The sequence below is a fragment of the Mustela erminea genome, chromosome 2 (assembly GCF_009829155.1).
Source record: "Mustela erminea isolate mMusErm1 chromosome 2, mMusErm1.Pri, whole genome shotgun sequence".
NCBI classification, from domain to species: domain Eukaryota; kingdom Metazoa; phylum Chordata; class Mammalia; order Carnivora; family Mustelidae; genus Mustela; species Mustela erminea.
This window is the reverse complement of record NC_045615.1, coordinates 57,636,743-57,708,831: the sequence shown is the minus strand read 5'-3', so window position 1 is coordinate 57,708,831 and position 72,089 is coordinate 57,636,743. Positions and strand designations below refer to the sequence as shown.

At 37.6% G+C, this 72,089-nt stretch overlaps 1 protein-coding gene across 1 annotated transcript; it reads left to right on the top strand.

Moving 5' to 3' along the window:
• Positions 1 to 36,117: 36,117 nt before the first annotated feature.
• On the top strand, positions 36,118 to 48,332 carry LOC116584511 (alcohol dehydrogenase 1-like). Its single transcript, XM_032332972.1, has 9 exons — positions 36,118 to 36,178; positions 38,297 to 38,398; positions 40,944 to 41,082; positions 43,769 to 43,856; positions 44,001 to 44,220; positions 44,354 to 44,614; positions 45,741 to 45,876; positions 46,743 to 46,881; positions 48,140 to 48,332. The coding sequence occupies exons 1-9, from the start codon at positions 36,161 to 36,163 to the stop codon at positions 48,162 to 48,164; spliced, it is 1,128 nt and encodes a 375-aa protein (XP_032188863.1). The 5' UTR covers positions 36,118 to 36,160; the 3' UTR covers positions 48,165 to 48,332.
• The last annotated feature ends 23,757 nt before the right edge of the window (positions 48,333 to 72,089 follow it).

Below are 72,089 nucleotides of genomic sequence, written 5' to 3'. Positions count from 1 at the left end.
AGCAGCTCTTAACAATCAGCACCATTCACCCAGATACCCCTGAAGTTTCAGTCCTGTCCAGCAGACAGCCTGACCATTGTACTTCTTTGTGCCTGTCTCTAATGTCTGTGCGTTGGCAATGCATTGAGAGATGATGTATATCTGATATATTCCCTTGAAATAAATTTCCAGCAAACTTTCTAACTTTTTAACTATTGAAAAAGAGATTTAAAACTTTTGCTTAAATCATGCCCAAATTATGGACTGTGCCTCTTATTTTTAGAAATCATTTCTTCCCTTTAAAATTTCCAAAGAAAAAAAACTGAGGTACTGGTGAAGTCCCCAAGTAAATGTGTTATCTTTTCTCCATGCTGCCAATAGACCAAATCAAAAGCCATCGCCCTCCCCCCAAAAAATGTGTTTGAGAACATGTGTGGATGAGAAGTGAGATTTATAGATCGCAGTCTTTGTTTCATGAAGCTACCAAACTTTTTCATTCTACACCTGAAACTTATATTACACTGTATGTTAGCTAACTAAAATTTAAATTAAAAGTTGGGGCAAAAAAAAGTTACCCTTTTTCTCTTTGTTATGGAATTCAGTGATTGTAAAAAGAAAAATGAAGGTTTGTTGTATTTTTGATGCTGGCATGAGGTTTATTTTGTCAACTTTTATTCATATATCTGGGTATAAAAAATTCTGTCCAAATATTTACTATGAGATTAGCATTGTGTTTTGAGGTAAACAGAAAAATTTATACTACTTGATAAACTATTGTAAATTTTAAAAGGTTTCTTTACCTCAATTAACGTAATGGACCAATAAATCTTAAAAAAAACAAACAAATAAACAAACAGATTACTCTACCAGGCCAACACAGCTTCATAAAGATTAGACAATATGATGCTAGTGATAGGGCTCTGTCAACATGGAGTGCCATGTACACATAGGGCATAGTTTAATTGTTTTGTCAAAGAGGCTGAGGGAGATATTTATGGTTAAGGCAGTTTTCAGAGTGGTTCTAAGAAAACACCATGGAATACTATGGGTCCCATATTACTCAGCACACCAATGTTTTATGCTGGTGCTGCCAGAGAATGAAGACATGGTTCCAAATGCATACAGCACAAGAGTGGGCATAAAATCCTACTGGTTGTCCAGAGGCCTATAATCACCTCCAACACTCCTTCCTCCCAGGCTATGGGTAGCAAGTGGAGAGTAGAACTGGGCATGTCACTGAGTGGCACAGTTCTCCATGGGGTATCTGTGGGGGAGTTGGGGGTAGGTACCTTCCGCACCCAGCACTGGATTGACATTAATGGGAAAAGAGGCAGGTTGAAATCCAAAGTATAAAAATGGTATCCTGATGAGGCTATAATGGTGCATATGGTCACGGTGTCCAACTGGTCTCCAGCAATGAAAATTTTGACTCTAGAACCAAAAATTTCCATATTGCTGTTCTCCTTTAAAAAATATAACTGTGAATATACATAACTTGCACTGACTTTTATCCAGCCCCAAAATGCTGAGTCAAATTGAAGAAAATTTTCAGTTTCCAGAGAAAAAATTTCATGTTGATGGTGTAGCTAATAGATCTGATACAGTAACACGGCTCCTTCTGAAATAGTAAATAAGCAAAAAAGAAGCAATAGGATCTCTTAATTAACCCTTTGCCATTTTATAAATCATATAAGCTGGTTTAGGATTAGAAAGAAAGTCCTTTTGATAGAACCATTAGAAAATTACTCAGAAGTTGAAGCAGAGTGAGATCAAGTCTGTATTTGAAAATTACATTTCTTAGACACTTGACTACTTAATTCTGTTAGTAAATGATTATTGCACAAATAACCTCTACTAAATGTTCCCTGAAAATGTTAAAATAACAATTTTATTGAAGTTCACTAAGTTCTATTTGTCAAAAACCTAATAATACTTGGGAAATGGGTCACCAAATAAAAAGAGAAACCAAAATTAGGGAGACAAGAATAAAAGAAGAATGGGAATATGAGACTCGGCGCCAAACACAATTTCGATGAGGTTAACGGTTGTATATGTGGCCTTGGTTTGCTCATTGTATTCACTTGGGACCCGGTGTCCAGAAGATCATCTGCACAGTCCTGTCAGAATCAAGAGAACCCAGAAGTGCTTAATAATTCGCAAAGTTTGAAAAAAAAAATTCTCAAAGTTGGGATGCCTGGGTGGCTCAGTAGGTTAAGTGTCAGCCTTCGGCTCAGGTCATGATCCCAGGGTCCTTGGATCGAGTCCCGAATCAGGCTCCTTCCTCAACAAGGAGCCTGATTCTCCCTCTGCCTGCTGTTCCCCCTGCTTGTGAGCTCTCATGCTCTCTCTCTCTCTCTGTCTGACAAGTAAATAAGATCTTCAAAAAAATTTTTAAAGATAAATAAAAATAAACAAATAAAAAGTAAAGAGAAGATTGACAAAGAAAGGGGGGTGGAGGGTCCCAGACAGAAGGCTCAACATGAAAGAGCGGAATGTGTTCAGGGAATTATAATCATTTTGTATTGCTGACCTGCCAACTTTAAGATGGGAAAAGTAACACTGATTTCTGAATTCTTCAAAGAAGGTTTAGATTTTATCCTCTGGGTCATGGGAGCTTTACTGAAATTTTCTAAGCAGAGGGGTGATGGATCACAACACATCAGTAGCTCATTCTTGCAGCCCTGGGGAGGGGGCATGAGAGGTGAGGAGAGTAAGAAGTCTTTCACTAAGTAGAGACAATAGAGAATGGAACCTGTTCTAGGGCAGTGTCAAAGGGGGAAAAGGGCACCAGATAAATGAGATGTCCTTAGGGAGTACAAGTGACTTGGCAGCAAGACTGAGAGAGTGCAGGATGCACCATAATGGAGGCGACAGAAAGTATTCAAAAGATGACCGGTAAGTAGATGTGAGATGTGAGGTCCAAGATGGCACAGGAGATGAGGTGATTATTGCCTCATTCCCCAGTCATACCAGGCAGAGGTAATAGTAAAAAGCATGAAAATAAAAACAGTTTTTGAGAGTAGAGTATTGGGATGTGTCCCCAACTTTAGGGTAAAAAAAAAAAAAAAAAGAGAAGGATGTTCTCTGAGGAGGAGAGACAAGCAGAAGCCAGTAAAGACAGTAAGACAATGAGGAGACACTGGGTTATGAAGGCCAGAGATCTTAGGAAAGAGCTCCCTTTTACCTCTGGAAGTGACAATTCTAGCAAAAAAGGAGAGAGGGAGAAGTAAATGGAATAAATGAAGAAACTCAAGAGTTTAGCAATAAGGGAAAAGAGGCAAGTATAATCAACCTTAAAAGGTTGGACAAGTAGACTGTAATAGCAGTAGCAACAGGGTGGAAAGGAAATTCTTTTTAGGGAGCCATGAGAGGAAGATCTCTAGTATGGACTTCATCTTCCCCATAATTTTGTACATGGGGAAATGCTTTCTAAATTCCAAAAAATCTAGAAGGGAACTTCTAAAACATGATGTGTGACCTGGACATTTCTTGTAAGAGCCATCTCAGTCAATTCGCCTTGCAAGTTCATGGGCTAACTGATTGTTAATAACTCTAAGTTGAAACTTTGGACTGTGAGATTGTAAAGCATAAAAATGAAAAGTTAATAAATAAGATGACTGGTTATCAAAGTAGTCACCAACCTAGTGCACCTTTTGTATGGGTAGCAGTGTATTGTAGTTTATACATACAGAAAATAAAACTTACATCCTAGGATAAAAGCACAAGATTTTGATTCTTTTGGTGCTGGGAATGCTTTCTGTGATCCCAGGCAACAGAATCTTCACTGTATGCCTTGTTAAGTGTGGTATACATTTCAAACATGAGTCCAGAATGGTAGGCAAATAACCAGGTAGACAGGAAGATATTGGGAAGTCTGAATATAGATTCTGGATGTGAGGGAAGTCTACCCATTCCCTTGGGCATCCCAGTTACAACACTACAATGCAACCCACTAACTACCTGTCCTACAGGAGGCCTCACGAAGATCCCAAGTGAAGAAACACAATTTTCATTTGTCAACCAAGTATCAATCCTTATGAGTTCCTGAATCTTACAAATTTTTAGTTGAGTGAGATGTTTCACATAAAAGAGACCAACTAACTGCCAAGGAAGGACTTTTTAACTCTGATTTGTGCATACATAAAAACAATGAGAGTCTGATGTTTAAAGGCACACAGCTTAAACAAACATCATGCTCTGAAAAACACTGTCAATATTGGCTCTACCATATTAGAGATGTTTTTTCTATAAGGTCCACCAGTAAATATGAAAACTCTGAAAAACCTTATATAGCCTTCTTTCTCCCACATTGTTAGCATTTAAACTAAATTTACCAGGAAATGACTATGCTTCAAGGATAAATAACGAAAATAAAACAAGTCAAACTCCTGGTAGACAGTGAAGCCAGATTATGTATGTTTACGTCACTCTAAAAACAAAACAAAACAAACAAACAAAAAACCTAACTTGTTCCCAACCTCATAGATGACACCCTATACAATATGTTGTCCAATTGAATATTACAAGGCTTTCAAGACTATGTCATATGTCAAATTCCCATAGAGAAAGACTGAAGCAGGTTTTTTACCAGGGTTATGGAGCCCCAAGTCCAGTGGTCAATTCTCACTATCATGCCAGCTCTTCCTTGGGGCCGCTGCCCAGAACATGCTGTCAAAGATCTGCACTGACTCTCTTTCAAGTATGAAAACTGACAATATGAAAAATAAGATGAAGTTTTTAAAAAGAAACAAAATTTACAGATTCAATGGGCTTTCATTTTATTATCTTTATTTTTTTATTTTTGTAAAGATGTTATTTATTTATTTGACAGAGAGAGATCACAAGTAGGCAGAGAAGCAGGCAGAGAGAGAGAGAGGGAAAAGCAGACTCCCTGCTGAGCAGAAAGCCCAATATGGGGCTCAATCCCAGGACCCTAAGACCATGACCTTTGGCAGAGGCTTAACCCACTGAGCCACGTAGGCACCCTAATTTTATTATCTTTAGAAGTTGGTATGTTTATTCCAGTCATGTTGCCGTTGTTCAAAATATGTTTTTAAGCATGGACATAAAAGTCTGTCACATCTGATTTTAAAGGCAGTAAGAATATGAACACTGCTTAAAAAAAAAAAGTTTGAATATTGAATGTCAACAAATAATGCAGATCCCTACAACTATCTAGTTTGAATCCTAGCAAGTAACTAGTACAAATTAGCTAACCTCAGTTTTTTCATCTGTATAATAAGGATAATAAAAGCACCTACCTATAGCATCATTGTGATAACTAAGTGAGACCATTCATGTAAAACACATATTCCTACTTCCAATAGTCCTTTGTTCCTGACCAAATATATCCATTGCCTAAACCAGTATACCTCAAACCACGTCTACCTTGCTGTCTCTACCACAGGGCTTAGGAGTTATATACTTGCTTTCCCAGCCTTTCTTGCATCTAGGAGTGGCCATATGACATTCTTCTTACCAACAGAGATGTAACAAAATTTTGATGAAGTCTTCTAGAATGAAGCTGCCCATTTTTTTTGATGAAGAAAGCAAACGTGATTAGCACTATCCCTTTTTTCTGCCTTCTCCCCTTTGCCTGTTTAAACATAGTTGTAAAATGTGGAGCTGGGACATTCATCTTGGACCCAATGGTAACAATCATGGGAAAGGCCTTATAAGGTACCTTCTGAAACCCTAGCCTTGATGTCTTCATGCTGCTGAACACATGCAGGAAAATGTCTACCTCCACATTCTAATTATCTTTGGAAGAAAATAACCCCTAACTGTTAAGTTCATTCTGAGTCAGGTTTTCAATTACTTGCCCTTGAATCCATTTCAAACTAATGTACTTCTTAGACTTCGTAATCCCCACACTGAAAGTTGAACTTGAGCCCCATTACCTGGTGTGCTCCTCCTGCCTCGTGGAAGCCTGCCAAATATCAAATGCCATCATGCTGATGTGAGAAATGAGAAAGTGAAAAAACAAAAGGAGCTATTAATGTGTTTCTGTGAGAGACACCAAAGTTCCTTTATTGTGACAAAGGCTACCCAACAGTGAAAACATGGACATCACAAGACATGGCAGCAAGAGAACTTTTTCTCCTCTGACTCCTGAACAGATAGTTCTACAGCTTCTAAGTCAAGTGTTCATGTTATTGCCTTACATGTACCCTTTAATATTCTGTTTAACCTCAAGGTTATACTGACCTTTAATATGTTTAATATTATGTTAAATTATGCTGAACTTTCACTTAAATCTCTCACTATAAGAGAGTGTCTTATGGTGCCAAGACCTTGTTTTGTGTGTATCTAGTCTCCCCAGAACCTAACACTGCAATACACATGGTAGGGGAGGAGTAAATGTTGTTCTGAAACTTAATCTTGTGCAATTTAGACATTTGCAATCAGCAATAGAACACACTGGTGTGATCAAATTTCATCATGTCCATTACCCTGAGGGTAAAGTTTAAGCTCACGAATGAGTCCTGTTGCCTCTCTGGGTCTACATTTCCATTCAAATCCGTGGCTCTCCACTGATCATTGAAGAGACGATAATTCTTGTGAAATAGCCAAAAATTATTATTTTCCCTAAAACAGTTCCTAAAAAGAATTACATCTCTTTCTAGTTTGGTAAGTGAAGAAAAAGTGAGGAATTCTAACTGAATGATAGTTTATATATGGAAAATTAGTATTACATAAAGAAGAAATGATAACTTTGAAACTGATTTTCTTTTTCTTTTCTTCTCAGTACAAACTAGTCCACTCCCTGGGCAACTTGGAAGCTGGGAAACTAGAAAAAAAATGACTCATAAATTAAACATTAAATGAAAAGTAAATCATTAACAGTCTGAAGAAGTCATAGTATATTCAGTTATCTCCTTTCATTTGGGGAAGGGAGAGATTTATATAATAAATTTCCAAAATTTGAAGACTGATAATACCTTGGGACCTAGCTATCATGATTACATCATGTGCATTGCTTCAGGAGTAGAAATCTCTGCAACTTTCTGGGTCAGCAAATGTCTCACAACTCTTCCCACAAGTTAGGAAAAAAATAGGAAGGGAAGGAAGAGCTACAGTGCTTCCAAGTGGGACAAAATCTCATGACTAAAAACTCCTCCTTCCCCTGACCAATCTCCTAGATATACTGAGGTTGCTGTAGGGCCAATAGTTAATGATATTCCAGAAGAAGGAAGCATTGGCCCAAATTGCTACTGCAGTCCTTAAGGTCTCTTTGTTATACTTTCGGAACTATAAAAACTGTTGGTTAAATGCTCTCCTTAAACTCCTTTATACAGGGATGCCTGGCTGGCTCAGTCAGAAGAGCATGTGACTCTTGCTCATGGATTGGAAAAACAAACATCATTAAAAATATCTATGTTGTCCAGAGCAATCTACACATTCCATGCAATCCCTACCAAAGTACCATTGAATTTTTCAAAGAGCTGCAACAAACAATCCTAAAATTTGTATGGAACCAGAAAAAAACCCAAATCAACAGAGAAATGTTGAAAAAGAAAACCAAAGCTGGTGACATCACAATGCCTAATGTCAAGCTATATTACAAAGCTGTGGTCCTCAAGACACAATGGTATTGGCACATAAACAGACATATAGATCAATGGAACAGAATAGAGAACCCAGAAATGAACCCTCAACTCTGTGGTCAACTAATCTCCAGTAAAGCAGGACATAATATCCAATGGAAAAAAGATAGTCTCAATAAAGGTGCTAGGAAAATTGGACAGCCACATACAGAAGAATGAAACCAGACCATTCTCTTACACCATACACAAAAATAAACTCAAAATGCATGAAAGATCTCAGCGTGAGACAGGAATCCATCAAAATCATGGGCAGGAGAACATGGGCAGAAACCTCTTCGACCTGCGCCACAGCAACTTCTTACTAGACATGTCTCCAGAGGCAGGGGAAACAAAAGCAAAAATGAACTATTGGGACTTCATCAAGGCAAAAAGCTTCTGCACAGCAAAAGCAACTGTCTAAAAACTAAAAGACAATCTATGCAATGGTAGAAGATATTTGCAAGTGACATATCAGATAAAAGGCTGGTATCCAAGAACTATCCAAAGAACTTATCAAACTCAACACCCAAAAACCAAAAATCCCGTCAAGAAATGGGCAGAGGACATATACAGACACTTTTGTTTATATATACAAATGGCCAGCAGACCCATGAAAAATGCTCAAAGTCATTCAGCATTAGGGAAATACAAATCAAAACCACAATGCAATACTACCTTACACCATTTAGATAGACAAGGAATATCAAATGCTGGTGAGGACATGGAGAAAGAGAAACCCTCCTACACTGTTGGTGGGAATGCCAGCCAGGGCAGCCACTCTGGAAAACAGTATGGAGGTTCTTCAAGAAGTTAAAACTAGGGCTACCTTATGACACAGCAATTGCACTACTAAGTACTTACCTCAAAGATACAGACATAGTGCAAAGAAGGGGCACATGCACCCCAGTTTCATAGCAGCAACGTCCACAACAGCCAAACTGTGGAAGGAGCTGAGATGTCCTTCAACAAATGAATGGATAAAGAAGATGTGGTTCATATATACAATGGAATATTACTCAGCCATCAGAAAGGATGAATACCTACCATCTACTTTGACATGGATGGAACTGGAGGGGATTATGCTAGGTGAAGTAAGCAGGGAAAGACAATTATCATATGGTCTCACTCACACGTGCAATATAAGGAATAGCGTAGAGGACCACAGGGAAAGGGAGGGAAAACTGAACGGCAAGAAAGCAGAAAGAAAGAGAAAAACCATGAGAGATTCTTGAACTCGGGAAACAAATTGAGGGTTGTGGAAGGGAGGAGGTAGGGGTATGGGGTAACCAGGCGATAGGTATTAAGGAGAGCACATGATCTGAGTGGCACTGGACATTATATGCAACTAATGAATCATTGAACACTACAACAGAAATTAATGATGTACTATATGTTAGCTAATTGGATTTAAATTTAAAAATAAAGAAAAGATGTCAATGTTGGGGTTGTGAGTTCAAGCCCCACACTGGGTGTAGAGATTACTTAAATAAATAAAACTTTTAAAAAACTCCTTTACATAAATATCAGAAGTAAAAATAAATAATTTTAACATTTAGCCAGTTTATAAGACTTTTTAAATTATTTTAGAGCTTATTTCTATCCTTGTATCACACTTTTTAATTTCAAACTAAATTTTCCATTTTCAAAAATTTCCTAGCAAGTAGTATTCTATTGTTAATTTCCCAAATGCTTCCCCCTCTGGAGTCAAAATCTTAGCCCAAGTGACTTCCCCATCTCTACTCACCCATCTCCTTCACCCTTCATATCACTAAAAAAATTCCATAATTTCCCATCCTCCCTAATGCCTGTCCTTATTACCTGAAAGCAATTCCTTTCTAAACATCTTCCTTGATTACACATAAAGGTTTACTCTAAATTTGAGACAGTGTACTCGAAGAATAAACATTGTTGTAGGTGATTCATAATGGCATGAAACATTTTGCCATATGTATATCAGTTTTCTACTGCTATGTAACAAATTATCATAAAATTAGTGGCTTGAAAGAACATCCATGTGTTATCTCATGGTTTATAGCAGCAATGTCCACAATAGCCAAACTATGGAAAGAACCTAGATGTTCATCAACAGATGAATGGATAAAGAAGAGGTGGTATATATATACAATGGAATACTATGCAACCACCAAAAGAAATGAAATTCTGCCATTTGCAATGACGTGGATGGAACTAGAGGGTATCATGCTAAGTGAAATAAATCAATCAGAGAAAGACAATTATCATATGATCTCTCTGATATGAGGAATTTCAGAGGCAGGGTGAGGGTCATGGGGGGTAAGGAGGGAAAAAAATGAAATAAGATGGGATCAGGAGGGAGACAAACCGTAAGAGACTCTTAATCTCATGAAACAAACTGAGGGTTGCCAGGGGTGGGGGGAGGGATAGGGTGGCTGAGTGATGGACATTGGGAAGGGTGAGTGCTATGAAATGTGTAAGCCTGATGATTCACAGACCTATACCCCTGGGGCAAATAATACATTTTATGTTAATTTTCTTTAAAAATTGGGGGACCAGTTAAACTGGTCTTTCCATTCAGGGTCTCCCAAAGTTGATATCAAGGTGTAAGCTAGGCTGAATTCCTTTCTGGAGCTTGGAGTCCTCTAAGTTCACATGGCTGTTGGCCAAATTCAGTTCCCTGTGATAAGAGAACTAAAGTGTCACTCTTGATGGTAGTAGGCCAGGAAAAATCTTAGCCTGGTTTCTTCCATTTGTCCTTTCATGTTTACAACCTCCTGACTTCCTTTTTTTATTTTTTATTTTTTAATATTACATTTTTTTCAGTGTTCCAAGATTCGTTGTTTATGCACCACATCCAGTGCTCCTTCCAATCCTCCTCCAGTCTTGTGTAATGCAACATAATCGTGGCAGTAACAATAGCATCACCATTTATTATACAAAATAACCTAATCAAGCAAGTGACTAGCCCAACATATTCAAAGGTGCCAACTACACTTAAGTCTAGGGGATTATGCAAAGGGTATATGCAGGGTAAGGAATTCTTTGGAGTCATCTTAGAATACTGTCTACTGCAATATGACAATACAATTCAGAACTAGAAACCCTCAATATCAAGTTCTTATAAATTATTAAAGTATGTGCTTAACAGCAATTTGTTTACCTGTCCACTCTTTAAGACTTTTAAGAATATTGGATCAGGGCACCTGCGTCCTCAGTCAATTAAGCATCTAGCTCTTGGTTTTAGCTCAGGTCATGATCTCAAGGTCATGAGATCTAGCACCCCATAGGGTTCCATGCTGGACAAGGAGCCTGCTTGCTGCTTGGGATTCTCTCTCTCTCTCCATCTGCCCCTACCCTCCCTCTTAAAAAAAAAAAATCAGATTAAATCAACATTTACTAATGAGAAAGTTGATTAAATAGCTCAAGTGATTATATTTATATAAAAATATGTATTCCAGCACAGAAGTTATTGACTAGGACCATAATTGAAAATTTCCACAGAAAAGGAGAAGGCACAGGCAGATGTCATAGATATTGATAACAGGATTGTAAGAGTAACTGAAGCATAGGGCATGGAGGGTAAAGGAGAAAATGTGTGTGGTATATAGTAATCCCTTTAAATCTCTGACTTCTCATGAGATATATTAATTCAAATAAAATAAGAAGTTGACTTCAATAATTTCATGAAAGTATTTAATATCAAACTCTGAGTATGTAGAAAACTTGTAATTTTTGTATAAAAAATGAAGTCAAAAAGAAAATAATACACAAGGAAAAATATTTACAACATATGATTAACAAAAAATTAAGATCGCTAATATCTAAGAGCTTTTTTACAAAGAAGACAAACAGTTCAATAGGAAAATGAGCAACAATGAAAATTCATAACAGAGAAAATACAAATGGCCAGCTGGCATATGAAATGAGGCAAAACCATGATAGTAGTCCATAAAACATAAAATAAAACAAAATGAGAGGACATCTGGGTGGCTCAGCCAGATACGTGTCTGCCTTCAGCTCAGGTCATGATCCCAGAGTCCCTGGATGGAGCCCCATGTCGGACTCCCTGCTCAGCGGGGAGCCACTTCCCCCTCTCCTCCCTGCTTCTCCCTCTCCTCTCTATCTCTGTCTCTCTCTCAAATACATAAATAAAATGTTTATTTTATTTATTACCTCACCTCCCAGTTTATACAACGGATAAAAATGTGACTTGTTACAGGTTTCTAAAAAGCAATTGACAACATTTATGAAAATTTTAAAACATACATTTTAAAATTCCCCCAGGAATACTATACCTGGGCATCAAGCATCTGGGTGTAAGGATATAAAAACAAGGTCATTTATTGCAGCTTTATTGTAGAAGAAAAAAAAATCTTTAAACAGGATAAGAAATAATAAACCTCTCTTTTGAATGTTAAGTGGATATTTATAAATTATATTTTTAAGAGGGATGAATATGATGCATCATTACATGTAAATTAAAAAGTACAGAGTAACGTATTGTGTGATCCAATTTTTGTGAAAGACGAAGTAAAAATATTCCCATTTGTTAATACATAGGTTTAATGACCAAGGAGAAAGGTGTGGAAATGCTCAAAACCGTCTGTTTACCTCAGATACCTGTGACTGAAGGGAAGTAGAGAACTAAATTTACTTTTTTTAACTGTAACTTTTTGGTTTTACTTGTTACAATGAGATTTATGGCTTTATTACTTACAAAGAAATCGTGAAGAAATAAAGCTTTCAGCTGCCAACATTCACATGTAACTATAAAATAACTAGAAGTTACTGTGATTTTTCTTTTCATTAAGAAAAAACCCTCTGGCCAAACAATTGTCTAAATAATGTAAGTTATTCTAAGATGGCTAAATCCTTGAAAAGATTCAAAACTTTGTACATTTTGCATGTACTCTTAGAGTCGTACATGTGTTTTTCTCACTGGATCATTTAGGAACCTGAGAGTATCTAAGGCAGATATATAAGTCTAGATATAAAAAAAAATTCACAGGCCTTAAAAGAGACCATTTAAGAGCTAGTAAACATGAGATGATAAGGTCTAATAGAGTTTTGGCTTATAGTCATATGAGGTTAATGTAAACAAACTTTCTGGAGTTGCCTGCACATTCCTAGATTCTGCCTTTTTCTTCCAAGAGACTTATACTGGGATCTTCAACTGCCCTCTTGGACCTCTAAATAGTGGCAGTTGGGCATGTATGCTCCACACAAAAAACTGGAAAATCCTTCTGTGAAAGATTGGGGTATCAATCTTTCTGACTGAAAGAGACCAAGGAGAAAAGATTTAGACATATTGACATTGCAGATTCCCTAAAAATAAAAACCACCAGATAATTCCCTAGTAAATCTCATGGTCAGCAAATGCCACCCAAGTATCCAGAGCATCCCATTCTTCAACAAAAAATAAACAATCAAAACCCACCAGATGTCAGAGGTGATTCTAACTTTCCAACATGACAGAGAACAAAGCAAACAAAGAAAAAGAAGCTAGAAGAAATAATCCATGAAAAGAATTTTAAAATCTCCCCAAAAGCTGTTATTAATATCCGGAAGGAGGCAAGATACTGAACATATGAAATAAGAAAAGGTTGCAATGGAGAAAAAAGCACTTGAGAATTGAAAGTTTTCAAAGAAGGAATGAAAATCCAATAGAAACATAAAAGATCTCAAGAATTTATGCCCCTGTGCAGCTTTTCTCATGAAGTTGCCTAAAGTTCTACCAAAGTGACAAACCAAATCAAGAGAAAGACACTAAATTCTACCTCTGAAACAGAGGAAGAAGGAGGGGGTAGGGGGAGGGGGATGGAGGAGGAGGAAGAAGAAAGAAAGGAAAAGGAAGAAGGAAGAGGAAAAAGAGGGAGAGAAAGGAACCAGACCAAACCATGGACTCCTCGAGGCTAAGCAAGCTGATCAGAGTGCACACCCAGAACTTACTGCACAGTCTGGCACATACAACAGGAACACCCAACCTTCAGTGTGTACAAGAATTTCCCACACTTTTAACGATCTAGACAGTCTGGAGTACAGTGTGAGATTCTGGGTGTATACCAAGGTTGGTGCTGATGATGCTGGTCTTCAGATCACACACTGAAGTAGCAAGCTCAGACAGCAGGATTCCCACATGGCTGTGCATCAGCCTCTCCTGTAGGCCTTATTAATTGATTCCTGGGGCCACGCTCAGCATTCTAAAATGGTAGGTCTGGGGAGAGCCCTGAGTATTTGGGGTTTTTTTTTTTTTTTTGGTTTTTGTTTGTTTGTTTGTGTGTGTGTGTGTGTGTGTTTTTTTAAAGATTTTATTTATTTATTTGTCAGAGAGAGTGAGCACAGGCAGACAGAGAGGCAGGCAGAAGCAGAGGGAGAAGCAGGCTCCCTGCTGAGCAAGGAGCCCGACGTGGGACTCGATACCAGGATGCTGGGATCATGACCTGAGCCGAAGGCAGCCGCTTAACCAACTGAGCCACCCAGGCATCCCCGAGCCCTGAGTATTTGTAACAAAACCCACAAACAATCCTGGGGCTCCCACCACATTGGGAAGCACTGAAGCCATTGATGAGAGTGCTTATTATGGGAAGATCTTACATCCACCTTTGAAAGGTTTTTGAGGGAAGAAAAATGCAAGACATGCTAGGAGATATATATTTTCTCTTCCATGGGGCACAACCAAATGGCAGACTGAGGAAGTTGTTATCAGCTCCACATAAAATCTCTGTGTCGGTCAGAGTGTAGATCTTAAATGTTTGTACCACATTAAAGAAAATAACTATGTGACATGATGCAGGTGTTAGCTGATGCTGTGATGAAATCATCTGCAGTATAGAAATGTATCAAATCAACAGGTTGTACCCTTAACCTACACATGGATATGCCAATTACATGTCAATAAAGCTGGGAAAAATCTCTGAAAAAGAGAGAGAGAGAAAGACATGGGATCTAGAAGCCAATGTTCTCACCCCAGAGAAAGTCGAGTAATTTCCCTTGGACAAGGGTGGGGAAGCTCCAGGGTGGCAGGGACGCTCAGATGCAAGGCACTGCCAGCCTATGCTAGAATATGCCAAAGACTCCAGTAGGAAAGGTGTCTGGCAATAAAATTTCCTGTGCTGTATCAGCTCTTGCTTGAAAAATGTACTGTGTCTCGAGCAACTTAGATGGAAGTGTAGTTGACATGTTCTGGAAAACTGCCACAAAACGAAAAAAGTGGTTTTAGTGATGACATAGACATTGACGAAAAACATGCATCTCTAAAATGGGGATAATAGTGAACCTACCACACAATCATTGTGAGGATTAAATGAATTGTTAAATGTAAAGCATTTAAAATGGTACCTGGAACATAGCGAGAATAACAAAATACCACTGTTGTTGTTGTTGTTGCTGTTGTGCTATTAGGCAGGTTATTTAACTCTGGAGCTGGGTTACCTGGAATACAGGCTCTACCACCAGTTATTTTACCTTGAAACATTTATGTAAACTCCTTAAGCCTCATTGTCCTCATTTGTGGAATGTGCATCACAAAAATATCTACCTCATACATTAATTTTAAGAAATATATTAGATGCAACAATGTATGTGAAATACGTGGCAAACTAAGCACCCCATGAATATTAGATACTGATAGTAATAATTTGTTTTTCATGAAAAATTGTATTCTTAAATTGAGGAGAAAACCCTCTACCATTAAAGGACTATTTTTAATTAAGATATTTGTATGCTGTCATAACCATGGCATTTGTATTACTTTGTATTATTTCAAAGTATTGTGAACATTTGGTGTTTCTACATCATCTCAGTAATTTTATTTTGCCTCTGCCAAACATACCATAAAAATGATTTAAAATAAGTCCCCAAAACATTTGGGGAACATTCAGATTGTCAGTTGGTTCTCGCAGAGAAATGAAGTGTACATCTTTGTAGTTTGGGATTTTGGCTTCTCCTAGATTATTTCCCAATACTCTCAGGAGACAGGCAGACAGGAAGTTACAAATCACTCACAATGTTGTTCATGGCAAGCTTCCTGGCTCCACAGCCCCAGCAGTACTGGCAAGTATTTCCATTCTCTTAACATTTTTGGCTTTGGTATAAAAATCAAAATAAAATGCTAATCGTGAAGTAACTAATGGTCTTGAATGTGGCTATTTTTCAAAATTGCTCTAGGAATTTAAAATCTTGGTCCAGAGTTCTATTTACTGTTACTAAATTCCCTCCCCCCACTCTTCATTCTGTAACTCATCCTTCATACTTTAAAGTTTCCAGGCTATTTATGTGCTTATGTGAAGGGTTACATTTTTTCTCTAAATATTTTTAAAATAACTAATTTCATCATTTTGCCAAGCAATTTAACCTTTCAAAACTAAGAATTTGGACTGAGAATTATTTCTGCAAGTTGTAATATTCTTTCTTAGGTTCTTATAAATTATGAGCCCTCTAGGTAAAAAAAGAGATAGTTCAGTCTCTTGCAAAGATGCTGATTTTTCCCTCTTGGTCTTTGGAGTCAAATCCTAGCAATGCTCATTATTAGAAGTTTGATGTATTAGAGATGCTAATGTAATGTAATTTGTTGTATTATCCACAAAAAATTAATACACGCCCTGTTGTCATATGGCCACCTGAGGACCGTGGGTAGTCCTGTCACTCTCCTTGACCACAACCTGAAAAGTTTCTTCTATTTTAAGAACTCATGTACATAGATTGGGTCCACCTGAGTAATCCAGGGTAATCACTTCATTTCAAGATCTTTATAGAAAACAAAAATACTGATTTTAAAAAAATATATGCAACTTTATATTTACTGTAGCATTATTTACTATAGTGAAGATACAGAAGCACTTAAATGTCCATTGAGAGATAAATTAATAAAAAAAGATGTGGTGTGTGTATGGTATAGTGTATATATGTATATGTGTATACATACATATATATGGGTATAACTACTCAGCCATTACTCAGCCATAAGAAAGAATGAAATATTGCCATTCATGATAACATGGATAGACATATAGGGTAACATGTGAATAGCAAGTGAGACAAAGAAAGACAAATATCGCATGATTTCACTTATATGTGGAATGCAAAAAAACAAACAAATGAATAAACAAGCAAACAAAAACCCAGAAGAGATTCGTAAATACAGAGAACAAACTGGAGGAAGCCAGAGCAAGTGTGGGGGTGTAGGATGGGGGAGGATGTGCAAAAGAGGTGAAGGTGATAAGGGGGTAAAAACTTCCAGTTATAAAATAAGTTAAGTCATGGGGATGAAGAATCCAGTATAGGGAATACAATCAATTATATTTTAATAATGTTTTATGGTAACTACATGTCATGGCAAGGATCATATAAGATATGGCATCATCGAATCACTATGTTGTACACGTGAAACTAATATAGCATTGTATGTCAACTATACTTCAGTAATAAAAAATAAAATAATAGTAATTTTGAAAGATCTTTAATTTATTTTATTTTATTTTATTTTTTCAGTGTTCCAGAAAGATCTTTAATTTAATCACATCTGCCAAATCTCTTTTGCATGTAAGATAACATACAGTTAATCTTTAAACAACACAGGTTTGAACTACAGGTTGGGAACTATACAGGCAGATTTTTTTTTCAATAAATACAGTTTAGTAGTATAAACTTATTTTCTTTTCCATATGATTTTTTAATGTTTTTTCTTTTAGTTTTTTTCCCTTATGATTTTCTTAATAGTATGTTCTTTTCTTTACCTTACTTTATTGTACAAATACAGTATGTAATACACATAACCTACAAAATACGTGTTAATGAACTGTTTTTTTTTGTTGTTGTTGTTTTTTTTGATTTTTTTTTTTTATTTCCAGCATAACAGTATTCATTATTTTTGCACCACACCCCGTGCTCCATGCAGTCCGTGCCCTCTATAATACCCACCACCTGGTACCCCAACCTCCCACCCCCCGTCCCTTCAAAACCCTCAGATTGTTTTTCAGAGTCCATAGTCTCTCATGGTTCACCTCCCCTTCCAATTTCCCCCAACTCCCTTCTCCACTCTAAGTCCCCATGTCCTCCATGCTATTTGTTATGCTCCACAAATAAGTGAAACCATATGATAATTGACTCTCTCTGCTTGACTTATTTCACTCAGCATAATCTCTTCCAGTCCCGTCCATGTTGCTACAAAAGTTGGGTATTCATCCTTTCTGATGGAGGCATAATACTCTATCCCCAGGGGTACAGGTCTGTGAATCACCAGGTTTACACACTTCACAGCACTCACCAAAGCACATACCCTCCCCAATGTCCATAATCCCACCCCCTTCTCCCAAACCCCCTCCCCCCAGCAACCCTCAGTTTGTTTTGTGAGATTAAAAGTCACTTATGGTTTGTCTCCCTCCCAATCCCATCTTGTTTCATTTATTCTTCTCCTACCCACTTAAGCCCCCATGTTGCATCACCACTTCCTCATATCAAGGAGATCATATGATAGTTGTCTTTCTCTGCTTGACTTATTTCGCTAAGCATGATACGCTCTAGTTCCATCCATGTTGTCGCAAATGGCAAGATTTCATTTCTTTTGATGGCTGCATAGTATTCCATTGTGTATATATACCACATCTTCTTGATCCATTCATCTGTTGATGGACATCTAGGTTCTTTCCATAGTTTGGCTATTGTGGACATTGCTGCTATAAACATTCGGGTGCATGTGCCCCTTTGGATCACTACGTTTGTATCCTTAGGGTAAATACCCAATAGTGCAATTGCTGGGTCATAGGGCAGTTCTATTTTCAACATTTTGAGGAACCTCCATGCTGTTTTCCAGAGTGGCTGCACCAGCTTGCATTCCCACCAACAGTGTAGGAGGGTTCCCCTTTCTCCGCATCCTCGCCAGCATCTGTCATTTCCTGACTTGTTGATTTTAGCCATTCTGACTGGTGTGAGGTGATATCTCATTGTGGTTTTGATTTGTATTTCCTGAACTGTTTGTGTTATTGGTAAGGCTTCTAGTCAACAGTACGCTATTATTAGTTAAGTTTTGGGAGAGTCAAAAGTCATATGCAATTTTCAAATGTGCAATGGAAAGGGGATGTTGGTACCCCAACCCCTGAGTTGTTCAAGGGTCAACTATATCCATAGGTTCCAAGGATTAGGAATGGACATTCCTGAAGGCTATTTTCCCAACTACCTGAGGGAGCACCTGTGACCTGGTCTGAAACAATCATATCCTCTCTCTGGAGAATCTGAACTTAGAAGACGGTGTTTGCATCACAACGTTATATAGAGTTGGGCTCAGTTACAGAGAGAAGGGACAGAGACAGAGAGAGAAAGAGAGAGACAAAGGTGAGGGATACCCTTTAGGAATTGATAGGATTACCTTTGAATATTCCAAACAGTGTTCCAGGTCTGTCATGGTCATTTCAATTTTGGAACACTGGTACATGTCCCCTACTCTTCTGACCTGCCAATCTAAAATTCTAGAAGGCAGGACAATGGGTAAGAGCAGAAAACTTGCCAGAGCATAACAAAGATAGTCTGACTCTATGGAGTTTGTCCTCATGTGTTTTTGGTTTTTCCTCGGGCCATAGGTTCATGGAGTAACAGAATGTCATGGTTGGGTATCAGAGCTCCAAAATCACTTAGGACTTGAAAACAAGCTGGTAATGGCTATAATTCCCTCAAACCCTCAAACCAGGTATCTGGGTAGGGGAGATGAGTAAACAGGAAAATGTGTATTTATAAGAGGATATTAAGGGGAAAAAATTTTAAGGTTCTCTATGTTGATCCCATCTGTACCTCTCATTTCCAACTCCTCTTTCTAGGTAAGACTTAATAGAATACTTTCCTTTAAAGCTTCTTTGACTCTCTAAATAGAAGTTACTCCCTCAGTTTAGTGAACAAATATCTGAGCACTCACTATGTGCCAGGCAGTGAGTTAGGTGTTGAGAATGCAAAAATGAAAAAACAGGGTGGTGTCTTCTTCCTCTGGATACCACTTTAGAACTCTATTGGCAATGACCACTTCTTACCTCATATGAAGTTTTCTCTGTCTTGTTGACCTCATGAATGCTGACCCCACAGCTATTTGCGAGCCCTTAAAGAAGCAGCACTGGATTATATTCATTACAGATTCCTCATGGTTATTATATGCCTGGCCTAAGGTAAATGAGCACAAAAAATCATCAATTATTTATTAAACACCTATTGCATAACGCTACTAAATACAGCTGAGAACATAAATGAAATTTAAGAAGGTCCCTGACTAGACATTTCCTGTAGGATTTGAAAGTTTGATCTCTATACTAAATACAAAGAGCAACAGAAGAGAATGTGTCCTAGATGCCGCAGGAGGAATGCTGGTGTCGAAAGAATGACTATGAGATGGAGCTGACATATTCCCATAGTGGGGCACTTTGACCTAGGTCTCATCATTTGGGTAGAATCTGAATGAGCCAAGGGGGCAGAAAAAAGAAGGAACGTGATGAGCAAGGGTTGAATAAGGAACAGATTTCTATTCTGGAGACCACGTAGAAGACGTTAAAGAACATACATCCTATACTGGAGAAAATGGAGAAATAAGGTGGATGGGAAAGTTAGAGTCAGATTATTAAGGGTCTTGAATGCCAGACACCAGATTGGGCACTTTCTTCTTTCCTTCAGACCTTTCCAAATTGGAAGCAACTTGAAATCATAGGACCTCCCTTGCCTCTGGTAGCTGAATGTTTCTTAGCTCCCATTCATTTCTCAATGACTACATGATTAAAACTTGCTGATACAGCCATGACCAGTTACAAAATTATTCCATTGTCAGTTCTAGGGAAAGATGTCCTTTATGTTAACTTATCCAACTAGACAAACTACATTTCATTAGATAGCTTGCTGTCCTATGGATTTTATAAGGTTGTCAAATGTGAATTAAAAAAAAAAAATACCAAACTTCTATTCCTTGGAAAACAAACACATACTAGTTATTCTGAATAAAGGTCAATAAGCATGGCCCAGTAAGGTTTTTTTTCTCTATTCTCCAAGATTATTTAAAGTCTACCTCAAATGCCTGCTCCTCTACAATGTGCCTCTGAGTCTTTCATTCAGAATGTTGTCTCTCTGCTCCCAGAGAGCTATCTCATACCTATGATATGGCACTTCCCAGATAGGCCAACACAATAACTGGTTGTCTGTGTTTCTTTTCTCCCATAGATTGTGATCTTGCTTTTATGGATAATAATTGTAGCTAATATGTATCAAGGGTTGTCTTATTTGTCAGAATGCCTCCCAAATCCTTTAAAAGAATTACCTCATTTGTTCATCAAAGCATCCTTTGTAGAGGGACTATTATTGTCCTCATTTTAGAGATAAGGAAACTAGAGTCAAGGACAGTTAAACAATAAATTTAAGTTAAACAACTAGTTGGAATATGGTCTGCTTGAACCCAAGGCTATGCCATAGCCACTGCTCCAAATTCCCTGCTGGCACAGGCAGAGGCCACCTCTTACCCATCATTGTCAGCCCACTGTGCCCAGCTGAGTGCCTGGAATGGGAAGGTGCACAGTCAGTGCTGGTTTCTGTTGTATGGAACAGAAATGCCAGAGATGGTGAGCACTTTGCTGTGACCAACTGGCATGTCTGACCTCCCTGCCGTGAAGAGGAGGAGAGTGCTGGAGCATATGTCAACCTCTCCACAAAAATATTTCGACTGAGGTGCCTGGTTGGCTCAATCAGGTAAACATCTGCCCTCAGCTCAGGTCTTGATCCCAGAGTTGAGCCCCAGGATTGAGTCCCACATCCGTCTCCCCACTCAGTGAAGAGCCTGCTTCTCCCTCTTCCTCTGCTTGGCACTGCCCCTGCTGGTTAAGTATCGCTCTCTCTCTTTTTCTGCATCTCAAAATTAAATAAATAAAATCTTTAAAAAATATTTTGAATGGTAATAGTTCTATAATAATGAAAAGAGATCAGTGAATGAATGTCAATTTAACTCAAGTCAATATCTAACAATTGAGTCAATATTTAACTCAATATCAACTGTAGTTCAAGACTAAAAATATCTAAGCAAATTCAATCCCTAAAAATAACTATCATTAGACATTAAACTGTCCCAGGTAGAGACTCAAACCCAGTGTCCTATGTAAAAGATGAAGAGAAGGAAGAAAAAGGGGAAGAAGAAGAAAAGTTTTACTTTGTCGTTTTTGACTTCTGCATTTCTTTTTTTTTTTAAGATTTTATTTATTCATTTGACAGACAGAGATCATAAGAAGGCAGAGAGAGGAGGAAGCAGGATCCCTGCTGAGCAAAAAGCCCGACTCGGGGCTCCATCCCAGGACCCTGGGACCATGACCCGAGCCAACGGCTGAGGCTTTAACCTGCTGAGCCACCCAGGTGCCCCTTGACTTCTGCATTTCTTGTCCCAGCTCCAGTCTAGAAAGCAGTCCCTACACAGAAAACACAAAGCAAAAGACTGTGTGCATGCTAAGTTCCAAATGAACTACACGAACAAAAATTCCCTCTGTAGTTATACGGAGAGAGAGTTCAATAAAGGTGAAGCAAACATGTAGAGAGTGAAGGGGAACACTTGGGCTGATTCCATAATTTGGCTATTTGTCAATAATGCTGCTATAAACATAGGTGTGCGTGTATTGCTTTGAATTAGTGTTTTTGTATTTTGGGGGTCAATACCCAGTAGCACAATTATTGGATCAAAGTATTTCTATTTTTAACTTGTTGAGGATGTTAACTATAGTGGAATTAAAGTTAAAAAAAAAAAACACAGATGGGTGTGGCTGAAGCAAACAACCGAATAAGGAGGCAATAAGAATAATGAAAACACAAATATCTTTCTATCACCAAATATCGGTGATACAGAACTTCATGCACTGACTTCATGACAGAATTATCATTAGATAACCACTGATAAAACTACACTAGGAAATCTAAATTTAAATCTAAATCTAAATCTAAATCTAAATCTCAGCTAAATTACCAAGTTCATCACATCCAAGTTCTACTTTCCACACAACATTAGAATACAATTCAAATAAGTTTTCTGCCACTTCATAACAAGGACTGCCTTTCCTCCAGGGTCCAATAACAGATTTCTCATGGGCAAAATGCAGTTACCTCATCCCAGTATACCCCAAAAGGCTTTACTTATTCCAGCATTAACTCTAAATTCTAAATCTCATCTAAATAACTTCAACCCCAAATTTCCAAATCTTATCATTTAAATTGTGTATCGGTCAGACTTTAGGTATGATCCATCGTGGTGCAAAGTTCCTCCCTATTTGTGGACCTAGAAACCTGGAAAATTAGTTACCTGCTTCCCAAGTACAATGGTGGGACAGGCATAGGATTCCAAAAGGGATAAAATGAAAGAAATAAAGGAGTCTTTGGTCTAAAGAAAGTTATCAATCCGGCAAGACAAGTTCCATTAGGTTTCAAGGACTGAGAATAATTTTCTATGGTGAAGACGCCCTGTAGGCTCATGGAGGCTCAAATCTCTGGGTCTGTCACTGTAGACTCTGCATACACAGCCCTACTCTCGGGGTAATTTTTCTTTTGTCTTAAAGGGTAGCATATGTATGTAGCTGCATAATTCTGTCAGCTGTTTTCCTGTTTGTAGACTCCCAGAAGTCCAGCAGCCTTCCTTCATCCTGTCTCTGGTTCCCTCTGTTCAATCTGGTAGTATTTCTGCTGTTATAATGTTTTCAAGAACCTTATTAGTCTTTTCTGTATGTCAGGGGATCCACACCATTACATAAGAGGGTCTTCCACAGATCCTTCTTTGGTAACCTCACTTTTATTCCTTCCTTCTGACGAGATAGTTGATCAGATCCATGGATAACACACCTGATCTCTTCAGTAAAGGTTGTCCAGTCACATCCTTGGATCTGTTTCAGAGCTGGATTTTCTAGATTATCAAGTGTTTTGTTTTGTTTGTTCATTTTGGGGGTTATTTGGTTCATTGGTTGGTTGTTGTTTTGTTTGTTTTTGTTTTTGTTTTTGTTTTTTTGCTTACCACTTCCCTTCTCAATTTATCTTTTTCTTCTCCTACTTACTCTAGGCATCAAGGAGAAACCGGGATACACCTTCCATATTTGGCTCAGAAATCTCAGCTAAAATACAAGTTCAAGGGGAGATGAAGAGGAGAAGGGAGTTGAGGGAAATTGGAAGGGGAGGTGAACCATGAGAGACTATGGACTCTGAAAAACAATCTGAGGGTTTTGAAGGGGCAGGTGGTGGGGGCTTGAGGGAACCAGGTGGTGAGTATAAGAGAGGGCACGTTTGCATGGAGCACTGGGTGCGGTGCAAAAACAAGGAATACTGTTACGCTGAAAAGAAATAAAAAATTAAAAAAAAAATCAAGTTCATCACATCCAAGTTCTACTTTCCACACAACACTAGAATACAATTCAAATAAGTTTTCTACCACTTCATAACAAGGACTGCCTTTCTTCCAGGGTCCAATAACAGATTTCTCATTTCCTTCTGATGCCTCACCAGAATCACCTTTAATTTTTAAAGATTTTATTTATTTATTTGACAGATAGAGATCACAAGTAGGCAGAGAGGCAGGCAGAGAGGGAGAGGAGGAGGAAGCAGGCTCCCTGCTGAGCAGAGAACCTGGTGTGGGGCTCCATCCCAGGACCCTGGAATCATGACCCAAGCCAAAGGCAGAGGCTTTAACCCACTGAGCCACCCAGGTGCCCCCAGAACCACCTTTTAATAACTGAATTTCTACCAACAGTCTCTTCAAAGCAATCTAAACTTTTTCTATCTTATGTCACAAAATTCTTCCATCCTCTACTCATTACCAAATCCAAAGCCACTTCCTCATTTTTAGGTATTTATTAAAGGAACACCCCACTTCTCTATACAAAAATCTGTATTTATGGGGAGCTTGAGTGGCTCAGTCAGTTAACATGTAATGTATTCTTAGTTTCAGAGGTAGAGGTCAGTGATTCATCAGTCTTATCTAGTACCCAGTGCTCATTACTTCGCATGCCCTCCTTAATGTCCATCACCCAGTTACCCATACCACCAAACTCTTCCCATCCAGCAGACCTCACTTGTTTCCTATTATTAAGGTTCTCTTATGGTTTCTCTCCCTCTCTGATTTCACCTTGTTTTATTTTTTCCTCTTTTCCCCTATGATCCTCTGTTTTGCTTCTTAAATTCCACGTATTGGTAAGATCATAGATAATTATCTTTCTCTGACTGATTTATTTTACTTAGCACAATATCCTCTAGTTCCATCCATGTTGTTTCAAATGGCAAAATTGCTTTGATGGCTGCATAATATTCCTGTTTGTGTGTGTGTGTGTGTGTGTGTGTGTGTGTGTACCACATCTTCTTTATTCATTCATCTCTTGATAGATATCTGGGCTCTTTCCATAGTTTGGCTATTATGGACATTGCTGCTATAAACCTTGGGGTGCACATGCCCCTTCAGATCACGACATTTGTATCTCTGCGGTAAATACCTTAGTAGCGTAATTGCTGAGTCATAGGGTAGCTATTTTTTCAACTTTCTGAGAAGCCTCCATACTGTTTTCCAGAGTGCAATTCCAGAAAGCACCAGCTTGCATTCCCACCAACAGCAGAGGAGGGCTCCCCTTTCTCCACATCCTTGCCAACATCTGTCATTTCCTGACTTGTTCATTTTAGCCCTTTTGACTGGTGTGAGGTGGTATCTTATTGTGGTTTTGATTCATACTTCATTGATACCAAGTGATGTTGAGCACCTTTTCATGTGTCTTTTGGTCATCTGGATGTCTTATTTGCAGAAATGTCTGTTCATGTCTTTGCCCATTTCTTGATTGGATTATTTGTTCTTTGAGTGTTGAATTTGACAAGTTCTTTATAGATTTCGGATACTAGCCATTTATCAGATACTTCATTGGCAAATATCTTCTCCCATTCTGTTGGTTGTCCTTTGGTTTTGTTGACTGTTTCCTTTGCTATGCAAAAGCTTTTTATCTTGATAAAGTCCCAATAGTTCAATTTTGCCTTTGTTTCCCTTGCCTTTGGAGATACATCTAGCAAGAAATTGCTGTGGCCCATGTCAAAGAGGTTGCTGTCTTTGTTCTCCTCAAGGATTTTGATAGATTCCTGTCTCACATTTAGGTTTTTCATCCATTTTGAGTCTACTTTTGAGTATAGTGTAAGGAAATGGTCCAGTTTCATTCTTCTGCATGTGGTTGTCCAATTTTCCCAACACCATTTGATAAAGAGACTGTCTTTCTTCCATTGTATACTCTTTCCTGTTTTGTCGAAAATTAGCTGACCAAGAGTGAGGGTCTATTCTGTTCCATTGGTCTATGAGTCTATTTTTGTGCCAGTATTTTTGTGTCAGGCATTGTAATGCCACCAGCTTTGGTTTTCTTTTTCAACATTTCCCTGAAGATTCAGGGTCTTTTCTGGTTCCATACAAATTTTAGAAAGATTTATTCCAGCTCTGTGAGTAAAATTGATGTTATTTTGATAGGGATTTCATTGAATGTATAGATTGCTCTAGGTAGCATACACATTTTAACAATGTTTGTTCATCCAATCCATGAGCATGGAATGTTTTTCCATTTCTTTGTTTCCTCCTCAATTTCTTTCATGAGTGTTCTATAATTTTCTGAGTATAGAACTTGCCTCTTTGATTAGGTTTATTACTAGGTATCCTATGGTTTGGTGTGCAACTGTAAATGGGATTGACTCCTTAATTTCTTATTTCTTCTGTCTCAGTGTATAGGAATGCAACTGATTTCTGCGCATAGATTTTATACCCTGCCACTTTGCTAAATTCCTTTGTGAGTTCTAGCAATTTGGGGGTAAAGTCTTCTGAGTTTTCCAAATAGACTATCATGTCATCTGCAAAGAGTGAGACTTTGACTTCTTCTTTGCCAGTTTGGATGCCCTTATTTCTTTTTGTTTTCTGATTGCTGAGGTTAGGACATCTAATACTGTGTTTAACAGCAGTGGTGATAGTGGACATCCTTGTTGTGTTACTGACCTTAGAGAAATAGCTCTCAGGTTTTCCGCATTGAGAATGATATTGGCTGTGGACTTTTTATAGATGACTTTTATGATACAGAGGTATGTTCCCTCTATCCCTATACTGTGAAGAGTTTTAATTAAGAAGGGATGCTGTATTCTATCAAAAGTTTTTTCTGCATCTATTGAGAAGATCATATGGTTCTTGTCTTTTCTTTTATTAGAGTGGTATATCACATTGATTGATTTTCAGATGTTGAACCACACTTGCAGCCCAGGAATAAAACCCACTTAGTGGTGGTGAATAATCTTTTTAATGTACTGTTGGATCCAGTAACTAGTATCTTTGTGAGAACTTTGTGTTCATTTCATCAGGGATATTGGTCTGTAAGTCTCCTTTTTAGTGGGTCTTTGTCTGGTTTTAGGATAAAGGTAATACTGGCCTCATGGGTTCAGAAGTTTTCCTTCCATTTCTCTCTTTTGGAAAAGTTTCAGTAGAGTAAGTATTAACTCTTCTTTAAACGTTTGGTATAATTGCCCTGGGAACCCATCTGGCCCTAAGATATTGTTTGTTGGAAGATTTTTTTTATTACTGCTTCAATTTCCTTACTGGTTATGGGTCTGTTCAGGTTTTCTATTTCTTCCTGGTTCAGTTTTGGTTATTTATATGTTTTTCATAATGCATCCATTTCTTCCAGATTGCCTATTTTTTTGGCATATAGTTGCTCATAGTGTTCTCTTATAATTGTTTGTATTTCTTTGGTGTTGGTTGTGATTTCTCCTCTTTCATTCACGATTTTATTTATTTGGGTCCCTTCTATTTTCTTTTTGATAAGTCTGGCTAAGGGTTTATCAATCTTACTAATTCTAAGAATGAGCTCCTAGTTTCATTGATCTGTTCTACTGCTCTTTTGGTTTCTCTTCCATTGATTTCTGCTCTGATCTTTATCATTTCTCTTCTCCTCCTGGCTTTAGGCCTTATTTGCTGTCCTTTCTCCAGCTCCTTTAGGTGTAGAGTTAGGTTGTGTATTTGAGACCTTCCTTGTTTCTTGAGGAAGTTTGTATTGCTATATACTTCCCTCTTAGGACTGCCTTTGCTGCATCCAAAGATTTTGAACTGTCATGTTTTCAATTGTATTTATTTCCATGAATTTTTTAAATTCTTCTTTAATTCCCTGGTTGACCCATTCATTCTTTAGTAGGATGCCCTTTAGCCTCTATGTATTTGAGTTCTTTCCAACTTTCCTCTTGTGATTGAGTGCCAGTTTCAAAGCATTGTGGTCCAAAAATATGATATGATTTGTGACCCAGGATGTGACCTATTCTGCAGAATATTCCATGTGCACTCAAGAATGTATATTCTGTTGCTTTAGGATGGAATGTTCTGTATATATCTGTGAAGTCCATCTGGGCCAGTGTGTCATTCAAAGTCCTTATTTCCTTTTGATCTTCTGCTTAGATGATCTGTCCATTGCAGTGACGGGGGTGTTAAAGTCACCACTATTATTTTACTTTATTGACATGTTTCTTTGATTTTGTTATTAATTGGCTTATATAATTGGCTGTTCCCATATTAGGGGCATAGATATTTATATTTATTAGATCTTATTGGACAGAACCTTTAATTATGGCACAGTGTGCTTCCTCCTCTCTTATTACAGTCTTTGATTTAAAATCTAATTTGTCTGATTTAAGGATTGCCACTCCAGCTTTTTTTTGATGTTCATTAGCATGATAAATTGTTCTCCACCCCCACACTTTCAATCTGGAGGTGTCTTTGGGTCTAAAATGAGTCTCTTGCAGACAGCATATGGATGGGTCTTGCTTTTTATATAATCTGATACCCTATGTCTTCTGATTGGGGTATTTAGCCCATTACATTCAGATTAACTATTGAAAGAAGTGAATTTAGTGCCATTGTATTGTCTGTAAGGTGACTGTAAGTCTCCTTTTTAGTGGGGTCTTTGTATACTTTCTCTGTTCCTTTCTGGTCTATGTTATTTTGGGGCTCTCTCTTTGCTTAGAGGACCCTTTTAACATTTCTTGTAAGACTGTTTTGGTGACCACAAATTTGTTTGGTTTCTATTTGTCCTGGAAGCTTTTTATCTCTCCTTCTAGCTGGGTAAAGTATTCTTGGCTGCTTATTTTTCACATTACTGCCCTGAATATACCATGCCAATCCTTTCTGGCCTGTCACATCTCTGTGGATAGGTCTTCTGCCAGTCTAATGTTTCTACCCTTTTAGGTTATGGACCTCCTGTCCTGAGCTGCTTTCAGAATTTTCTCTTTGTCTCTGAGAGATGCAAGCGCCACTATTATATGATGGGGTGTTGACCTATTTTAATTGATTTTGAGGAAGGGTCTCTGTGCCTCCTGAACTTAGATGCCTGTTTCCTTTCCCAGAGTAGGGAAGTTCTCTTCTATAATTTGCTCCAATATACTCCCCCTCTTTCCTCTTCTGGAATCCAAATTATTCTAATATTGTTACACTTCATGGTATCACATATCTCTCAAATTGTCTCCTTGTGATCCAGTTGTTGCTTATCTCTCTTCTTCTTGGCTTCTTTATTCTCCATCATTTTATTTTCCATATCACTAATTCTCTCTTTTGCCTCATTTATCCTAGTAATTTGAGCCTCCATGTTTGATTGCATCTCATCAATAGCCTTTTTGATTTTGACTTAGATTTTAGTTCTTTTATTTCTCCAGAAACGGATTATCTAGTATCTTGTACTATTTTTTTCAAGCCTAGGTATTTTCTTTATAATTGTTATTCTGAACTATAGTTCTGGCATCTTACTTATGTCCATACTGATTAGTTGTCAGTACTGCCTCTTGTTCTCTTTTTTGAGGTGAGTTTTTCCTTGTCATTCTTGCAGAAAATGGTCACTTTTCTATTTGTAGCATTGCAGCTATTCTTTTCTTAGGTCTCTGGTTGAGTTCACAGGTATTCAGAATGATTTGACAGCTATCTATATTAATTCCTGGGGCCAGACAAAACTAAGGTCTCCTACTCCTCTTGGGCCATCTTGGACCCTCTCAACTAAGTTATTTAAACAACACATTTATCTCTCACAGTTCTGGAGGCTGGGAAGTCCAAGATCAGGGTGCTAGCAGATTTGGTACCTGGTTCAGGCCTGCTTCCTAATTCATAGATGGCCATTCCCCTAATGTGTCATCATTGTAGACAAGGTAAAAGAATTCTCTGGAGTTTCTTTTAAAAGGTGGCACCACTGTTATGACCTAAGTAAACCCCGTAGGCCCTACCTCATATACCATCATATTGGACATTAGGTCTCAATTTACGAATTTTGAGAAGACTCAAACATTCAGTATCTAGCAACCCTATTTCCAAATAAGGTCACATTCTGAGATTCTAAATAGCCAAGAGGTTTGAATGTTATTTAAGCCAGTATATATTATAAGTACATATTTAGTTTTATTAGAAACTGCCAAACTTTTTTCCAGCATGGCTGTACCATTTCATGTACCCACCAGTGATGCATGTGTGATCTAGTTTTTCCACATCCTTGTTAGCACAGTATTATCACTATTTTTAGTTTTAGCTGTTCTAATGGTGTATAGTTCTAATAAGTATATATAATATGGTTTTAGCTTGCATTTCCCTAATGGCTAATGATCCTGAACTGTTCTTTAGTGAAATATCTTTTATGTATTTTGCTCATTTACTGTTGAGTTTTGAGAGTTTTTTTATATATTCTAGAGATAAGGCTATAGTCGATTATATGGTATTTTTGTTTGTTTGTTTGTTTGTTTGTTTTGATGATGTCATTTACAAACATGTTCTCACAATCTGTATCCTTTGATTCTCTTAATAAGATCTATTACAAAGAAAAATTTTAATTTTGATGAAGTCCAATTTACATTTTTTTTATGAATTATGATTTGATGTCATGTTTAAGAACTTTTTATCAAACCTGAAGTCCTGAAGATATTCTCCCATGTTTTCTTCTAATAGTTTTATGTTTTTGTGTTTATATCCATGGTCCATTTTGAGTTAGTTTTCTATACAGTATAAGGCTTAGGTTGAGGTTCACTTTTTTGCTTATTAATGTCTAATCGACCCAGGACCATTTGTTGAAAAGATTTTTTTTACTCTTCTTCCATTGAATTGCTTTTAGACTTTGTCAAAATGGACATATTTGTGTTGGTCTATTTTTGGATTTTCTATTCCATTTGTGTGTCTATTGACACCTGTGTGTCTATTCATCTACTAATACCATACCATTCTGATTACTATAGCTAGAAGGTAAGTACTAAGATCAGGTAGAGTAAAACTCTCCACTTTAATTCTTCTTTTTCAAAATTGTTTATTCTAGTTTCATTGCTTTTTCCTATAAATTTCAGAATAATCTTGTTTATGTCTACAAAAAAATTGCTGGAATTTTAGTAAGAATTTTGTTAAATGTGTAGATAAATTTAGAGAGAATTACATCTTTACTATATTACTTCAAAACTTTTAAAATTCAATTTTCATCCCACAATGTCTGCCCCAAAATTACTCCTAGAAATGGAGGCTTTTATAGACATTTTTGCATTCTTTTTCCTCGACTCCCTTTTTTACTGCCTTTGCATATGACATTTAAAATGAAAGTTTAAAAAAAGCATACTCATTATAGTAAATCTAAGCATATTCTTTTCAAAAAGCCAATGACTTCTGTTCATAATGATAACCAAAATTTTATTTCCATATAATCCAAATCAACACAAAATGCCAGATTGGCTCAATAACTATTAGAACTTAGGCAATCCACCTGGAACTTCAATAGCAAAAAACTAATCCTGAAATGCTTTGAGAATATTTCAGATTTGTTTAATTAAAGTTTAACTGAAATATGATAAAAGTTTTTAGCATAGATCATGGCTTATAATAACTATTTTAAAATTATAGCTATAAATAGCAGAAGAAAAAACATTATTATGTACACTATGGAGATCACATGAAGTGATGTATGTAAGAGTACCTTGTATATGTAAGGTATGTAAGAGTATGTAAGAGTTCCGTACATACATAATATCATGTGATCTCCATAATAATGAGAGGTATTACTTTAGTATTTTAGAGGAGAGATAACCTAGACCTGGATATATAATGGATTGTCAAGTTAATGAAGATAATAAGCAGAGCAGCCAGAATTGAGACCTATGTATACTGACACCAAAGACAATACTATATATTGTATACTATACCATAGCATATCATACCAAAGGCTAATATATACAAATTACTTAAAACTATTAGATAGTTAAACCATCATCATTAGCATCATCATCACTACTTTGTGATCAGGAAGAATTATTGCTCTCAATCACAACACTGATCAGCAAAGGAAATGTTGAAATATTGTTAAACTCTCACTCTAAAGTTTGCTATGCATAAGTAAGTACAATAAACCCTATGACATGAGAAATATATAAAATGATATAATATTTAATGATAGTGGAATTATATAAATTTGTACTTCTGTTTAATCCTTCTAGGAATATAAACTGCTCCACATTTTCTGGAAGCAAAAATCTTCATCAGGAACTCCATGAAGGTCGCATTGTAGTGAAACTTCCAGTTACTACCATGATGGAGCATTTGAAAAAAATAAAATTTATATTTGTAGAAAAAGTTCTAAAATACTTATGGTGATTAATAAGTAATGTGGTTATAAGAATTTTTATTTTTTCCTTAATTTTTCCTTAATAAAGCCTCTTGTCTAAACATCAACTATACTGAGGATGATGGCTTAGGAAGATAATGAAGCATAACAAAAACAGTTCCAGAGTAAACATTTCATTCCCAATCTCCTGAAGCTGAAAAGCTAACCATAGCTATGTATCAAGTCTACAATTATTGCAGGGGTAGCAGAGAGAGATGAGGCTGAATTCTCAAGCTCAGTAAGTCAGCTCTGCCAAAGTCAGGAACATTGGCATGAATACTTAATTGTTAAGAAGAGGAGAATGAAGCTTTAAAAAAAAAAAATGTCAGAAGAGGAACAACCAAATATTATGGGGAAAAAAACAGAAGAGGTTTGAACCAAGAAATCAAAGGAAGAAAGAGTTACAAGGAGGATGTGACCAGTGGCACTGAACTGTCAGGGTAACTGCTGAAAAATGGCTATAGGCTTTACTGAAATGGAGATCACAAACAAAGTTCAATATGGATGCTTTAGTGGAGTGCTGGGAGTATAAAACAGGATGTTGCGGTCAAGGAGCAAAAGGAAGATGAAGAAAGGGTGAATGTAAAGCATCCTTTCTTAAACTGTGTCTGCAATGATAAGACTCTGGTTTATTGTTATCTTTGCAGTCACTACCAAACACCTACCAAAACACTGTAGAAACTCCCTGAAGCAATACAGTCCAAATTACAAAGTCAAATTATACATTGGCATCCTCTTACTAAGATTATGAAGTGAAACTAAAATTATTCAAATATAAAAATCCACCCACAAATTGGTCAAATTGCAAAGTCCCAATTACACCCAGGATAATTAAAATTTCTCAAAGCTAATAACCAGAAGGCCAGATTAATAGTATTTGGCCTATAACTCTTAACCCTCAATTCAGAAAGCCACATAAACATCCATCTTGATTCCCAGTAGTAGTTGGAAAGAGATATGGGAAATGGAAAGTTTGTTTCTGCTTTTCTTCTTAGTGGGAAAGGGATGACTATGTTAAAAAGCTGATAAGTTGGGGTGCCTGGCTGGCTCAATCAATGGAGTGTGTGACTGTTGGTCTCAGGGTTGTGAGATCGTGTCCCACGTTGGGTGTAGAAATTACTTAGAAAAATAAGATCATTAAAAAAAAAAAAAGCTGACAAGTTACAGTGACAGAAGAAATCAGTAACATTGAGTTTCCCAAGCAGAGACAAGTGATAGGGAAGAAAAAGATGAGTAGGGATGACTGCATTATACATAGATTACATCATAGACATCCAAGGAAGTTCTTTTCTGATAACCTCACTTTAATTCATTAATTCAATACTTACTGAGTTCCTACTATGTATCTGGCATCATTCCAGTTACTTTAAGAGAGGAAAAAATATTGAGATTCAAAGTCCCAAGTCTTATAGAAATTGTATTCTAGAGTAGAGAGTAAGATATTAAACACTAGCAAATTTGGGAAATATATCAGAGGTAGATTTGGCAGGAATTGTCAATGAAGTGAATATAGAAAGGGGAGTGTTTTGTCCAGAACAACTGGGTGAATTTTCAGTGTGCTGTAAGTTCATCTCTAGAGGGAAAGGAGGATGGAAAAAAATGGGGAGTGGGATAATGGTCAGATATTTGACACAAGTGTTGAAAGACTGATATTTATTTCAGGAAATTGGACAGCAATTTGGCTAGGAAAATGATATATTGCCAAGCACTACTGAGACTTCATTTCACCTTGGTGATCCAGAATTTACAATGGAGCCAATCAGCCCTGTGATCTTCCCCAGCAACCTTCAGCTATTCATCAACATGGCTGTGAAAACAACTACCAAATTCTTCCACACCTGCACAACATGGGCTAGTTTTCATTGGTTCAAGAGTGAGCACCTGACCCAAACTGAGCAAGGAAAGACTCCCTTACATTTTTGAACCTAAGAGGACAGACAGATCTGAACTCTCTCATTGCAATTGTTAGATTTAAGAATTAAGTGGGTTTTTTGTGGCCATATTTCCCACTATATGGCAAAAGAAAGACAGTGTTGAGAAGAGGCAATAAAAGTGCTCAGAGACACCATAATAAAAAAATAATAATAATAGATAATACCTATATATAGGCCATGCTTTGTACTTGGCACAGTTCTAAACAACTGTCATTTGTTAATTGATGTTTATAACAAACCGATGAGGTAGAAACTGGTCCAGTCATCCTCACCTTATTGATGGGGAAACTGAAGTACAGAGATGTTGGATTTCCTGCCTTATGTCCCAGCACATAAGAGATGGAGCTAAGATTGAAGGCCGGATTGTTAGTGTTAGTGTCCATGTTGTTAACCATTTTGTTGCATTGCCTCACATAAGGAAGAGGGAAAATCCTACTGAAGTTGAATTGATTCTAGTTGCTATTCCCAGTTGCATTCCTGCCCTTGACTTTGTTTGTTCATTCCTTTCATGATTTCTGTGAAGTCAACATTTTCCTCCTTTGCCTTAAGTTTGCTCATGTTGGGTTTCAGTAATGTGGAAATAAAAGAACCCTAGTACAAAAAGTGGGTTCCAGGAGGGAAATAGTTCATTGATGTTCCAGAACTATGGAATTCACTGAGTGGAGGGGATTGGGAAGCAATGAAGATCCCACCATCCTTGATTTGGAAGATAGATCTTGTAGAAAAGCAATTACATTGTAAGTTATCACCTGTCATCTCAGGATTCAGACCACATGCCCACTGAAGCTCTAAATGTAGGCAACTTGGAAGAAAAAAAAAAAAAACCTTCCTAATGTTTTAGCCTTCAGCAAGATGTTATGGGAGAGACAAACCCAAACTGGTCCTTCTGAAAAAAATCATTCACATCAGAACATTCATTCACTTCAAGTCACAGTCAGTCTTCTCAGACAATATTGAAATCTCATCATCCAAGCATTGCTGACCAGGTACAATGTGTAGTTTCCACACGTAGTGCATGGATGCAGAAAGCTTCGTGACAAGGGTATTGCAGAGAAAGTTTATTTAAGGAGAGAGAAGAATGTACAATCTTAAATTCCTTCAACGCCATCCAAGAACCTCCATTCTTGTGCCATCTTGCCCAGAAAGGTGATACCTCCCTAGATAAAGCATAGTCACTTGACATGCCTCCAAAGAGCATTCTTCTGGCCAAGTTTCAGAACAAAGAAGTTGAGTCTCTCCACCCTAGTCCAGTTTCTGATCCAAGTTTTACAGCAAGAGCTTCAGAATATCTTTAGGGGAATGGCAAGTCCCTACACTGCATGATAAGACAGTAGTTAGGGCCACGACCCTGAGAGGATTTCTGAATTATTAGGAGATATAAAACCCTTCAAATGAAACTTATAAACAACTAAGTAGGGGGTTAAGAGAGTTCTGTTGCCAGAAAAACTCCAAACTAGGGAGTTACTAATTACTGAAGCTCATCCCAAATTACTCTCACTTCCATTCCTACCCAAATTATAGTAGCTGTGAACTGTCAAGGTAATAGGTTTGTGGCAGAGAAACTGCTACATTTTATGGAGTACTTTGTATCATTATGCTTTTCCATCTTTTTTGACTCCCAGAGACCCAGTGTTATACTTTCCTTGTCTGGATCTAGCAATACCTTTCTGTAACTGACATTCCAGAAAGTCTTATTGTTAACTAATTAGTAATTGATCTTCCTTTTAGTTACTATCACTTGGTTCACATTTTAATAGTCTCTTCATTGCTTTCTCATGCATTCCTACCTTTCAAGCTCTCCTTATTCACATCCTTGTTTCAACCCACTGCTTCCCGAATCACTCTCCCATGTTCCTTTCTGACCTTCACCTTCACCTGTTTGCTAATCACTTCGCCTGTCTGGTTTTCCCCAAGTTGATGTGTGATTATGTAATTATTTTTAATGACTTTTGGTATGCAAACAGTATAAATACTGTGTCTAGGTTGTCCAGGAGCAGTCAAAGAAGTGCATTTCTCTCGGGTATACCTGTAAGGCACCAAGGAAAGAAAATTCATCATGGACACTTCAGGCAAAGTAAGTGCTACCTTTCAAATAGATCTATGTCATTTTCATTAGTTATCTAAAAAACGTACACTGAAACAAAATTAAGACACCATTTTCTCGAATCAGATTAGCAAAGATTTTTAGTGACAATACCTAATGTCTCCCACCTGTGGAAACTCAAACATCCCTGGTGGGAAAATAACTTGCTAGAAGTTATAGTTTGTGATAGTTTGACAATATTGTATCAAATATCTTAAAAACATGTCTATCATTTGACCCAGAGATTTATTTAAAAGAAATAATAATGTTGTTTCTATAAACAAGTTAACTGTGACATTGCTTTAAAGGGTATAACGCTGGAGGGAAAACTGAATGGTTCAGTCAGTTAGGCCTCTATTGATTTTGGCTTATGCCATGATCTTGGGGGAGTGGGTTTGAGCCCCATGTTGGGCTCTGTACTCCACATGGAGCCTGCTTGTCCCTCTCCGTCTGCTCCTCCCAACAATTGTACTTACTCTCTCTCTTTAAATCTCTCTCAAAAAAAAAAAAAAAAAAAAGTATAACACCGGAAGCAGATATGTCAAATACTAGGAAACTGATTAAATTAATTATGATATATTAGTCAATATAGTCCTAAGTGATCATTTTAAATTACCTGGAAAACATTTATAAAGCAAACTTCAAGAACAGACCATAAAACAGCATCCTTAGTATGATTACACAGACACACGTGGAATATCAATTGGAAAGACTTACCCTAAAATGTTGAAATAGTAATAGCTGCGTGCCAGATCAGATCTGCATTTTTTCCTTTTTACATTTGTCTGAGTTTTCCAAGTTTTTTGCCTTGAGTGTGTATTATTTTGAAATTACAAAGATTTTTTTCATACATTTTTAATTGAGTTCAGTAGGTAAAAGCAGAATTATTTCATCCTGAAACAAATAATGTTTTTTTCCTTAAAGATGTATTTATTTATTTTGAGAGAGAGAGCAAGCGTAAAGTGGGGAGATGTGGGCAGAAGGAGAGAATCTTTCAAGTAGACTCCTGGCTGAGCAAGAAGCCCGATTCAGGGCTCCATCCCATAACCAATGATATCATGACCTGAGCCAAAACCAAGAAGTGGACACTTAACAAACTGAGCTAACCAGGCATCCCAGAAGTAATTTTTTTTGTGTGTATCTTTTTATTTGAATTTCTCTTCTGGCATTTGTCTCTTTTCTTGGTATTTTTTTTTAAGATTTTGTTTATTTATTAAAAGAGAGAGAAAACCTGAGTGGCCCAGTGGGTTAAGCCTCCGCCTTCAGCTCAGGTCATGATCTTGGGGTCCCGGGATCAAGCCCCACATCGGGCTCTCCACTCACTGGGGAGCCTGCTTCCCTCTCTCTCTGCCTGCCTCTCTGACTACTTGTGATCTCTGTCTGTCAAATAAATAAATAAAGTCTTTAATAAAAATACTGGTGAAAAAAAGAGCTAGTTTTTTGTACCTATTAGATACTTTGGTTTGGATGACTACTGTCAATGCTAAAGAGGGTGGAATAAATGATGATACAGATATCCTTTTATACTTCTAGGAATTATGCCAAGTTATTCAACATTTCTGTAAAGAAATTTGGAAATCAATTTAGCCTTAAAAAGGTCTCTATCTTTTCCAAAGTAATTTTACTTTAGGAAACCAGGCAACTCAAAATTATGAACAAAGTTGTTTATCAAAATATACTTTAGAGTAGTCAAAACAATGGAAATAATTACATGTCTAGATAGTCATTAAGCAAATTGGGACATATTCAAATGATGAAATATAAAGTAGCCATTTAAATTTCTGATTACAAAGCATTTGAAGTCATGAGAAAATGCTTACTTACAAGTAAATGAAAAATGCTCACTATGTGATGGCTGTTACTAGCAAAAAAGCAGAATATAAAACGCTTATAGACACAATCTCAACTATACCAAAATTGTTGTTAAACTGGAAGGGAATATGCTAAAATTTCAACAGGTTGTACATGAAATTGCAAGGATCTTTCTTCTGTTTCTTTTTGATTTTTATATTTTTACTAATTATAACAAATAACTGTCATTTGTATGATCAGAATGAAAGTTAATTTTTTTCACTCAATGATGTCACTTTACTGTCATCATGTCAACAGATAATTACATGCCGGGCAGCCATTGCCTGGACAGCAAATTCTTCTCTTTCAATTGAGGAAGTACAAGTTGAACCACCAAAGGCTGGGGAAGTTCGTATAAAGGTAAATTTAAGTCTTTTAACTTTTATCTATGAGGGTAAATGTAAGTAAATCCTGTTTTGTTTCATGTATATATTACATATATAAATAATATGCATAGAATTTGGATTTGGGGTCCGTTCACTTTTCTTAGTAAAAGAAGAAATTTTAAAACTAAGATAAATGAATAGAGGTAATGAATGTTTAAGATATTCTTAATACTTATAAAATACTAGTAGTTCACTCATCCACCATAATTATTTTTTCAGGATTGAAAATTTTACTTAAGTTATATAATATCATAGGCCTATATAGTTCACAATGTGACCTAGAAGGTGTTTTAAGTAGTAACTTTTTTTTCATTTTTAAAAGAAAGAGAACAAGATGTTTATTCCCCTCTACTTCTCTGATACAAAATTGATATTAACAAATGAATATGCAGTGGCTAACAGACTAATTTTCCATCTCTATTGTTTTGGACTCATACATTATAGTGATCTCAGATTTTGTCTGAAAAAGTCTAGAAATGCACACTAGGACGTCCTGATAGCCTCCAAAGTGATTTGGAAGGGTTAATGATTATTGAACAGAACTGAGACCAGGGATGGGTAAATACTGACCTGTCAAAAGCTCCTTGCCACTCTCAAATCTCCTCTCAATCAATACATCTCAAATTCTACAAAATCATTAAATACCCAGTTTTAGGAGTATTACTGCTTTAAATCTTATTAAACATTAAATTCACCTATCTTTAAATTTGAGACCAGGAAATTCAACACCTGATTTAATGAACACAACAAATACTGAAATCCATATGCTTCTCGTCCATATTATATCTAATCAAAGTAGAAGGTATAGGAGGCTGGTTACAGGAGAAAGGGAATGAAGGGAATTAGAAAGATGACAAAGGGAAAGGCAGTGAAGGGAAGGAGGAAAGTAGGAAAAGACAGATGGGCAGTGAAAGACAAAACAGGAGAATAAATAAACTATCAACTCCATGTCTGCTGTTACGCTAGAGATTTTATATCACCAGAGAGAGATGGTAAAGAACAAAATGAAAAATGATCAGAATGTACACAGAGAAGGGAGTTTAGTAACTGACTGCTCTTCCAAAGCTATATTTTTCTATTTATCATCCCTTCCAACAGCTTTTAATTAGGGCTTATTGTATACTGTGTCAACATCTGCTGAAATGTTTCCTAGTTAATTAGCCAATATTCTCTGATCTTACACTGACATGCTCCTTCACCACAAAAGCTGAATCCTAAACAATAAATCCACAATCCACCAAATTAAAAGTTGCATCAGCAAGAACCTGAGCAATATCACACTGAACCCTAGACAAAATCAAGCTTAAGGACTGGATTTGTTCATAAGCACAGACAATTCCACCTCCAGCTTATGCCATGGACAACTTCCCCAAAATAACTGCATATTCTTAACTGATAGAGCAAACCTAATGAAGGGATTCTAGCTTGCTGCTTACCTAAAACAACACTTCGAGCCTTTGATAGCATCTCAAAGACATTTTAGCTCTATGGAAACCAAAACCACAGCGTATTTCTTATGAGTTATCTTCTTAGCCATTTGCCACAATCATATACTGTGGTTGCTCCCAATGTTCCAGTTATAAATGCTGCCATTCCCACTATGCCTACTGGAAAACTAGTCAGTATGCTTGGGCATATGCTCTTCTGGCTGTATTCCAGGCAGGGCAGTAACTTAGGGACCATGGTACATGAACTGTTTTATTTTTATGATCAATGTAGTTGGGTTGAGTCTATTAACTGAAAGAAAACTCAGTCCATCAAGTAAGAAGTTTCAAAACTCAATATCAACTGAATTTTGCAATGGTTAATTTTAACTGAAACTCATTTTTACATTATTGATTTGAAGAATGTTTTCAACATACAAATTTAAAATGCTGAAAACAGATTTTCCCAGGGACGCCTGGATGGCTCAGTTGGCTAGGCATCTGCCTTCAGCTCAGGATTCTGGGATTGGGTTCCACTTTGGGCTTCCTGCTCAATGGAAGCCTTCTTGCTTCTCCCTCTGCCAGCTTCTCCCTCTGCTTGTGCTGTCTTTCTCTGACAAATAAATAAATAAAATCTTTAAAAAACAAATTAAAAAAAAACAAAACAGGTTTTCCCAGAGCAGAGGAAAAACATTCCATGGTATGAGCCTAAAATTTTTTGTTTCTCAATGGCAGTGCTGTTGATAATGTGGGCAAAAAGTCCTTCATTGTATTCAACCGTCCCTCATACTTCAAAACTATTTGATGACATAAATGAACAGAGTATATTTCAAAAACCCTAAATTTATTTCCAGATCTGAACATGTGCCTTGCAAATTTGGACAAGTCATTCTCAGTCGTTGAATCTCCATTTCCTCATCTCTAAATTGGAAATGATAAGACCTGCCCTGTGTTCCTCTGCACATTGGTATAGGGATGAAATGGCATGATTCATGTAAAATTTTTAATAATCAGTCTCAGATTAAAAAAAGGAAGAAGAAGAAAAAAAGAAAAATTCCAAACCAGGTGATCCTTATTCACCTAATTCCTCTGCAGATGGTATCTACAGGGATCTGCGGTACTGATGATCACACAATAAAAGGATTACTCTCAGCAGTCTTTCCTTTCATCCCAGGCCATGAAGGAGCTGGGATTGTGGAGAGTATTGGCAAAGGAGTGTGCTCGGTGAAACCAGGTAGGAGGTGGGGCCCTAAAACGCTTCCCACAAACAGCCTCCCAAAGAGCAACTATTGCACAGAGAGGGAACTTAAAATGCATTAACGTATATTTGAAAAGAAAAAATTGGTTTGCCTCTAGACTCTAGACTCTAGACTCTTCTGACTAATCACATATCAAGTGTATCCAGTGACTCCAAAAGTCACAGGTTTCCCTACTGCCTTCTCTAGCAATCCAGAGGGGCAGTAGCTGTGCCAAACATATATCCATAGCTAAAAGAGGTTTGAGATAGGACCAGTGTACTTCTAAATAAATTGAAAGCTACTGAAACTGTTTCTTATATATATTTGTATCCCGACATGCTTAGCACAGTGCCTGTCCCAGGGTCAGAATGCATTAGAATGTTTGACAAATGAATGTTCTAATCAACTGAAATATAGAATTTGAATTTTCATTGACTGGATGATAATGATATTTCAAAGAATCAAAGAAAGCAAGTATATGCTCTTCACCAGACCATCAAAACAGATCTTCACATCGCTATTCTTAGCATGTCTGAAATGAACAGAAAGAATAAGGGAATGGCACAGACTAAGATACTACAGAACCTCACAGCTTGGAGCCAGGCCCACAAAGAGATTTAAGAGAGTGCATGGTCAGGACACTTGTGAAGCTCTTACCAGGGAATTCATTCAGCAAACAATTATGAAGTAGCTACCATGCATCTGACACTAGACATAACAGGGGGACAAAAGTAAAAGGCGTGGTCTCTATGTCTCCAAGAACATAATGCAAACAGGTGAGATACATGCTCTAATTCCTCTTAGCTAGAGGAAATGCCAGTGAAAGTTTTGTGGAAAACAATGAGCATTTGGAGGGAAAGGATAAGAGAGCAGAAGTTCTCCTGAATTTGAGATGCAGGACCTTTGAAATTGTTAAGGGCCGGTGAAGCTAAGTTGCATCTTATTTAAATTTACAAGAGATTTTAATGCCATCTAAACTCTGCAAAAGGCCGAAGTGGGGGTTGTTTCATTGTTAAGAAAATTGTAAGGGTTATCAGAAACAGTGTTGTAGACTTCTGACCAGGCCTTTGTAAGTCTGTGATGACTGTGTTAATTAATTTTCTTCGCAGACTCTATCCAGCCGGTCACCCTAAGGCCCAGGAGGGCTATCTAATGACTGCATCCAAATATAATCAATATTCTCTCCAGAACTCTCTGCAGAGGGAGAATGATTCCTTTTATTCTCTGGAATTAGCATATCTAGGAACTAAAGAAAATACGTCAGAGGCTGCTATGGGTCAGTGTGCCATCATGGGGCACACTCAGTGAAAAGTGCTCTGTTATAACCTAGCTGGGTCACTAACCAAGTTACTACACTATGGGGCTTAAATCCTTCAAATGGAAAACAAAAGGGTTAAATCAGATAACATCTCTAAGGTTTGCTCTTAGTTTCATCATTCTATTTCCAGAGCAGAGAAAAGCAAACCTACAACTATCCACCCCATAAAAAAGATCCCCAAATTTCCATTATTTGCCCAAAAGAATAATGTAATTTCTAAAACCAGGCTATATGGTTTCTCCTTCAAAACAGCAATGTGCAACACAGGAAACAACAGGTGTTGGGGAGGATGCAGAAAAAGGAGAACCCTCTTGTGGGAATGCAAACTGGTGCAGCCACTCTGGAGAACAGTATGGAGGTTCCTCAAAAATTTAAAAATGAGAGACTGTGGACTCCAGGAATCAAACTGAGGGTTATAGAGGGGTGGGGGGTGATGGGATGGGTGAGCCTGGTGATGGGTATTAAGGAGGGCACGGATTGCATGGAGCACTGGGTGTTATATGCAAACAATGAATCTTGGAACCGTCCATCAAAAACTAATGATGTACTGTGTGGTGATTCACATAACAATAAAAACAATTATTTAAAAAAAGTTAAAAATAAAACTACCCTATAATCCAGCAATTGTGCACTACTAGGTATTTACCCAAATGATACAAAAATACTAATTCAAAAGGACGTGTGCATCCCAATGTTTATAGGAGCATTATTAACAATAGCCAAACTATGGAAATAGCCCAAAGGAATGAACAAAGAAGACGTGGTATATGTACATGCATAGTGGAATATTGCTCAGCCATGAAAAAGGATGAAATCTTGCCATTTGCAATGACATGGATGGAGCTAGAGGGTATTATGCTAAGTGAAATGTCAATCAGAGATAGACAAATATCGTTATGATTTAAATTGTGTGGAATGTAAGAAACAAAATAAACAAGCAAAGACAAAGAGAGGAAAAAGAAAAAAAAAAAAAACAGAGAGGGGCAAATCAAGAAGCATACTCTTAACTATAGAGAACAAGCTGGTGGTTACCAGAGGGGAGGTGGGCAGTGGGACGGGTTAAATAGGTGATGGGGATAAAGGAGGGCACTTGCTGTGATGAGCACTGGGTGCTGTATGGAAGTGTTACATCAGTATATTGTACACTTGAAACTAATATAACACAGTATGTTAACTAACTGGAATTTAAATAAAAACTTAAAAAGAAAAAAAAAAAAACAATGGCCAGTGTTTCCCTGGCTGCCATAACCTGCCCACAGCAAGTTTTCAAACCATCTGATGAAACGTTTATAAACATACTATTGTATTTCAGTTCCAAAAGTATTTCAAACTAATGATTGCATTATTATTTTTTATATATACAGGAGATAAAGTCCTCACACTCATTATTCCACAGTGCAGAGAATGCAGCTCCTGCTTGCATCCCAAGGGAAACTTCTGTGAGAAGCAAGAGTTAGTAACTTACTCCTTACTCTTTTATTAAACTGCTGATATTGTATAAGCACTAACCTGTAACTAAAGGGCCTCACTTCTGTCTTTACAAATTCATGTGCCTGTGCCACTGCCTGCACCTGTGTCTATGTCACTGCAAAACAGTGTTCTGCCTTCTTCTGGATTAATGTTGGACGGGACAAGCAGATTCATCTGCAAAGGAAAAAAGATTCATCACTCTTTCCGTGCAAGCACATTCACTGAATATACTGTTGTACCTGAGATTGCAGTGGCAAAAATTGATGATGCTGCTCCCCTGGATAAAGTCAGTCTCATAAGCTGTGAGGTGCCCACAGGTTATGGGGCTGCTGTGCACTCAGCCAAGGTGAGGAAGCTACCTGTGTAAATGTTCAACTGTTATATACATTTCCAAAAGTTTCAATGGTTGTTTTTGTTTGTTTTCTTGATTACATGTGCACCCAGGTTTGATTCCTAATACCTGTCCTGTGAATTTGTAGGTCACTCGTGGTTCCACCTGCGTGGTCTATGGACTTGGTGGAATCGGTTCAGCCATTGTCATGGGCTGCAAAGCATCTGGTGCTTCTAGAATCATTGGGGTTGACATCAATGAGGAGAAGTTTCCCCGGGCCAGAGCGTTAGGAGTCACTGATTGTCTCAACCCTCAAAAACTCAAGAAGCCTGTCCAGCAGGTGGTCAGGGAAATGACAGGAGTTGGTGTTGACTTTGCCTTTGAGGCCATTGGACTCAGTGATGTCATGGTACGTGGGCTTGGGGCACAGTGATTAGATGCTTAATGTGGGGGGTGCAACATGCTAAATATCTTCATGTAGATACATACAAACTCTTCTGAACATGGGTTTTGGACCTGTGGACCTCAAGTATAAAAGCAGAATGTAAATTCACTCTAAAATATTTATTTTAAAAATAAAAGCAATATATACTTAAAAATATGTCATTGTAGCACACAAAGTTTAAACATTTGAAAGGCCACAATACCAGTAGTCCCTTTTCTTTATTCTTAGCTCTGCATATATGCTTTTATATTTAAGTATAAACATTATTTAACTCACGTGGTAATTATGGGTCCTATATTAGAACCATTCATTCATTTGAAAAATGAATTCCTATGCACCAATGCGTTATGTTCTAGGCATACAAGGGTGAATAAAATATGTACCTTTCAGATCTTACAGTTTAGAGGACAGCAGGTAGACAATTCATATGTACCTAAGGTACTTAACTGAAAAATAAAGGAAGTAAAGGTAGTGGTAGAGATAACAGGAAAGAGAAAATAAGGCAAAACAGAGGAAAAGTGAAAGACAGATTCAGTCAACTTTTGCTGGTACAAAGCAGAGAAGAAAGTAAAATAATTAAATGTGAAGAAGTACACTGAACATCCCTACCAAACTGAATTTAAAAAAATAATAAAACTTCACATACCCATATATATATATTTGTTTTATTTTATACAAATGGGTAAGACAGAGAACCATAGCTAGTGGACAATTTTATTTAACAAATATACGGTCCTTATTATATCCCAGGTAGTGTTCTAAATGTTTTAAGAATGATAAATCACTTAAATCTCATAACCACTCTATGAAGTAAGGTAGTATTATTATTCTTTTTACAATGAAGAAACTGAGGCATAGGGAGGTTAAGTAACTTACCTCAGGTCATCCAGCTAGCACAGTCTGTGCTCTTTCCCACTAAACTCTGCTGATTTTCTAATGAGATCCCATCACTGGCAGTGTTGAAACTGAGGTTGAGGTAGTATCTGGCCAGGAAGAGATGCAAGATTTAGGAACTTGATTCCTTCCACTTCTGGTGGTAGCTGTCACTTACTCCTGGGAGGGTGCTTATGGTCATTATTATCATTATCAGCTTGCTGCTTGGGATTCCTGCCACCTGAGCCATGGTGTCTGTCTGATCGTTGGGGTGGCTCCAGTAAATACAAAGCTTTCCCTGGCTGCACCAATGATTGTCTCTGGACGGACGTTGAAGGGAGTATGCTTAGGAGGTAGGTCGATGACTAGGAGGGGCTGGTTGGTTGCTCTCATGAAATCCCTTTGAGTTTGTAGAAACATAGAATTCAAAATTCTTCTCCTTGAGGAAACAGAATTATAATGGTAGGAAAGATTTCTCCAATGAGTTGGAAAATTTTGTTAAATCGATTTTAGTTAATTTAATTAAACAGGATTTTTAAGTCCAAATATAATTTTTATCTCCTGCAAAAATAGTTTTGGGGTTTTTCCAATGTTTCAAATAATTTAGTCAATCTCAGTTCCATGCCAGTGGGTTTGTTGTGCTTTTTTAGCCGCAAAGCTTCTCAATTGTATAACACTATATAAATTATATATATATTTTTTACATATATATAAAAAATATAAGCTCTCTCTATATATATTTATATATAAATTATTTATAAATATGTAACATATATATATATATAAATCATTTATAAATATATAACATCAACCTAGTGTTTTGGCACCGGCTCTTATCTTTTAAGAAGAGCCTTTATTTATGAGCAATGTCAACCAACAGCTTTAATCAATTAATATTCCCAAATTTCCCCATTGCTCTGATACTAAGTTTCCAATGCCATCTCCATGCATGTGAATACACAAAGGATGAAATGTTTATGCCATGGTAAGCCCAGGAACTGAGCTAGAGAATTCTAGTTTAAAAGTACCATTTTTCAACTGAGTAACATGTGAATATTGACCCAGTTTTTCTCCAAAGGAATTCTGGGTAACAGAATTTCTGGAGCAGCACACTTAATAACAGTAGTCAATGGTTTCTGATGTACAAATGATTTATTTTCCATGTTTAATGTTAATTTTTCAGAAGAAAATCTCCATGACATAATTTTTTGTTTTGCAGATTATAAAACCAGAGACTGTATTCCCCAACTAGTGACTAGTTACCTGCAAAATAAAATTAATATAGATCCATTAGTAACCCATCAGTTGCCTTTTGACCAACTCCACAAAGCTTTTGAGTTGTACCATGCTGGAAAAACGTGAGTGCTTTATTTAATGATCTTCTATACCCTGAATTCACAGTGAAAATGACTACTCAAACATTTCCAAGTGGTTTTGTGACAAAGAGACGGCTATTTGGATCTTTAATATCTTTCACATGCTCAACCCTATTCCTGACTGTCACCAGAATAAGAAAAGGTTTTACCTGTAGGTCCCTCTTTAGGAAATATCCTCATCGACCTATTTTAAAGAAATGTTCAAGAATTCAATATAATACTAAGAACCACTCCACACTACATTGGTCAATTATGCATTTTTTTTTCTGGTTAGAGACATGATCTAGAATGAATGAGTTGATATGATTGGAGTCATACAATCTTGCGAGGAATCTTAGAGGCCAAGGTTTAGACTCCACCTAGAGCACAAATCCTTCTACGTCATTTCTGACAAATAGACACTCTGCTTCAGCTAGCAGGAATGGAGTGTTCACTCAGTGTGTTCATTTTTTCAATGTTCATTTAGTGATAGTATAATATTAGCCAGGACTTTCCTAAGTGCTGGATACATAGAAGAGAACAAACAATAATAAATAAATAGGGAATTACTCCTGTGATGAATGCTTTGATTTTCTCATTCTGATTCTAAACACATCTCCTTGTCATATTCTCTTCCCCAACTCTACCTACAGATTTTCTGTTTAAGTGATTTTTAAAAAAAAAATTTCTCTAGGTCTTTAAGTTTTACCTTACTATACTGCTTTCTTGGTTTTGACCCAGCATGTCAGCCCATCTAAATCAGGAATGAAGAATCAAGAAACCTCATCTGAAATTTTATAATCAGATTACAGAGAATGCAGAGAGGGGATCTATCAAGCAGAAGAAAGACTTTAAAAGGAAAGGAATCCCCCCAAAATGCATTTTTTTTCTTTCCTCTTCAGACACAGTGCTAGATCTTGGGATTGACAGATGCTGATCAGAAGCTATAGCAGAGGATTTGGATGTCTTTGTGGTCATGCAGCCTGAGGGAGCTGGGCTCAAAGCTGAGGCCTTCCTTTCTGATGTTGGATCCTGATGTTGATCCTGCTTTCACCATATCCACGTGGTGATATTAATGATGATCCCAAACAGATGATCAGTCAATATTTCATACAGGTGTACTGGGTTGAAGGTGGTCAGGAGGGGGTATAGAGAAGAAAGTAGGCAATGCAACCTCACATGGTACTGTGCAAAATTGCTTTGCTGAAATCACTGTTTCTTAAGCACATCAATCATTTTATTACTGCACTTTTTGTTTCAGCATCCGCTGTATCCTGCTATTCTGAGATCCCAGATGATAAAAGGTGCAGGGACCTCCTTGGGGATTTCATTCCTTCGTGTATCACCTCTCTGATTGTTCCAGTACAGAGGAAGAGTATCAAAGATGGAAATGTAGTGTAACTGTGCAAAATAAAATAATGCATCTTGAATGTCACTGTAATAAAATAACTTCTTAGAGAATGGATGTTATATAATTCATTCTATGACTTTAAGAAGAGAGATGATGGGATTTAGTGGTGACATTGTTGATAATGCCTATCAACCCAACTTACCTCTGTCACCAGTACATAAAAGTGTCATTGAGTTATCCCTTGTTCCCATCCACAGAGTACCTCCGTAATACACAAATTTCTCTGTATCTTTCATGCCATAAAAGAGTTTGTATGATTTTGCTGCTTCTTCAACATGCTGGGATGTCATAAATCTTTGGAAGTCTAACTCAGGACACAGTAAGCCATTTTCTATACTAATCCTAATTATCATATGCCTTTACCCATGAAATGTCAGACCACAGTTCCCATCTGCTTTCAAACATGAAAACACATTTGGAAAATCTTGCCAACTTCATCCCTACGTAGCAGGTATATGACCCTCTCAGAAGAATTCCTTCATATTTACAGCCTCCTAACTTCCTTTTAAAGTCTTTGAGTCAGTATAACCATTCCCTCATTGGGATTGAGAGATTTGGAGCAGAAGCAAAAACTTATGTCCTCTTATCCTGCTTCTTTTCTTATATTTTTCATCTGTCCTTGAGTCATTTCCACTCTCCTTAATCCTTCAACTTTTGAAACACAAAAGCCAAGAGTAAAATTTCTCTTATAATCATTTTAGTTGCAATATCCCTTTCTGATATTTGGGCACAGAATGGCCAGTTGACATAAAGGGGGAAGGTACAAGAATGAAAGAAAACACATAAAAAAAAATGTTTCCCAAAGGTGACTATGTTAAATATGATCCTGACAGGTTAGTTCTGTCACCTTCATAAGTCCTTTCCTCTCTGAGTATCAACTGCCACACTATAAAATGGAGAAAATAAGAGCAAAGTTGTTGGATGATTTTTAAGACTGGAGATCATGTGTATAAACATAAAAATAAAATGGAAAACCTCTAAAAAGTTTAAAGAATAAAATAATTAGGATTTTTAAAAAGAGGGAGAAGATAAAACAAAGAATATTTTAAACTAATCAGTCAAATAAAAATTTATTATAGAATCAAAACATCCTACAGAATAAATTAATAATTTAATTAAGATTAGGAAGAATTGAATTTCAAAAGAACACAATGAAAACTGGGGTTTTTTTTTAAAAAGATTTTACTTATTTATTTTTCAGAGAGAAAGAGAGAGCACAAGCAGGCAAAGTGGTAGGCAGAGGCAGGGAGAGAAGCAGGCTCCCTGCTGGACACAGAGCCCAATACAGGACTCAATCCCAGGACCCTGGGATCACAACCCAAGCCAAAGGCAGTTACTTAACTGACAGAGCCACCCAGGCCTCCCCAGTGAAAACTGTTTTAAATAAAATATAAAAGCTATCAAATTGACCCAAAATATGAGAAAGAAAATAAAACAGTAATAGAACACATTCTTAATAAATCACAAATAGAAAAAAAAAAATGGTAGCATTGTTGCATCCCAGAATAGCCCACTTACAACACAGGGACCAAATCCTGCTCACAACAGGCAAAGAGAGCCATCACAGATGACTGGACTGAAGGAAAACAAAACTCAGCCACAATAGTAGTGTGCATGCAACATACATAGGAGGTCACCCCTGATGTGCTAGGTACTGGTGAACAGGGGACACCGCACTGCAGGACACTACAAGACATTTTCATTAGGCCACTACTTTCAAAAGCAGAGGACATACCTGTCTTTGCTAAGACAAAGAAACAAACACAGAGAATTAAACAAAATGAGGAAATAGAGGAACATGTCCCAAAGGAAAGAATAGGATAAAATCACAGCAAGAGAGCTAAACAAAGTGGAGATAACTAATAAGTCTGCTAGAGAATTTAAAGTAATGGTCATAAGGATAGTCACTGAACTTGAAAAAAGAGTGGAGGACCTCAGTGAAACCCTCAACAAAGAGAAAGAAAAAATTAAAAAGAACCAATCAGTGATGAAGAACTCAATCACTGAAATTAAAAATAAGCTAAAGGAAGCAGAAGAATGGATCAGTGACCTAGAGAACAAAGTAATGGAAAGCAATCAAGTTGTACAGGAGAAAGATGAAAGAATAATTTTAAAAATGCAAATAGATTAAGGGACTTCAACAACACCTTGAAGAATAAAAACATTTGGGGAACCTGGGTGGCTCAGTGGGTTAAAGCCTCTGAGAGAGCCTGCTTCCTCCTCTCTCTCTGCCTGCCTCTCTGCCTACTTGTGATCTCTGCCTGTTAAATAAAATATTTTAAAAAACAAAAACAAAAACAACAACATTTGCATTATAGGAATCCCAGGAGGAGAAAAGAGGAGAAATTGGGCAGAATATTTATTTGAAGAAATAATAGCTGAAAGCTTCCCAAATCTGAGGAAGGAAATAGATATCCAGATGCAGAAAGTATAGAGATTCCCCCAACAAAATCAACCCAAAAACATCCACACCAAGACACATAGTAATTAAAATGGCAAGGAGTAGGGATAAAGAGAAAATTTTAAAATTAACAAGTGAAGAGACAGTTACAAACATGGGAAACCCCATAAAGCTATCAGCAGATTTTCTAGCAGAAACTTTGTTGGACAGAAGAGAGAGGCACAATATATTCATAGTGCTGAAAGACGAAAACCTGCAACCAAGAGTATTCTATCCAGTAAGACTATCATTCAGAATAGAAGGAAAGATAAAGAGTGTCTGAGACAAACAAAAACTAAAGGAGTTCATTACCACTAAACCAGTCCTACAAAATGTTAAAGTGAACTCATTGAGTGGAAAGGAAAAACCACAAGAAATATTTTTTTTAAAAAAAGTAAGAAACACAAAAGCAGTGAGTATAAATAAGTATATCTGCAAAAATCAGTGAAGGAAATCACAGAATAAAAGGGTGTAAAGTTTGACACCATATAACTAAAACGTGGTGGGGAGGGGGAGTAAAGAATGGGTTCATATGTAAGCAAACATCAACTCAATATATATGGCTATATGCAGAAGATGTTATATACAAACATAATGGTAACAAATCAAAAACTGGTAACAGGTATGCAAAAGGAAAAAGAGAGAGAGAGAGAAAGGAATCCAAGTATATCCCTAAGAAAGCCAGCAAACTGAAAAAAGAGCAAGAGATGAAGGGATAAGAGAAGAAATACAAAAACAGCCACAAAGCAAGTAACAAAATGGCAATAAACACATACCTATTAATAATTACTTCAATGTAAATGGAATAAATGCTCCAATTGAAAGATATAGGGTGACCAAATGGATAAAAAAGCAAGAGCCATCTATATGCTGCCAACAAGAGACTCAGTTCCGACCTAAAGACACATGCAGATTGAAAGTGAGGGAATGGAGAAATGTTTCATGCATATGGATGTCTAAAGAAAGCCAGGGTAGCAATACTTACACAGGATAAAAATAGACTGTAACAAGAGACAAAGAAGGACACAATATAATCATAAAAGAGACAATCCAAGAAGATATAACAACTATAAATGTGTATGCACCAAACATGGGAGCACCCAAATACATAAAACTGTTAAGAACAAACAAAAAGGAACTAAATGATAAAAACACAAAAAGAGTAGGGGAACTTAACACCACACTTAACATCAATGGACAGATCATCCCAAAGAAAATCAACAAGGAAAGAGTGAATTTGAATTACACTCTAGGCCAGATGGATTCAACAGGTATATACAGAATATTCCATTCTAAAAGAGAAGAATGCAAATTTATTTCAAGTGCACATGGATCATTCTCCAAAATAAATCACATATTAGGCCACAAAACAAGTCTCAAAAAATATAGAGATCAAAGTCACATCATGCATCTTTTCTGACACAGTGCTATGAAACTAGAGATCGATCACAAGAAAAAAATCTAGAAAGAACACAAATATACAAAAGTTAAATAACATGCTATTAAACAATGAATGGGTCAACCAGAAAATCGAAGAAGAAGTAAAAAATTACATGGAAACAAATGATAAGGAAAAAAAATGGTTGAAAATCTTTGGGATACAACAACAGTGGTTCTAAGAAGGAACTTGGTAGCAGTACAGGCCTACCTCAAGCAAGAAAAATCTCAAATAAACAAGGCAATCTTATATGTTCATTAAAGCTAAATGTAAACCTTTATTTACATTTATCCCTGTTACATTTAACTTTATTAGTTCAGGCCAGTTATTGCAACACATTAACAGCTTTTTGAATCTTGACTTTGCTAACGTACTAATGTGATTCATGGATTTGATGTTATTAATGAAAGCATTGAAATGACAGATTCTAGAATAGAAAATTTAAGAAGTATATGTGCCAAAAGGTAGGCACTAGCATGTTCCCAAAGTAGCATTATCCATGGTATTTTCAATCTAGTAACAGCCCAAATGTTTATCAGTTGTAGAACAGACAAATTAATTATGGTATATTTACAGAATGGAAGACTGTACGGGAAGGAAAATAAATGAACTACACTAGAACAATTACTTTAATGAATCTCACAAGCTGGTGTTAAACAAAAGACCCCAGATACAAAAGAATATATAGTGTATTTTCATAAATTTAAAAAACAGATGAAACTCATTTATGACTAGGTATCAATATACTGGTTATCTTTAGGCAGAAATTAGTGGTTGAGAAAGTGTGCAAGGTGGGCCCTTGAGATGATAATGAAGTGTTTCACTTTTTGACCTGGATGATTCTATGAAAGTGTTCACTTGGTGATAATTCTTCAAGCTGCATACTAAAGGTTTGTGAGTTTTTCTGTATGTTTCTTACATGTCAATGAAAAGTTTATTTTATTAAAAAAACAAACAAAAAAAACCGTAACCTAGAGGAGCTAGAAAAGAACAAACAAAACTCAAAACCAGCATATGGAAGGAAATAATAAAGATTAGAGCAGAAATAAATGATACAGAAATTTAAAAAAAAATAGAATAGCTCAAGAAACTAGAAGCCAGCTCTTTGAAAAAATTGACAAAATTGATAAACTTCTCATAAGACTCATGAAAAAGAAAAAAATCTCAAAATCAGAAAAGAAAGAGAAGAAATGACTGACCACAAAAATACAAAAGATTGTAAGAGAATATTATGAAAAATTGTATGCCAACAAATTGAGCCTCTAGAAGAAATGAGTACGTTCCAAGAAACATATAACCTACAAAAACTGAAAGAGGTAGAAATAGAAAATTTGAAGACACCCATTACCAGAAATCAAATTTAATCATCAATCAAAAAACGGCCAACAAAAAAGTCCAGAACCAGACAGCTTCACAGATGAATTCTACCAAATATTTTAAAGATTTTATTTATTTGAGAGAGACTGCATGCAATGGGGAAAGGCAGTGGGAGAGGGAGAAAGAGAATCTTTTTTTTTTTTCTTTTAAGATTTTATTTATTCATTTGAGAGAGAGAGAGTGAGAAAGAGCATGAGAGAAATAAGTCAAAGGGAGAAGCAAACTCCCCATAGAGGTGAGAGCCAGGACTCTGGGATCACGACCTGAGCCAAAGGCAGTAGCTTAACCAACAAAGCCACCCAGGATTCCCGACAGAGAGAATCTTAAGCAGACTTCCTTTGAGCTCAGAGTCCAGAGCCAGATGCAGTGCTGGATCTCACAACCCTGGGACAACAAAATAAGCCAAAACCAAGTGTCGGAGGCCCAACCAGCTGCACCATCCAGACACCCTTCTACCAAATATTTAAAGAAAAGTTAATCCCTGATCTTCTCAAACTTTTCCAAAAAATAGAACAGGAAAAAAACTTCGTAAATCATTCTGTGAGGCCAACATTATTCTAATATCAAAACTAGATAGAGATACCACATAAAGAAGAGAACTATAGGCCAGTATCTCTGGTGAATATAAGTGCAAAATTCCGCAACAAAATAATAGCAAACAGAATCCAACAAAAAAATTATTCACCACACTCTTTTGGGATTTATTCCTAAGATGTGAAGGTGGTTCAATATTCACAAATCAATCAATGTGTTATATCACATCAATAACAGAAAGAATAAAAACCACATGATCATTTCAAGAGATGCAGAAATATATATAGGAAAAAGCTTTTGACAAAGTACAACATCCATTAATGATTTAAAAAAAAACCCTCAACACAATAGCTTTAGAGGGAATAAATCTCAAAATAATAAAGGCCATATATGAAAAGCCCACAGCTAACATCATACTCAATGGGGGAAAACTGAGCACTTTTCCCCTAAAGTCAGGAACAAGGCAAGGATGTCCACTCTCACCACTTTCATTCTACATACAAATTGTTAACTGTTTTGAATACTTTATGAGGTTTTTTTTTTTTAAGTATTCTATACCTTCAGATCTGAGAAATACTCTATTTCTTCATAATTTCTGACTTTTTGTTTCTTCTCTCTTTAAAATTACAATTAGTTGCCTAATATCCTTGTTGCTCCCCTTAATTTTTATCCTGTCATAATTTCTAGGGGCTTTGTTTGTTTTTTTTTCCCTTTATTAGATGATTTTCAAGGATTCTCATCACCATCATAATTATTATTTTGTCATTTATAAGTCATGTTTTAACTTTCCAAGAATGATTTCTTCTTTGTTCCCTTTTCATAGCATCCTCCAGTTTCAAAAAATTAATACCATCTGTATCCTCTCTAAGCACATACATTAGGTTATTAAAAACTCAGTCTTCTATTTGCTGTACCTTGTGTGTGTGTGTGTGTATTATTGTTTCTTATAAATGATACTGCTAGATATGTATTTTTAAAAGATTATTAAATTTAAATTTAAAAGATTATTTAAAAGTTTATTTATTTAATTCCAGTATAATTAACAGATAGTATTATATTAGTTTCAGGTGCACAATATAGTGATGCAACAGTTCTATACATTACTCAGTGCTCATCAAGATAAGTATAGTCTTAATTCCCTTCACCTATTTCACCCACCCACCTCCAGTTTGTTCTCTATAGTTTGTTTGTTCTCTATAGTTAAGAGTCTGTTTCTTGGTTTGTCTATTTTTTTTCTTTGTTCATTTGTTTTGTTTTTTAAACTCCACATATGAGTGAAATCATATGGTGTTTGCCTTTCTGTGACTGACTTATTTTATTAGTATAATACCCTCTAGATCCATGCATGTTGTAAATGACAAGATTTCATTCTTAATAGCTGCATACTACTCCATTGTGTGTATATATACATGCTGCTAGTTATGTATTTTATGTGCAGTGCATTCTAGTTCAAGAATGAATGACTAAGCTGATTATAGGTAGATGTTTTTCTTGTGTAGGCTAATATGCTTCCCCATTAGCTTTTCTCCTGAGTGAAAGGCTGACCAGAACTCTATGTAAATGTATGTATGTGCATGTGCATTGTGTATGTACATTGTGTGTGTGCATTGTATGTGCATTGCTTTAATATCCATTTCCTAGGAGGATCTCTTGCAAACCTTGGAGGAACCTCCAAGCCTAACTTCAGAGGAAAACTAGGTGGTTTTGTACCTCCCAATATAGTAAGGGGAGAAAACAGAAGTAAGGGCTTGTAGAAGGGCATTTGGCATTATTTTTCTATCACTGCTTTCCTAATACTATGAAGTTACTCTGAGGTTTATTCTACCTAATGTGATGGCTAATTTGAAGCTTAGCTTTACCTATGTTCTTCATGGTGTGAGATCAAGAGAAGCCAGCTAGAGAAGGGAGAACCCCACAATCTCAAATAAGGTCTCTGAGAGAGGAGAGGTTGTTCACTGAAGAGACTTTTACAAATTGTCTCAAATATATACTCACCAAGAATGGTGAACTTAAGAAGATGAGATACTCCTTGACACGAAAAGTGAGATCTATCCCTTCAGAAGTCTTAAAGCTCTGAAAGATGGCTGAGGCAAATGTCTATCAACAGATGGATGATAAAGAAGATCACACACACACACACACACACACACACACACACATTCAGTTGTAAAAAAAGAATGAAACTAGCCATTTGCAACAACATGGATAGAGCTAGAGAGTATAGTGGGATTTACTTCTGGGATGCAAGGGTGGGTCAACATTCAGAACATAATCAACATGATATATCACATCAATACAAAAACGTATGATCATTTCACTAGATGCAGAAAAAGCATTTCACAATGTACATCCATTCAGTACAAAAACAAAACAAAACAAAAAAACCCAACACTCTGCAATTCAGGTCTAGAGGGAACATACCTAACCCTAGTAAATGCTTTATATGAAGAATTCACAGCCAACATCATACTCAATGGTAAAAAAACTGAGATTTTTTCCCCTAAGGTCAGGAATAAGACAAGGATGTCCACTCTCACCCCTTCTATTCAATGTAGTACTGGAAGTCCTAGCCGCAGCAGACGACAACAAAAAGATATAAAAGACATCCAAACTGGTAAGGAAGAAGTAAAACTCTCACTATTTGCAAATGACATGACACTATATATAAAAAAAGCCCTAAAGATGTCACAAAAAAGTAACTACTAGAACTGATAAATTAATTCAGTAATGGATACAAAATCAATGTACAGAAATCTGTTGCATCCCTATAAACGAATAGTGAAGCAGGAGAAAGTGAAATAAAGAAAATAATATCACTTATTATTACACCAAAAAGAACAAAATATCTAGGAATAAACTTAACCAAAGAGTCAAAAAAAAAAAAATCTGAACTCTGAAAACTATAAAACACTGATAGATGGCACACACAAAAATATGGAAAGATATCCCATGGTCATGTATTGGAAGAATAAATATTGTTAAAATGTCTATACTACCCAGAGGAGTCCACATATTTAAAGAAATCCCTATCAAAATACCAACAGCATTTTTCACAGAGCTAAAACAAACAATTTTCAAATTTCTGTGGAACCACAAAAAACCCAAATAGCCAAAGCAATCTTGAAAAAGAAAATCAAAGCTGTAGCCACCACAATTCCGGACTTCAAGCTACATTACAACGTTGTAATGATCAAAGCAGTACAGGTACTGGCACAAAAACAGACACATAAATCAACAGAACAGAATAGAAAATCAAGAAATAAACCCACGATTATATGGTCAATTAATCTTTGACAAAGAAGGGGAAAAAAATCCAATCAGAAAAAGTCTCTTCAACAAAAGGTATTGGAAAACAGGACAGCAAAATGCAAAAGAATGAAACTGGACCACTTTCACAACACACAAAACCAAATTCAAAATGGATTAAAGTCCTGAATGTGACACCGGAAGCCAAAAAAATCCTAGAGGAGAACACAGGCAATAAATTCTTTGACATGGGCCATAACAACTTCTTTCTAGATATGTCTCCTGAGGCAAGGGAAACAAAAGCAAAAATAAACTATTGAGACTATGGTAAAATAAAAAGCCTCTGCACAATGGAAGAAACAATCAACAAAACTCAAAAGCAACCTACAGAATGGGAAAAGATATTTGCAAATGACATATCCGATAAAGGGTTTTAGTATCCAAAATATAGGTATATAGGTATATAAGTATGTCAAACTATCACTCTTCCCTTCAGATATTAACTAGCAAAGTGTGCAGCAACCCATATAAAAATTAAAATTTTGACTAAAAATGGAAAAGTAGCCAAATTGTAACTGGTTATTTTTGTCCATATCTTAATAGGTAAAATGATGAGACTAATGATGCCATACACCAAAGAGAAACTGAAAAATTTTATTACTCATGTAATAAGGTTTTCTGGCAGGAAGAGAGCAGACTTTGAACCAGGACCAAAAATGACACAAGAGAGCAAGTTGCAGTAATTATCTTTGGCTTTTACTGTGGTTAAGGTGTGAGGCTAAAGTAAGAGTTCCATAGGGCTTCTGTCATTTAATCTAGTTGAATTTGAACTTAAGTCACTACGGAATTCTACATGGCCATAAAGTCTGAGGCTGGTAAGAGAGGTAAAATTTCTACCGACTGCCATCTTTCAAGAGCCTAATATTGTGTATTATAAGAAGAGAAATCAGTGATTTGGTTACTACCGATAATGTCTGTAAACCTGGGTGATAAGGAATGTCTGGATAAGTCCTTCATATGGCTTTAGCATATAAACATCCATATGGGGTCTTGATTTATATTTTTGCACATCGTGAGGCAGGAAATTATCACAGTCCTTTTCCTCAGAGGAAGCAACCTTGGATAAGGGATAGTTGCTGCCACTAGTCAGGCCAGATGGTCACATCATTTACAAGAGCATGCAAATCTGTAAGAAAGTGCACATGGAGCCAACTGCTACCCAGAACATCCTCTGTTACAAAGATGACAGAAGTTCAGCCAATTGTGCTGACCCTTGAGTCCCATCCTTCACAGGGATGTTCAGTGTATAAAATGAAAGTCAACAACTCTCCTTGGAGCTCCGTATGTGTGATGGTGGCACAGCCATCTGCAAAATGAACAAACTCCTTTTGCTGTTCATTCAGTTGATTCCTAGGGGCTCCCCATGTAGCCAAGAGGTCCAGGAGTTGGATGAATTCCCCCATCACCATGGCATTTGTCAAGGGACTAAGGATAGAACACCTCCCCCTCTTGCAGGTGGCATATGTCAGAGGACCCAGATCTGGCTCCATCCTGCATTAATGCTTATTTTCATTTTAGCAAGGAGGAATTAGAGGTCATCCCATGCTTGTAGGGTACTGCTTCCTTGACACAGGCTTAATAGGCAATTTGGTATGGAAGGTCATAGACTCAGGGTCTCTAAAAATTTCCCAAAAGAAAATAGTATGTGGCCAGCAGTTATCACTCTAATGGCATACAGTATGGGATTTAAGTGGGCAGTCTCTTGTACCAGGAGACACTATTACGTAAACCATTATAGTATATTGTGTGGCCTGCAGCTTGAGGCTGGTTAGGGTGGTGAACAATTTATGGCCATCACAGGCAGACCAGAGACTCCAGGAGGCAAGAAAGAAGGTTAAGGCCTCTGTAAAAGGAGTCTTATTGGGCATTGATGGAAATGCCTTTTATACTACAATTTAAACAGATTCTAGAGCTTTGCTCTGGAGGGTCCTATTCAAAGTGGGCTGATTTTTCAAGTAACAGTGTAAATTAGCTTAAACAAAACTTGTAAATGAGGAATATATTGCCTCTAAAGTCCAAAATGGCCTAAAAGATGTTCAGCTTGTTTTAACATTATGGGTGCTGAAAGGGTCAGTAACTCTTTCTTGACAGTATGAGGGATGGAGAGGCCCTTGACTGATCAAATAACACCCAAAAATGTTACTGAAGTGGTGGGGTCTGTTACTATATGTGGGGCAATGACCCATTCCTCTTTGTGTGCAAATTGGTGAATATTTGGATATCCTTAATTAGTATCTCAAATGAATCTCAGAGGAGAATGTCATTAATGTAATACCATACCCATGTTCCTAGAGAAAGGTAGGTGTAGGTAAGAATTTGCAGGGGGCGCCTGGGTGGTTCAGTCAGATAAGCATCTGCCTTCAGCTTAGGTCGTGATCCCAGGGTCCTAACATCGAGTCCTACATAGGGCTCCCTGCTCAGCAAGAAGTCTGCTTCTCCCTCTACCTCTGCTTCTCTCCCTACTTGTACTCTCTCTTTCTCTCTCTCTCTCTCTCAAATAAAATCTTCCAAAAAAAAAAAAAAAAAAAAAAAAAGGATTTACCTACAGGGATTGTGAGCAATGGCAGGACTATTAAAGGTAGAATAGACAGCTCAAGGCTAATAAAGGGATATTGTGTCCCTTCAAAGGGGAAGGTAAACCACAACTAAAAGGCTGTTGAAATGGCATGGAACAGAATGCACTAGTCAAATCTATAAGACCACAATATTTTCCAGTTACTAACTGCATGTAGTCTTTAATTTCAATGATATTGGTACAAGGACCTTAACGGGTATGCCCACAGCATTCAGGTTGTAGTAATCTGCCATGAAAACCCACTCATTCCTGCCAGGTTTGAGAGTAGGCCAAATGGAACTATTAAATATAGAAATAGTGGGAATAATCATCCTTTCTCTACATAGGCCTTTTAAATGGGTTTCAATCCTTAAAAGCCCTGTTCTAATTTATATATGTGCCATATTAAGTATTTCACGTGGGGGTATAAAAGGTTATTTTGTCATTTGAGAGAAACAGTATTTCTCTCCTAGGGCTACACAGAGCCCCCCTTTTTCTAGAAACTGAATATCAAGCCTTTCTCTATTTTGCAACTGTCTACATCTCTCACCTATACCTTAACAACAAGAGCAACAATGAACTTAATGAACTCATTGTTTTTTGAGTCTTAGCTTTTGTCTACAATCGGTGGGGTCCATTGGCAGCGGCATCCACCTCTGCGGAGTGTCCTCATCCTCAGCTCATTTGACGTGACCCGTGTGTATTCAGGCCCTGATGCCTTCTACTTCCGCCACCGTGGGAGTGGTTGAGATGATAGCAAAAGGTCCCTTCCAGTGAGGCTCCAAGTTTCCCACTTGGTGGCGATGTATCCAAACCAAGTCCCCAGGTTGGTAAGGATGTGGCTCCACCTCCGTCTCTGTCCCAGTGTGGGCAGTCCAGATCCCTGCATGGGCTCTTTTTAAGACAGTCTGTAATGCCTGCAGTCACTGGAGTACAGACTGATCAGTCATTTCTGCTATAGCAACCTCTTAAAGCCAAGGGCAGAGCGGGGGGCGGGGGTGTCTTCTGAACATTATTTCAAATGGGGTCACCTTATTTAAGCAGGGTATACATCGCGCCCTGAGGAAGGCGAAGGGAAGGAGATCCACCCACCCACCCCCAGTCTCCATAATTAACCTTGTCTGGTTCATTCTTTTTACTTGGCCAGAACGCTGGGGCCAGTAGGCACAATGTAGCCCCCAACTAGCATCCACGGCTTTGGCCAGTGCCTGCGAGATTGAACTCACAAATACAGGGCTGTTGTCTGACCGGATCGCAAGAGATAACCCAAACCTCTAGTAGCTTTTTGGCTACCACTCCTGCCATCTCATGTTTGGCAGAAAAGGCCTTTACCCAGCCTAAAAAATGTATCTATAAAAACAAATATATACTTGTGCCCATATTTTCCCGGTTTCATCTCTGTAAAATCTATTTCCCAATAAATTCCTGGTTCCTTACCTCTTTCTCTTTTCCCTCTTCCCATTCTAGTTCTTCCTGCATTTACCACCTGACATTGAGCACATCTATCAACCACATCTTGAGCCATATACCCTAATTTAGAAACCTAGAACTGTGCGCCCATAAGCTCTTTAAGCTTGTGTGTCCCCAAATGAGTGCCCTGATGTATTTGGCTTACTAATTTCTTCTAGTCTTCAAGGAAGAATTAACTTTCCTGTTCTAGTCTTAACCCAATCTCCTTTATAGTCTAATTTAGTCCATTTCTGTAAATATACTTGCATCCTTGACCAGGAGGGCCATGGCAGCAATTATGTGGAGGCAAGAGGGAACCCAGCAGCTACTGGATCTAGTTTCTTGCTAAGATAGGCTACTGGCCTTTGCCAAGGCCCCAGAGTCTGAGTCAAAACTCCTTCAGCCACCCCTGCCTTTTCATCCACATACAAGTGGAAGGGCTTGGTAACATCTGGGATGGTCAATGCTGGGGCACTCAGTAAGGCTGTTTAAAATTCCCAAAGTGTTCCTTCTGTCCACTCTACCATAGTGAATCCTCCCTTAGTCAGTTTGTAGAGAGGTCACGCCATCTCCTCAAACCACGGTATCCACAGCCTGCAGTAGCCCACTGTCCCAAAGAACTCCCTTGTGGAGATCAAAGCCTAAATAAGTGGTGTAAGGACCTATTTAGAAACTGTCCCTGCTCCCCTTCCCCCAGGGGATTTACTTGGAGACAAGTCCCAGAAACCAGCTTCAGGTAACAAAGCCCAGTTACAAAGGTGGGTCAGGCCAGGTGGAGACATCCAATCAGTGGGGGGATGCATACTGTCTCCCTGGTTACCAAGGAGTATGGGCCCTGCCCTTTAGGAGCCTTTTGGGTGCCAATCCCAATCAAGGTGGTTCAAATCAAGGCTGGTTCAAATGTCTGCTAGGGTAAATTGTAACTCAATTGGTCACCTAGCGTCACTGTGGAGTTTCCTGTGTGTGTTACAATCTCATTGTTCACCTGTGCGTGGCCAGGCCCGACTGCATGGCCTTTGCCCTTAAAAGCTAGACTGTGAAACAGAGAAGGGTCACCCTCTCTTGTAAGAGGTGCGTCCCCAAACGTTCCGTTAGATTCTTGACGCTTGGTGCGAAATAAAGCTTTGCTTGACCTTCGCTTTGTATCAGTCTCGCTCCTTTAATCACGGACCTATTATTGGGGCATAACAAGTGGCATGGCTCTGACAGAGCTGTGCTTTCTTTGCTGACACCTGCTACCCTTTTTTTCCTGCAGAGTCTGTAAGAGAGTTCTCGTCCCCCACAAGCATGACTCATAGTCCTCAGTGGCTATTTCCACTATTCCCACTAACTCAGTCAGATTCTTCCTTTCAAATCCTTCGATTTTCTGAAGTTTCCTCCTTATATCTGGGGCTGACTGATTGGCAAAGGCAAGATCATCTAAACAAGCTATTGTGCAACTTCTCTGAAGTTTACCTCAAGTTATCTAGCTTAGGTAAACAAATATTTTAAAACAACCAAATCTAGAATTTAACATCCATAAAGGTGTGTTATTAAAACTAGTTTTTCTCTCTAAAATAACCTTCATTCCCGGAGATATCCAAATCAGGACTAATCCATTTGAAAAACAAGTCCAGTTTTAACAAACTTGGCCTAATTGTTTACATAAGCTCAGCAACAACAGTGAGTGTGATCATATAGATCTTTTAGAAGCTGCTTTGCTGGAACTTTTTATAAGGAATCTCTAGGTTGAACTTTTAGTAGCCTCTCTGGGCCAGAAGCCAAGCCACGTACTTGCCATCAGACATGCCTGCAATACCTGTCGATTTGGGCAAATTCCTCTTCCTGAAGTCCTGCCCCTGCCAGGAAGTGACAATCTTTACTCACCTGGTGAGGCTGCTGGGAACTCTGTAAGCAAGGTATCAGGCCAACAATTCCAAAGGGCTTTATGGCTCCAGGTTTTATAAAGTCAGCCTTAGTTCTTTTAAGCTGTCTGGTCATATCTGAGTCTTTTTCAAATATGACATTCCTGTCAAAGCCTTGGTAAAATAACCAGTGTTTCCAATGGTGTCCTGTTACAAGGAGAACAGATTCTTATTGAACTTATGCAAATGACTGATTGCCAAGGAAGAAAGACCTTTTGGTCTTTGCTGAGACCTTTTGGTTTCAGAGGGTTCAGATAGAGAGAAAAGTTGAATGCCTTGATTCACTTACAAATCAGTACTTTTAACAAAAAGTTTCCCTAGTCTGGAGAAGCAAACATTACAGAACCAGTCATGTTTAAAATAAGACAAAACATTAAGAAACACAACATTACAATCTTTCAGTTCATCTAGTCCCATGTTACTAATTCTGATTTAGTCTGAATGCAGCTCTTACTTCTGGAAATTCTTACCCATTTCAGTTCCTAGGATTTTAACATATCAAAGACCTGTATTTGTTCTGAAAGTCTTCCTATATGAATTCCCTTTAAGGTAGAATTCATCTTACAAGAGAACTAAAACAATTACAAATGACAAAAATTCAGGATGGATATAGTTAAATATCAAGTGATGACCCTATCAAAACAACTTTAGGAAACATATAGAACCTCTAGAGTAGTTACAGCATTTACCCAAATGTAACCCACGGTTTGTCATTGGTTTCAAAGAGATCTCATTTACAATTTAAATCTTGTCAACAATTGCTAAAACCTTAGAAAGTTTTAAAGCACATGTCTAAATATCATTAGGGATGTTAAGCACCAGATAAAACAAAACATAGAAACAGAATTTTCTGGAAAGGCAAAGAGGAAACGATTTACATTTTTTAACAGATCAATTAACTAAGAATACTTTGCCCTTTTGAACAGAGAGAAAACCAGCTTTTTTATACTAGTATCTTTCCTTTTCATTCTTAAGCATGCCGTCTTAAGATAGTGGGTTTACTGGGTTTCCTTCCCATTGTGAATGATGTCGCAGACAAAAGGTGGGGGGGATCTTTCAGATGCTGTCCTGCTCACATCCCTCGCAGGAATTTAGGAGCATCTTAGCTAAGGTCTGTCCATATAAGCCCCAAACCAGGCTACTTCGTGAAGTACATACAATTATGCCATATGATGCCCCGTGAGACTCAGGGTGCAGCCCACTCAGACTCTGTGGCCGAAGTGGTGGAGCCATACAGACACATTCACACATTCAGGCACTCTTCAGATTCAAACAGGTTGGACACCCCCCTCTGAGTATCCCTGGCTAATGGGAGGTGATCATTCTCCCCTTCCATTCTTTATGAATGCATCTAGCTCAGACAGTGGTCCTGGGGCTGTTTTTCTTTCTTATTCAAACAGGATCAGGCATCTGGTCTTTTTTCTCTCTTTTTACATATCTCCTACTTTTCTACATACAGAGTTGCTTCCCTTATTTCCATCAGTCTTAGTCACACTTAGCAGAATTTTGTACTCTTAGAAATACCTTAACCTCTACTGAAGATTAAATATAAACCAATTGTGAACTGTTACAACAGAATTCTTTGAAGGCAGATTTATGAATCAGTTAAGCACAAAACATGTTTGCCAACCGATTTCAAAAGCACAAACCTAGTTCCAGCAACCAGCGCTCTAGCATTTTATCCCATTTGGTTTAAAGTTTTAGGTTACCAAAAACTTTGAAAGCTAATTTAACAATTACCCATTAAAACTTTGAGAAAGACAATTAACCATCAGTTTAGTCATCTCTTTGTCAACAGATTTTAACAAATAACATGAGTTTAATTGACCTTAAGTAAAAACTGAAGTTTCACATTTTCTACTGTTAACTCAAAAGACATGTTCATCCTAATTAACCCAACAAACTTAACTTAGTTCAAATACTGATTTACGTTCCACCTGGGCCCACTCCACTTCGAATATTTACCTGAGACCCAGGTAGGAAGATCCGGAGTGGGGGGGGTGTTAGGTCCAGGGGGTGCTCTTCTTGTTTCCTGACAGTGAAGAACAGAACAAAGTGTCACCAGAAGGCAGAGAAAGGGTTCCCAGTTCTAGGGCTCATCAGCTCCAAGAGAGGAGCAGATGCCATGCTTTCCCGCCAGCAAGGGGGAGGGGGTAGGCAGTCCACGTCTGGCCAGAGAGGGCAAGGAATGTCCCCAAAACAAAGTTTGATTCTGCAGCTGCTTGGGAACATTCCTTAAAGTCTCTGTCTCGAGTTAGACTAACCACAGTTGGCTCCAGTTGTAGCCATTAAAGGTCAGAGTCCCCTTACTCTCTGCTTGTCCCATTCCTTCAAACACAACAAACAGCACAGCAGACAACAAAAAGACAAGACAAAGACAACCACAGGCCCAGCAGTTCTTACCCAGAACCTGCCACTGGTGGGGACTTTTTGATCTTCTGACTGCCTAGTGGGACTCGAACCCCCTGACCGCCTAGGGGGACTCGAACCCTCTGACTGCCTAGTGGGACTCGAACCCCCTGACTGTCGAGGGAGACTCAAACCCCTGGCAATCTACCAGTGGAGGGAAGGGGCATCCCCGCATCCACTCCAGCCCTGGGGAGCATGGCTGCGTCCAGCTTCTCCCCAGTAGGCTATACCTTGGAGCTCCACAACCAGACAGACATATCAGATCTCACAGGGTAAAATCTGGAGATCTTACCTCTGGAGGCTTTTCCCAGAAATTCTGATGCTGGCTCAGTTCTCGTAGTTTAATCCCAGCAGAGCCCCCAAATGTTAGGTCCCCCAATAATGGGTCCATGATTAAAGGAGCGAGATTGATACAAAGCAAAGGTCAAGCAAAGCTTTATTTCACGCCAAGCATCGAGAATCAGACTGACTGGCCAGGGCCCCACCTCTTACAGAGAGGGCAACCCCTCTCTGTTTTACAGACTAGCTTTTAAGGGCAAAGGCCATGCGGTTGGGCCTGGCCATGCACAGGTGGCCAATGAAACTGTAACACACAGAGAAAGCTGCACAGTCATGCTAGGTGACCAACTGAATTACAATATACCCTAGTAGATATTTGAATTAGCCTATCACCTTGGTCAGAATTGGTGCCCAAAAGGCTCCCAAAGGGCAGGGCCCATATTCCTTGGTAACTAGGGAGAGAGTATGCACCCCCCCCCCAACTGATCGGATGTCTCCACCTGGCCTGACCCACCCTTGTATTTGGGTTTTGTTACCTGGGACTGGTTTCTGGGACTTGTTTTTAAGTAAATCCCCTGGGGAAGGGGGTCAGGGACAGTTTAAGGGTTAAACAACAAGGTTATTGTTTAACCTGGATGGAAGTGCTCTGGCTAAAATAAGTCCTTACACAGGTATATATAGTAATTCAATAATTCTGTACAGTATTCAGTGCTCACCATGATAATTGTATTCTTCTTTTTTAATATTTTTAAATTTTTTATTAACATATAATGTATTATTAGCCCCAGGGGTACAGGTCTGTGAATCGCCAGGTTTACATACTTCATAGTACATACCTTCCCCAATGTCCATGGATAATTGTATTCTTAATCCCTTTCATCTATTTCACTCACTCACCTCCTCTCTGGTCACCAGTTTGATTGATTGATTGATTGATTTTAGAGAGAGAACACAAGTGGGAAGGGCAGAGAGAGAGAGAGAATCTCAAGCAGATTTGTGCTGAGTACAGAGTAGGACATGGGGCTCCATCCCACAACCCTGAAACCAACCTGAGCTGAAACCAAAAGGTGGACACTCAAGTGACTACACCACCCAGGCACCCCTTCTTTATATATTTAAGAGTCTAAATCTTTTTCTTCTTTGTTCATTTGGTTCATTTCTTAAATTCCACATAAGAGTTTCTTCAATTCCATAATATGGTATTTGTCTTTCTCTAACTTATTTTGCTTAGCACTATACCCTCTAGATCCCTCCATGTTATTGTAAAGGCAAGATTTCATTCCCTTGGCTGAGTGATATTCCATTGTTATAGAAACCAGTTCTTTATCCATGCATCTATCAATGAATACTTGAGTTGCTTCTGCAGTTTGACTATTATAAATAATGCTATAATAAACATGGGTATGCATGTATTCCCTTGAATTCGTGTTTTTGTTTTCTTTTGATAAATACCCAGTAGTGGAATTACTGGATCATTAGGTAATTCTATTTAAAAACTTTTTGAGGAATATCCATACTGTCAGCCTCAGTGGCTGCACCAGTTTGCATTCTCACCAAGATCACCTAAGGAGATCTTTAAAAAACAAACGAGACTATGTGACTCCCTTGCTTAAAAGTTTTACTGGCCTCCTGCTACTTTTGGAACCCAATCCAAGTTTCTCACCACAAGGTTTTCATCCTTATCTCCTCCCTGTCCCATCCAGCCTCAGTCTGTGGCAACCACAGTTGCCTTCTACTAGTTCTTAATCATGCAAACTCCTTCTGTCTGGGTGTTTTTGCTCTGCTGCTGTTTTTTACACCTGAAACAAAGAATTTCTATTAGTCACTGTTATTCTTTCAATCTCAGTATAAAAGTTCCTTCTTCAGTAACACTTTTGCTCACCACTCTACCTAAGGTAGCTTCCTCCAACTACTCCTTCTTCCTGTATTTTTTTCCCCTCACAGTAATTAACAAAGACTATATTTTCTTTGTTTATCTGCTTACTTGGTTATTACCCTTCCCCCTCATTGAAGTCCCACTGGCACCAGGACCCTGCCTCTTACTCATCTTTATCCCCACTTTCTAGTACAATGGCTGGCATACAATAGGTGCTCAGTAAATGTTTGTTTTAAGAAATAAAGAGAAAGAATGGACATTATAAATGTTTCTTCCGTTTCCAACTACCTTTCCACTTTTGTCAATTCTATTACCTCAATCTTTTGTTTCCTTTTGCCTGGATTTTCTTCTATTTCCTGTTTTCATAGACTATATTATATTGGAGTAAAACATCCATTTTTGCCTTTTTATTTCAGCTTTTTTTTACTGCTCTTTCTCTTCTTACTGTTTTTTACATATAAGAATCAATGATGAGATTAAGCTTTCTGGCCCCCTTCTTTTTCTTTTCTGAAGCTTTCTCAATAGCAACTCAACACTGAGCTCTCCTAGTTTTTCTTGGGTTTTCATATGAATAAGACTGAAGGAAGATGTAGGCTCTATAATGATAGAATTTCTTTTCTAACTCAGAGAGTGGTTTGTTGAGTTCTGGGCAAGTAAATCTCCAAAAAACTGAAGGAGGTGATCAGCAGTACTTTTTTTTTTTTAAAAAGATTTTATTTGTTATTTATTTGACAGGTAGAGAGAGAACACAAGCAGGGGGAGCAGCAGACAGAGGGAGAGGGAGAAAGAAAGCAGACTCCCTGCCGAGCAAGGAGTCCTATATGGGACTCAATCCCAGGACCCTGGGATCATGACCTGCACCAAAGGCAACCACTTAACTGACTGAGCCACCCATGTGTCCAGATCAGCACTATTACGCCCAAGTTTTCATGTCCAAGAGACCACCAAGGAGCCAACACCAATGCAATCACATGAGGGTTTATTTGACAAGCTTAAGCTTGGGCCCAAGTATACCCAACACAGCGTAGTAAGGACTTGGACCCCAAACCAGATTACAGTCAGAGTTTTTAAAGGCAGAGTAGGGGTGGACTCGGCAGTAGGTGATTGGGCCATGACTGCTAGCCTTATGTTCCTGTTTTTTTTCTGACATGATTTATTACAACATTAAGCTATCCTATTCCTGATTGATCTTTGGTATGGGGTGTTGTTTTTGAAACCTTTGGCCAGCCTTCCTTGAACCAGGGGTAAATGAGTTGGGTAGGTGAGGACAAAGGGGATGTTAAGAAGGGCTGTCATGGTAAAGAAGACTGTCAGGATATTGGAGGCCTGGTATTTGTCAAGCCAAGGCTTTTTATCCCTCTAATGAGGCACTAACATGAAGACAATTGGGAGTTTCCTGGTAGAATGTCACCTATCAAACATCCTTGTCAGTGAGTTTTAGGTTTAGAAGAAATTTAACTTTATTTACATTTCCTTCTGACTCAGCCTCCTTCAGTTTTATAGAAGGGAGGGCGACATTAGGGCTTGAGGAACTGAGTTATCTGTCTCTGGAGTTGGGCTATTGATAAGATAGCTTCTTTGCTGTAAATCACTAGGACATTTGTAGACCGAGGGAGACTCCTGTCTTGCAGGGTTGTAATCTCTGCAAGTTAACTATTTGTTTTTCTTTTAGGGCAGCCAGGGGTGCCTGAGGAATGTCACACATATTACCAAGGTGAACGAGTGGAGAGGGGGTGCAAGGTGCCAGCTTTTGCTGTGTCCTCAGCCAGCCTCCTACTCCCTCATCAGGCACCACTTTTTAAAAACACAATAAGACTCAGGTATGCCATGGTTAAAATATCAAAAAATTCCAATCAGTAGATCCTGAAACTGTTACAACCCTACAGCATTCCAAATTTAATTAACCATATACTTTTTGTGTAGAAATTCTATAAGAATAACATATGTTCTTGGGGCGCCTGGGTGGCTCAGTGGGTTAAAGCCTCTGCCTTCGACTCAGGTCATGATCCCAGAGTCCTGAGATCGAGCCCCGCATCGGGCTCTCTGCTCAGCGGGGAGCCTGCTTCCTCCTCTCTCTCTGCCTGCCTCTCTGCCTCCTTGTGATTTCTGTCTGTCAAATAAATAAATAAATCTTAAAAAAAAAAGAATAACATATGTTCTCAAAATCATGCAGAATAATTTCCTACAGATAACTCCCTGTTTAGATAGAGGAACTGGTATCATTTATTTGGTAACATATCTCTGCACACATTTCTGTTTCATAACAATTCAATAAGATTATAATTATGAAAAAGGAATACAATTTCATCTTAACATGAAGCTCTAGTCCCCCTGGTGACAGAAATTCTTTTGATGAAGACTATAGCCAAAAATATGGTTAAATATTTTCAAAGACCATTTCACCAGAAGACTCGCATTGTGGATTTTGTTTGCTATCTTGTTTATAACTTATAGATATCCAAATACCTGGGAAATGAGCCCAAAAGATGACTGAAACTTTTGATTCAAGACCTAGCACATTTGTTTTGCTTCGCTCTAATCTTCAGAACTGCGTATCATGTTGACAAGTCCCAGATTTCTTATTTGTTCTTTTAGTGTTAATAATAATTTGTTGCCATGCTTGGAGCTAAGAATAATGTATGTCCTTTTTTTTTTTTCTTTCATCATGATTAGTGTACTCTTTAATCCACATCACTATTTCACCCATTCCCACACCCACCTGCACTTGGGTAACCATCAATGTATTTTCTATACTTGAGTTTTTTTCTTGTTTTTTCTCTCACTTTCCCCCTTTATGTTCTTTCATTTTTCAATTTCAATTATTTTCAAATAATTTTCAATTATTTTTTTAATTTAAATTCAATTAATTAACATGTGATGTGTTATTTGTCTCAGGTTACAGGTCTGTGATTCATCAGTCTTACGTAATACCCAGTGCTCATTACAACACATAACTTTTCCCAATGTCCCATCACCCAGTTACCCCATTTCTCTACCCCCTTTTCCCTCCAGCAACCTTCAGTGTGTTTCCTATGATTAAGAGTCTTTTATGATTTGTCTCCCTCTCTGGTTTTTTCTTATTTCGTTTTTACTTCCTCTCTTTCCCTATGATCCTGTCTAGTTTCTTAAATCCCACCTATCAGTGATATCATATGATAATTGTCTTTCTCTGACTGGCTTATTATTTTGCTCAGCATAAGACCCTCTAGTTCCATCTTCATCACTGCAAATGGCAAGATTTCAGTTTTTTAATGGGTCCTAGTTTCGTTATTTCCTTCCATTTGTTTTTGGTTTTGCTTTTAATTTCTATGTCATTAATTACTGTTCTGATCTTTATTTTCTCTCTTCTCCTGCTGCCTTTAGGCTTTATTTGCTGTCCTTCTCCAGCTCCTTTAGGTGTAGAGTTAGGTTGTGTATTTGAGACCATTCTTGTTTTTTGAGAAAGTCTTATATTGCTATATACCTCCCTCTTAGGACCACCTATGAGGCACCCCCAAAATTTTGAACTGTATGTTTTCAATTTTTGTTTCCATGATTTTTTAAAATTCTTCTTTAATTTCCTGATTGACCCATTCATTCTTTAACCTCTATGTATTTGAATACTTTCCAACTTTCCTCCTGTGATTGAGTGTCAGAGTCTAAGGACTGTGATCCAAAAATATGCAAGGAATGATCTCAATCTTTTGGTGTCAGCTGAGACCTGATTTGTGACCAAGGATGTGATCTATTCTAGAGAATGTTTCATGTGCACTAGAGAAGAATGTGTATTTTGTCGCTTTAGGATGGAATGCTCTGAATGTATCTGTGAAGTCCATCTGGTCCAGTGTGTCATTCAAAGCCCTTATTTCCTTATTGATCTTCTGCTTAGATGATCTGTCTATTGCAGTGAGTGGGTGTTAAAGTCACCTACTATTATTGTATTATTATCATGTGTTTATTTGATTTTTTTATATAATTAGCTGCTACATGTTAGGGGCATAAATATTTATAATTGTTAGATCTTTTTGTTGGACAGACTGTTTAATTATTACAGTGTCCTTCTTCATCTCTTAATACAGTCTTTGGTTGAAAATCTAATTTGTCTGATATAAGGATTACCACCTCCGCTGTCTTTTGCTGTCCATTAAGATGATAAATTTTTCTCCACCCCTCACTTTCAATCTGGAGGTGTCTTTGGGTCTAAAATTAGTCTCTTGCAGACAGCATATTGGTGGGTCTGGCTTTTTTATCCAGT

Excerpts from the sequence above, each read along its gene's own strand:
- LOC116584511 (XM_032332972.1), top strand. Across the intron at positions 41,083-43,768 it reads AGTGTGCTCGGTGAAACCAG|GAGATAAAGTCCTCACACTC; the intron begins GTAGGAGGTGGG and ends TTATATATACAG. Across the intron at positions 44,221-44,353 it reads CTGCTGTGCACTCAGCCAAG|GTCACTCGTGGTTCCACCTG; the intron begins GTGAGGAAGCTA and ends GTGAATTTGTAG.